General features: G+C 39.6%; 1 protein-coding gene across 1 annotated transcript; it reads right to left on the bottom strand.

Moving 5' to 3' along the window:
* Nucleotides 1-6495: 6495 nt before the first annotated feature.
* PPARGC1B (PPARG coactivator 1 beta) lies at nt 6496-57908 on the bottom strand. Its single transcript, XM_051973703.1, has 12 exons — nt 57813-57908; nt 51039-51377; nt 32488-32703; nt 28817-28933; nt 25191-26379; nt 23577-23613; nt 22867-22931; nt 21096-21861; nt 13947-14022; nt 10864-10985; nt 7498-7649; nt 6496-6707 (listed from the first exon to the last, which is right to left on the bottom strand). Exons 1-12 carry the CDS (start codon nt 57906-57908, stop codon nt 6604-6606), a joined length of 3279 nt encoding a protein of 1092 aa, XP_051829663.1. The 3' UTR covers nt 6496-6603.
* Between the last annotated feature and the right edge of the window lie 3040 nt (nt 57909-60948).

Raw genomic sequence — 60948 nt, 5'->3', positions numbered from 1 at the left:
CAAAGGGGATGGTTTCTACATCCTTTTATAAGTAGTGTTATAATGGGCTCTGCCATCCTCAGGTGGACAGAAAACAAAAAGGATAAAGTGGATTCCCACCTATCCCTCCCAACAAATACATTACATACCCTGCATTTATCCACTTTTGGCCTTATCAATCAATAAACATTTATTAAGCGCCTACTATGTGCCAGGCACTTTAGTAAGGCAAAATGTTAACAAATTCCAAGAGGCAGGCCCGATGAAAAATATCCATAAACTGATCATGACTCCAGGAAAAGTGAAATATGAATGGTTTCTAGGCCTCCTCAAGTTAGTGGACATGTGAAAAGTAAGATTTGCCTGTGTTTAAAAGGCAAGGGGCCAAAAGATTTTAAAAGGTGGGATTTAAAAGTTTTTATTTTGGTTTGGTTTTGGTCTGGACCTAGAAGTTCCAGGATCTCCTAATTGATGTAGATTGGCAATTCATCTGTGACTCAAGAGCTTCAGTGAGCTTCCTGGGGGCATCAGTATATGAAGGCATGTCCATGGTCCCATAGCTAACATATCTGAGGCAGCGCTTGACCCCTGGTTTTCCTGATTCCAAGGCTAGCCCTCTATCTACTATGCCATCTTATCTCTGGAGGGGAAAATCTAGTATAATGAAAGGAGCACCCATTCTGTGGTCCAGTGGGCCAGGATTTAAATCCTGATGGCTTACTTAATACTTGTTATGTCCTGGGACAAATCATTTAATCTCTCTTCACTGCTGGTTCTGCATCTGTAAAATAAGTGTTGGACTAGATCTCTAAAGTCCTTTCCAACTCTACATCACATCTTCTGGTCTAACCCAGTGCCCCCTACCCTCTGATTTACAGATAACGGCTTATGTATAATGGTGAAGTAGAAGAAAGCCCATGTCTGGATCTGTACTAGACAAATGTTTCATCTTTACAAAAACTTACCTAACACATGCAGAATAAATGATGAATCATCACTTTCCACCCATGACTGTTCTGTACATTCTGTGCAACCATCTAAAAGCAATGTCTGAAAAATCTTGCTAAACTATGCAGCTTTTGCAAACAAGCAAACTCCTAATGGGGAAAGCACACAAGGTGCACACAGTGTGAGGAGAGAACAGACACTCTCTGGGTGTACCCTTCCCATGAAAGCATTCGCTGCAGAGGAGTCCTATAGGGCAGGTAGGTACCTCTGAATGCCATCTCTCACATCACCCTTTAAGAGATTATGGCTTTAGCTCTGAGGAGACCTCCTCCATATGGGAGTAAAAATAGCTGGTTCCCTGCATCTGGGCTGACTGACTCACTGAGAGTATTCATTCCCAGGGTTGGAAATGGCCCAGGGGCTGAAAACTAGATTAAGGAAAGCGGTAGGAGCCTTTCCTACCTCACTATGGCTTGGCCTACCAATAGCTGCAGAAGGCAGTGAAGAACATAATAACATGACAAAACAACAGGATAGAATTTCTTTAGTCCAACTCCTGCCCTCACTGCAAACATTTTACAGAGGACTTGAACTGAGGCCCACAGAGAGGAAGTCACTTGTTTAAGGTCGCCCAGGAATTGAGTGAAATCATGTTTCACAAAAGGGTGCTTGCTCACTGAGAGGGTAGCTTTACATGAAGCATTTTTCAAACCCCTTCACCTCTTCCAATTTGCTGGGCTTGTGATGAGACAAGATGTAGCCTTCTGTTTCTAGATTCTGTTATTGATGATTCTGCAAAGAAATCTGACAAAGTGCTCAAAAATGTGAATGTTCTTTCATAAGCCTTCTAAATGAGGTGCTTTCTAGCCAGCATCTCTCTTATTTCCAAGGTAACTCCTCAGAGAGAGCCTGCCTTGTTTTAGTGTTTTCCTGAAAGTGACCTCCTGGCTTAATATAAAGTCATCCCAAAGCCGTAAGTGATTGGGCCCCCAAACTGAGTTACTAGACAAATGGTACACGAGGAGCATGCTCAAGCCCCTGCTGCTTTTTCTTTAGCTTTAAGCAGTCTTGCCAATAACCTCAATCAAATCACTTGACCCCTATGAGCCTCAATTATCTCTTTTGTAAAATGGGACATAATCCTTGTACTTTCTATTCATGGGTCTCCATGAGAAATATGCTTCATAAGTTGTAAAGTGCTATAGAAACTGGAATTGTTGTTATTCTCTTTACAATATTGTTCTAGAATCAGCAAAGACCACTTGAGAAATTTTTTCCTTTGAAATGCAAGTTTGGGGAACAGGATTCAACATATTGCACAATGTTACTGATTTCCCACTCTACTCCCCTCCTGGTCACTGTAGCACAGAGAAGGGCCTTATTCCTTTGGCCAAGAAAATGAGGGAATCTACCTTCCCTATACATGTAATCCCTTCCCCTGAGGGCTCTGGCTTTCCAAGCTTAGGAAAGCCTCTCCATCCTAATGAGAGCAAATATCAGGGGATCTCTTGTTCTCACACCCAGCACTATTAACAAAGTATATAGGGATGGCTGTGCTTTAGTTTACCACCACCACCACCATCACCATCATTATTTTAATATTCAGTCTTTCAAAATTTCCAGGACAAGTTTCAAGTACAGCAGTGGCAGCAACCAAAGAAACACTCTGTCCATGGTCAACCTCAGATAGGCAAATCCATCCAGCAAGACTGCACTTGCTGACCTTCAGGCCTGTTGGCCCCCAATAGCCCACCCTCCCCATGGGCACCAGTGTGCATATTGCATAAGTCTTGGAGAAATCTCTCAAAACTATTTTATAGGCTCTAGGCATTTAAAAGACCACTTATTGCATCTCTTCCTATGTTAGGACTTGAGTATTGATGAGTCTTTGAATCATGGGACCCTCTTTCCTCTTGTACAATTGATGGCACTGTTGCTTTCCTAAGCCTGGACTACACCCTAACTCCAGCTGCATTACAGTATCATGAGATCCTAAAGCAGATGCAGATACCCTGGATGGCCTTTAGCTGCACTCAACCCATTCATTTGCTTCACATTTTTGATGCATTTTCCTTCTGTAACCAGAGCCCAGGGGTGAGCTTTGATTCAGCCTTGTGCTGAGGAAGGAGATGGAAGAATTCCACTTAGCGGTTTGATTGAATTTTGATTTGTTTTTTAAACATCAGCACAGCACAAAGACAGATAGCATTGCCCATTCCTAGATGGGGGTGAAGGAGGCTATCAGACACAGTCCACACAAAGCGATGTCATGGCAATCACATGTAAACATCATTGTGGGGAGGGAGAAAATACGAGGATGGGAAAAAGGCAAAGCTACAATGAGGTGGCGGCCAAAGGCAGCAAGAGGCTCGCTCATTCTGGGTTCCAGCTGAAGGTTTGGGGAGAGGGGACTAGGAGGGGTTGACCAGGAGGAGAGGAATAACTAAGTACCAGGCTTGGCCTTTTGTGGGAAGCACATAAACTCAGGATATCTGGGGATATGATGGAGTCACAATGATGAGCAGGGAGCTCAGAGAATTATACTTTGGCAGGCAGAATGACAAGAATTAGTCCTTGATCACAAAGAAACAAGTAAATTAATTACAGGAAGGAAGGAAGGGAGAGAGGGAGGAAGGAAGGAAGGAAGAGAGGAAGGGATAGAGAGAGGGATAGAGGGAGGGAATAGGAAGATGGGGAGATTAGGGGCTCTTCACTATTCACCTCAGTCTCAGGTTTCTCTTTTCTTTCCCAACCCACAACTCTGTCCAACAATTTCTTTCACACTGAGGTCAGAAGGGGACTTTCCTCTGGAATATGTATGTACATGTTGACAGGAATCACAACCTTACACTATAGGAGGGGAAGTCTTAAATAATAGAATTAGAGAATGTGAAAGCCAGAAAGGATCTTAAAACAGAGAACAAAGAATATTGGTCCTGGAAGGGGCCATGGGAATCACCTAGTCCAATCTTCTCACTTAATATATGGGGAAGCTGAGGTTGACTCGTAGACTAGGGCAAGGTCTTTCCACTGTAACAGATGGTTTCCACCATAGTTGCTTAACATCTCAGCCCTCAAGCAGCAGAGGGCTGTCTCTAAACTGAAGCCTGTAGTCCCATGGAAAAATGAGTGACTCTAATCCAAGAAGCACCATCAGCTCATGACAGAATGTCACTTGTTCTAGTCCATAGCATCCAAGTAGCTCAGTCTCAGAAAGTGTTACTTGGGACCAGTTGGAATAAAGGAGGATTGTGATGGTGATTCAGAACAGCCTGCCAGTTAGGGGTTTTCTACCTTCTCTGTGGATGAGTTAATATTGTAATGTTACCTGTAATGATCCCAGCTACCACAGGTCAGACCAGAAATGAGGCTTGTTCTGTTTTTTTCTAGATCATATACAACAGGATACAGGAATCCTCTGCCTAGTGTTCAGTTGATTGGTTCCCCGAACAATTTCCCTGGCATTAGGTAAAATGCCATTCCAAGAGGCAGTTGGTGCCAGGTGAACTATTTTTAAAATTGTTATATCACAATAATCAATGCCACAGCAGATTTTCATTAACATATTAAAAACATGTAATTATGAAATAACATTGGTCAGGGCAAACTTATGTAGCATATGCCAGTAATAAGAACTGAACATTAGCTAGCCACAATTTCCTGTGTAAAAGTTGGGTAAAACCTGTCATGAGAATGGTAGTAACCCCAGAAATGTGATAATTGGGTTTGAACATGATTGGTTCTATATTTTGGAACCCTCTTTCCCCAGGCTGGCTACTGGCCCAGTAGAAGAGGTAGTTGATATGGGCAGTGCTGAGCTGATGCTGTGATTTCTGGTCTGGTAAAACCCTTAACTTCTAGACTGCCTGATCGATGGGAGATGAAAGAGAGCTGAAAAGAGAGGGTCTCTGCAGAGACCATTTCCCATGGTACTTGAGTTTCTGAAGCTGACTTGAACATGGCCACTTGGAATCCAGATAACAAATAACCCAGAGTTTCCTGGCTAGAACCAGTCGATTAAATTTTACAAAAACCCAGGCTATCACTAAAAATTTTGGGGGACTGGTTACAAGAAGTGGGGCAGCATTGTCTCAACTGGGAGAAACTTCCTCCAGGACCTTCTTCCCACTCCACTCTCTTCTCAGATATTCACAAAACTTAAGCCAACCTCTTTGATCTGGATCCTTTTTACAAAATTAGCTCCCAATTCCCAATGGATTCTTTCTGTCACTGCCACTTTTCTACACTGCAGGTGGATAGGATAGGACTACACACTGGACCAGGTAATTTTATTAGTTTGAGGAACTCCTGGGAGAGGAGTTTCCTTCTGCCAAATGCTGGTTATCACTTTCTCTGAAACTTATAGAAATTTGCCTAAAGCCCAGAGGTCAAATACGTGATTTGTATGTACCACAGCTAATATGTGTTGGAAGAGGCTTTGCAGCCAGCTTTCTTTTCTACTGCATCATCGCAAGTGGGCAGTTTCAATAAGTATCATTTGTGGCAGCTTGAAGTTTATAAGTGCTCTTAAACCAGATTTAATGGTTTGGTAGTTATTGGGAATTTGACTTCGTTCCTCGTCTGGTAGATAAACAGGAGGGTGAATGAGAATCAGAGTGGACTGTCATTATGCCATAGGCTTATAACATTGCCAAGAAAATCCCATGGACAGTATTGGCGTGGTATAGTTCACAGGGTCATGAAGAGTCACACCACTGAACAACAACAATAACAAATGTATATTATAGCTAATCCAGTCCAATTGTGACGGAAACTGCACAACTCAGAGGCTTACTCTGAACTCCCCCACTTCCAACAGGAACACGGTTTCATCCTGGACCTTTGGCCATTGCTCTGGAGGCTATTGTTCTACCACCCAAAGTAGCCAGTGCAAAGTCGTGGGCTGGGATGATGTTGGACAGAGAGATGGAGAGGACTAGGATGAGGAAGAATAAGGGTTGGAAGATGGGCTGGTGACAGATGGAGGCTTCACACAAATGTCCATCCAGCCTCCTGCTCCAGGGAGGAGATGAAGTCCAGCGGGGTCTCGACCCCTCTCTGTTTTCCCTCCTTCCTTCTTTTCTTTCCTCCCTCCCAGGGCCAGCCGGGAGTCCATCAGCACAGTGGCAAGCACCTCATTACAGTGCATAGTTAGAGATCCAGGAAGCGGCACAATGAATTAGTTCGAAGTACAGTACATCTGAGCCATAAATATGGTATTTTAAGTATATACTTTTTTTTTCTGCAATTAAAAATTAGTTTATAGTCCTGATTCTATTCACAAGTAACGATTTTATCATCACACACTACAGACAGAAAATGTGATGGGAACATAGCTGCAACTCCACAATGGAAACTGGGGGGTGGGCGGTTAGGGGCTGGGTGGCAGAATGCTTACAGACGCACCCGAAACAACCAATCTGAAGCGAGGGTACTAAAGTGTGGCAGTGGAACATCAACACCATGGAAACTCACAAACAGAAGCAGCTTTGTTCAATGTAAACATTGATTTAAAGGGACAGCAGTCTCAGTCTCTCTCTCTCTCTCTCTCTCTCTCTCTCTTCTCTCTCTCTCTCTCTCTCTCTCTCTCTCCATATACTTAATTTCTTTGAAAACGTAAACATATTGGAAGGGCCTTGACTGAGGTATTGAGGTATTCCTCTAGGATTAAGGCTGTTATCGATGTAGGCTTCTCTGGGCCTCCTTCAGCAAGCTGTCAAAATCCATGGCTTCATACTTGTTTTTCACCGAAGCCGGGGAGGCCTCTTCTATATTGGAATCTGAGGAGGGCAGGGACAAGAGGACAAGTGAGCAACCAGAACGAGCAAGTATGAGCTTGCAACCTTGGACCAGCCCATGGCTGCCTGGGGTCAGTCACAAACTGATGGGGGCAGAGAGGGGCAGGAAAGCCTGGGTTTGGCATTGCTGAGGTCAGACTCGGCTAGGGAGGGTCCCCAAAGAGTGTTCTCTTAATAACCCTGACAATATACTTTTTAAAAGTTGGAGCTAGAAGAAAGCTTCGAGGTCACTTAGTTAACATTTATTTTTAAAAATGGGAAAACTGAGTTTTGGAGAGATTAAAGAAATCGACTGAGCTAGAGTTAGAATACAGATCTTAGGATTCTTGAGATCCTTTCCACTGCACTAAGTATATAGGTTCATATATATGTATGTTTAAATGTATATGAACTCTTGAGGGAAGCAGATATTTCAAAGAGTCCCATCTTGGAAAGGTGGGGGGAGGTCATAAAACCTGTAAATGGAATTAGGAGCTTTCCCTAATGGTGAGTGAACATGGGAAATATGAGCTATTCTTGGGCTCTGAAGACAGCATCGAGTTTAAGGGCTGATAATTCTGCTCTTTTTACCTTATAGCCTCAGCTACTAAAAGGACCAGGATAGGTTAAAAAAAAAAACAACCCTTTCAAAATCAGCCTCCATTTGGAGACAGAAATCTATTCTTTCTAAGTCTTAAACTAATGGATGTTTCTTCCAACATTGTTTTCCTCTCTGAACACAGCCCAGGGAATGGTAGTAGGGAAAAGGACAAAGGGGGAAATGCAGTCTTACCGAAGTTAGTGCATCTGGTCCAGAACTGCCCAAGTCCCCCATAGCTCAATTGGAAGAAGGGCTCGTTGCGCTTCCTCAGGGCTGCACCATTCCTCAGGGACAAGGCTGCATGCTCTGAACACCGATAGGTAATAAAACCATCTTTCTCACCCCTGGAGGACAGAAAAATGGAGAATCCTGGATTACCCATGAAGAGCACTCTGTAGTTGCTATTATTGGCCAGTGCTGGCCTTTGGGTAATTCACAATTAAAAGTCCAGTAGAATACTTGACATTCATATAGTACTTTAAGGTATGAAAAGCCATGTACATGCATTTTATCCTCACAGCCCTGTGAAGTACTCCCACTATTATTCCCATTTTCCAGAGAGTTAAAAAGCTTCGATGTTATGTGACTTATCCCAAAGCATACAAGTTTGTGTCAGGCGAGATGTAAATTTGAGTAACCCCTGCTCACTCTCCACTACAATTTAGATCTACAGTGGAAGCAAGATAAGTGCTCTAAGGGGCACCAGAGGGAAAACTTCTCAGTCAAAATAGTAGAAGCATTCTTAATTTTAATTCTAGGAAAGTTCCCCAGGTGTCATGGTCCAGGGCATTCTGGAGATGAGACCAAAAGATTCTTCATTTCTAGTCATCATGATGGGAATAACAATGTTTAAATCTCCTTTCATGTAGGAAGCAAGTAAACATGAACTTTGTACTGAGGTGAAGGACAGAAAAGAGCAATCAAGATAATAAGAGAATTGAAGACCATGTCACAGCAGTATAGTATATGACATGAAACATGACTCCCCTTTTCTCTCTGAATTGGCTCATTCACTTTAAATTGAACTTGCATGCTGTCAGATTGGAGGTTCCCAGAGTAGAACTCACATAGGATTCTATTTCTACTCTTGTCATTGCAATCCCTGCTCCTATGGAACAAATATATATTGCCTAATTATGATATCGAAACAAATAGGAATTTTGGGTTAACATCATAAGATAGAGGTATATCACTGAAGCAATGCTGCTTTGGATAGTAAAGTAGCCCTGAGCTAGGAATCTTTGGTTTCGTGAATTGCTTCAGGAATTATGGAACAAATATATTGTCTAATTATAATACAAATAGCAGGAATGTGGATTTTGGTTTAATGTCATGAGATAGAGGTGAATCATTGAAAAGATGCTACTTTGGACAGTAAAATAGTTGAGTTGACCTCAGGAAGACATTATAATGGTTCTGGGAAGAGACCTCAGAACTTACACTGTCACACACTATTTGGAAGAAGGAAGTCAGAAGAGGTGAGTTGAGATGAGCTGGAAGGTCCTGAAAGATCTCAGAAGTGAGAACTGATTTCAGAATTCCAGATATCCTACCACTACCAAATCAGCTCACTGAACTCCATTAACTTTTTTTTTTTTTTTTGGTGAGGCAATTGAGGTTGTGATTTGCCCAAAGTCACACAGGAAGTGTTAACTGTCTGAGACCAGATTTGAACTCGGGTCCTAATGACTTCAGGGCTGGTGCTCTATCCACTAAACCATCTAGACTTCATTAACTCTTAATCAAAATTATTTACTAAACAGGACAAGACAAGAATAATGATCACATAATATTCCACCCACAAATTTAGAATTCTCCCACTGATACATAGTATAGGGATAGAATCTATGACCGATTTTGAGAATCATAGAAAAGAGGCACTAATTGTGTAAAGAACAGTATCCAGGATGACTCACAACTCAGGCTTGTGAGTCTCGATGCCTTTAATCTCCCTCAGAAAAAATCTGAAGAACAATTCACTGATGGGCAAAACTGCTTCCTCAATAGCTGCTCTGCTCAAGTCATTCCTGGTTCTTTCTATAATTCAGTGAGTAGGGCTGGTTCATTTCAATTGCTCCTTTTCTGGGTTGCTAAGCAATTGTTATGCTCTTTTGGCAAAAGCAAAAAAACCTAAACCTGAGATCTTCCTAGCTTCTCTACTTTGATTTCTTGGTTTGGCTCTGACTTTCTGGGCAGAAGGTGGCAGTAGCAGGAAAAAGAAAGACAAAAGCTTCTCATGGGTCTGCTCTTCCAAGCAACAAATGGTAATGCAAACCTCTCTTCCTCCAATCCTGAGATCGCTTTACTAATCCAACAAGAGGTTTCTTCTGAAATCAGCTTTCAGCTCTGAGATCTTCTAGGAGCTTCCAGCTCATCTCAGTTCACCTTTTCTAACCTCTCTTCCAAATCATAGGAGAGTCTAAGTTCTGAGATCCACTCTAAGATCTCTCTGAAGTCAGTTAAGTTCTACTTTATTGTCATCTCTTCAGTGATTCTCCTCTATCTCATGTTAAATCAAAATCCACATCCCTGCCATTTATAGCACAATCATACAGCATATTTGTTCCACAGTCCCTAAAGCAGTTCAAAAGACCAGAGACTCTCAGATCAGTTTGGCTCTTCTTTCCAAAGCAGCATTTCTTCAGTGAGTCACCTTTATCTTATGGCTCTAAAACAAAATTCACATACCTGCCATCGACAATATAATTAGGCAATAAATACTTGTTCCATAGTCCCCAAAGCAGCTTAAGGGACTCCCAGCTTTTACTTTTAAAGTCTTCAGGTCAGGCATATACAAATTAGATCTTGGGACAAGTCAACTTCACCTACAGTTAGTGCCTTTTCTCTGTAGGGCCCTTCCCCCACCAGTGTTTCTCTTACAATTCCTGTTTCTGTACTTTTCCATGAACCAAACTGTAAGAGAGGAACATATTATATAAGGATCAGCTGAGAGAATTGGAGTTGTTTAGATTAGGGAAATGAAGATTTATAAAGTAATGAAAACCCTTCAGTTACTTGAAGATAGATGTCATGTGGAAGAGGAATTTCCCTTGTCTTCTTTGACAGATCTAAGAAGTGGGAGAAAAGCTGAAAGATGAAGATTTGGCTTTATAGAGAAAAACTTCCTAACAATTACAGCTACTCAAAAAAATGGAATAGACTACCTCAGGACCAAGAAATTTCTCTGCAGACAGTTCCTTCAGTGAAGGCTGGATGATTACTTTGAGGGGATAATATGGAAGGGATTATCCATCAGGGACAAGTTAGACTAGATGTTCTCTATGGTCCCATCTAACTGAGATGACAATGATTCTCTGGAAACTCAACTATATATGTCCAGCTACCCAGGCAAGATTATGAAATGAAGGGCATCTTCTAAAACTCAAGTTTGGGTCTTAAATGGCTCTATCCATAAACTTGTACATGATTGTCCATTTCCAGGTTTGCTTGCTTTAGAGGGATTTTTCTACATGAGTGTATATCTATGTATCCCCTCCCTCATTTGGGCTACCAAGAGCTCCTCTACCTCTGTTGTCAACAGAAACCCAACAAACTCACCTCCTGTTCCTTTTTAGTACTTGACACTCCACAATTTCACCAAACACTTCAAAACGTTTCTTCAGTTCACTGGAACTCATGGTACTGGAGAGGTTCTTAATGTACACCACCCGGCCTTCTCCCTGCTCAAAAAAGAGGGACAAATATGTTTCAGTGGCTCCATTTTCCTAGGTTGAAGGTATGTTTTGACCCATATGGTACTCAGGAATCTCAAAAATTAAAATAACAAAAGTCTCATTTCCCTATTCCTCATCTGAAACTCAGATTCAGGCTATGTGGCACAATGCCCAGCAATTTGTTCGCTCTGAAAATAATGAATTCTTCTAATAAAAAAGTTCCTCAAGGGCAGGTACTGTTTTGTCTTTGTATATACGGGGTTTAATGTTGAGTCTTACACAGAAAAGACAATAAATACAAAGGGGATCGTTGGACTGAATGATCAGCTAGGTCCCTGGGATGAGAAATTAGTCTCCATACTACCAGCCAAACTTTCTCTAGCCTTAAAAAAAGGAGCATTTCCCATCTCTGGTATTTATAATCAGTAAATCAATAAGCATTTATTAAGACCCTACTCTATGCTAGGAACTTTGCTAAGCACTAGGGATACATTGAAAGGTTAAGTCCCCATTCATGAGGCTTACATTCTAATGGGGAAGACAATATGTAAATAGCCAGGTACCTATAAGATATATACAGAACACATGGAAGTTTGTGAGAGCAGACTGAGAAATGCAATGATTAAACTTTGAAAAAGGACTTCCTTCCTTTTAGCTTCTCCCTAACTTATCTTACAAGTTCCTCTCATCCTGAGCCTCTTTCCCAAGGTGCATCTGCAGCCTATTCAAGTCTTTGCTCTGTTGTTCATAGAATAGAAGAAAGTTAAAAGCTGGAAGGGTCCTCTGAGGTCATGTGGTTCAACTCTCTTATTGTTCATAAATATTTCTAGGATCTGATTTTGTTTAGCATCTGGACCTGGATGCCTAGAGTTGAGAAGACTTTACTAGGCATCTTCAAGTACTGACGACTTGCCATGTGGGGGAAAAAAATTTTGTTCTGCTTAAGACCAGAAGACAAAACTATAATTAAACATGTGGAAAATTATAAGACATACTTCAGTTTAATGAGGCACTGAGACAAGCAAAGCTGTTCAACAATGGAAAGAGATATCTCAGGTAATGAATTGTCCATCACTAGAGGTATTAAGGAAGATGCTGGATAGCCACTTGTCAGACACGCCGTAGAGACTAGATCCCAACTTCTTAAGCTGTGGTTTGTGACCCTATATGGAATCTCATAACTTTAATGTGGGGTTTGCAAACTTATGATTTGTTATCAGTATTATCAGGGTTTGATTTGATTTTGATTGCAACTTAACTTATATTTATATCTGGAATCATATAAAAATTTCTTGGGCAAAAAGGGGTTGTGGGTGGAAAAAATTTAAGACACCCTGCACTAGATTTCTTATGTTTCTACTGGTTCTGAAATCCTATGGGCATATAAGCCTATTTATATATTTGTATACATACATTTGTATGTATAAGCCTTTTATACATACATACCTTGTAAGAAGCCAGAGAAGAGTTGTTTTCTACATATCCAGGTGCCAGAGAACTCTGACAGGAAGAGAAAACTTCTAGGATGTCTACATTATATATGTGTTTTCCTCAGCTTAAAGAGTCTCCATAAACTGACTTCAGTCTATGTTTTCATACCTTTTTCCCTAGATTGTTACCCTATTCATGGCGTTAGCTCTAACTGGTCTCTCAAGGATACTCTCATATTCCCACCTCTTTAGTGCTATCTCCTCCACAGAAAAATGTGTTCCAAATTTAACCTCTACTTATTCATGAAGATTCACCTCAAGTTTTTTGAGTCGCATTTGATAGTCTTATCTGACTGCCTATCACTTAGTGACCATTTCCTTCTCTCAATTGTTATAGTTCTGGTCTTGACTCCTCATGTCATTCTCAGCCTGATGTTATTAGCTTTCTTTTTGTGTATGTCTTTTTTTCTTAAATGGACTGTGATCTATGAGAGAGAAACTCATCTTTGCATCTCTGGTAGCACCAAGCTCAAAGATGGATACGGTATAAGCCTTAATACATGTTTCCTAATGGATAGTTTGAGAAGACTAGGGTTGTAGCTAAGAGGCTCAGAGATTGAGAAGGATGAATTTTTACACCCAGGAAATTATATTCCTTTTATTTAGGGAGTTCTAATGGGAGAATGGAAGGGATGGACAGATAGGACAAAATACTTTGCAGTAGCTTGAATGATAGGGGACAGAAAACTCTTCAGGAGAATACATGCTTATCCATACAAATACAGACCTTGTCAATATAACGTTTATAAAGATTTGTGTGTGTCTGCGTGTTGGTATAGGTGTATGTGTTTGCCTATGGAATGGGGTGGGTATTGAGGAAGATTGTGAATCACCTCTATTAGTTATCCTCAATCATGAGCTCTTATACTGGACCTAGAAACCTCATCTGGGAGATCTTGAAGCCAGCTTCTGGAGCTCTTTGGTTCCCTCTTCAGGCGGCTGAAACTTTGAAGGACTCAGAAAGGAGAGTATGATCTCTGATTACAACCCTCCCTCTTTGTAGGGCTTTACTATCTGAAAATTTCTTCTCTCTTTCTTTCCCTTCCACTCCCCTAAGAATAGGAAGTAGATTCTTTTCATGCAAAGCCATGACCTTTGCTCTCTTGGGACAAGTAGTATAGTTCTGCTTCTCTGGTTTCTGAGCACATTTGTACGGAAATGAACAATCCTGTCTCAGGTGGAAGTACACTAGATCAGTCTACTTTTCTAGCCCTTGCAAGACCTTATCCTACTGCTGACACCACTGGCTGGCAGGGAGCCTGGGACTTTGGAAGCTCCTAACTTTTGGACCCTGGTGGTTTTTTGGTAGGGAGATATACCATTGTGTAAGTTGACCTTGGGTTAGATGAAGTACGGAAAAAAGCATCCCTTGCTCACTCAAAGCATTTTTTCTAAGCAAGACCTGTCTTCTTCCAGGAACCTAAGCTATTTTCCATTCCTTCACTGGTCATCCCTCCCCAAATCCTAGGGCACTTACAATGGCCTTTTCTCTCCTCTTCTCAATATGCTGGATACTTGGGCTTCCTTCTCCACAACGCTCCTTGTTTCCACATCTGTTTATAAACAAGAAAACATAGTCTCTTGATCTGGGTAGATTAAAGGAAGTTTCAGACCTTCCCCTATGAACAATGGGATGCTGATAGTCAAATGAAAAACTGCCTTCTGTCAGCAATATTCCTCTTAAACTGGATTTTGTACATGGGCAAATGTCCTTCACCTATACAAGAATGCCTCTGAATTTCTCCTCACTCAAGTCTCTGAGTGAGAGACTGGCAAGCATTCTCTGGCTTCTCCTCAAGAAAGGTTCTTGATCAGCCAACCTTTGGTCAAGAAGTTCCTACCAGTCATGAAATTCTTTGGAAGAGGTAGTGTGTTATGGAAAGAAGATAGGATCTGGTATTAGAATATCTGGATTCAAATCCTGGCTCTGCTGCTCAGCTAAGTCAAGTCCACCTCCCTGCATTTCAGTTTCCTAGTCTGTAAAACAGTGTTACTTAGTACACAGTTGCTATAAGTATTTTATAAATTGCAAATTTATATAATTATAAGTTGTAAAAAACCCTATATGGGGATTTCTGAATAGGTAATTTCTTTGATCCCTGTAGCCATAATCACAAGCATATGACTATCTTCATCCCCACAACTACAATAGCCTGCTGCTATGTCAACTCAGCTCTGATCTTCCAAATCTAACTGACTAAGCTGGGCTCACTATAGCCCATACTCCCCAGAAGCAGGAGGCCTTGCTGCCTCCAGAAGGCCATTGTGGAGAAACTCTGTTCTTTAAATGTTTTGCAATGAGTTATTCTTTAAGGACAGAGAAGTTGAACACTTTAAATAACTTTCAAAAATTGATAGGAGATATCCAATGGATGTGTCTAGTGTTAAGTTTGACTACCAATAAATTACAACCGTTATATGACATTTTAAGGGGAGACAGTACTTTAAACTCATCAATCAAGCTTACAAAAGAAGCTCAAGAAGCTTTGAGAGAAGTTGAACTGGCTTTATCCAATGTGGTTGGAAAAGTTATTCAGAAACCCTTGGAAATACCAGTTTTTTGCTACCAAAGAGGGACCCACAGCAGTCCTTCATCAAGGACATAGTGTGAGAGTGGGTGAGCTCTAAGAACAACCAGAACAAAGCCTTACTCCTTACCTAGTGCTTGTGGCTAGAATTTTATTAAAGACCAACAAGGGAGCAGTACAATTATCTGGGACAAGACCTGACAAGATATACACCTTTTTTACTAATGCACAAATTAATGTATGCTGTGAAACCATCCCAGAGTGGCAAATTTTATTGGCGATAGCTCCAAATTTTATACATGGGTCTCCATGAAAGATAACTAGACTATTACATAATTGGCGATGGATTCTTAAAGAAAAGGTTTGCAAGATTCCTCTTACAGGACCAAGTATCTTTACAGATGCATTCAAACATAACATTTGTGCTTTATACTCGTGACTTAACTATAACTATAAAGTTATAGTGCTTAACTATAAAGAGAATCCTTTTTTCAATCCGCTCAGCAGAATGAATTGTATGCAATCATTCTAGCTCTTATTATCCAGGAGATATAAATATACTATCTGATTCGGCCTATTCAGTAGGTGAGGTACAAAGAATTGCCACAGCCCAAATAAAATTTGTAGCCTCTAATATATATCAGCTCTTTAAGGAACTTCAAGAGCAAATGAGAAAGCATCCAGGTAAGATTTATATCTTGCATGTCCAGTTTCATAGTGGACTTCCAGGTCCTATTTTTGATGGTGATTCAAAGGCAGATAGCCTTCTAACTATGCTGGCCAATACTTTATTTCAGGAAGCCCAAGAATCTCATTCTAAATATCATCAGGCTGCTCAAGTTTTACGTTTACAATTTGGAATAACAAGAGAGGAAGCTAGGAGCAAAGTAAAAGCCTATACAGCTTGCTTTCCTTTCCATGCTCCTACGCCCCTTCCAGGGAAGAATCCTTGTGGTTTGAGACCAATGAAATTTGACAAAGGGATGTGACCCATTATAAATCTTTTGGTCATCTGTCTTTTATCCATGTTGTAGTAGACACCTTTTCAGGATTTACTTTTGCAATACCAGCAGCAAAAGAGACAGCCTGAGGGGTCATTGAATTCCTTATCCAAGCATTTGCAATTATGGGTGTGGCCACAAGCAATAAAAACAATGGACTTGCATATACTTCTAAACATGTGCACAGTATAAGATTTTACACACCACTGGCATACCTTTTAATCCTCAAGGACAGGCAATTGTAGAGAGGAGAAACAGAAACATTAAGACACTCCTCCAAAAACAAAAGGGGAAGCCACAGGTAACCCTAGAGAACTTCTAAATCTAGCTCTCTATACCATTAATTTTTAAATTTTTGATAAAGATGCATTGGCTCCAGCAGACAGGTTTCATAACAAAGAAAAATACTCATAAGACTATTACAGTACTTCAAAACCACAAGGAATCATTGGATTCTCTGAGACATAAGATTGTTAAAGGACTTGAAAATCATCAGGAATCATTGGATTCCCTAACACATGATAAGGCTGTTGCAAGACTTCAAAATCTACAGAAATCATTGGATTCCCTGACATGTGAAGTAATGGACAATAGATTGGTTTTGGACTCTCTTGGTGGCTGAAGGAGGCATATGTGTGATTATTATTTATATACCCTCCTTCTAGGACTTCTGGAAATCTTTTACAATATCACATTGATTCATATTGTTATATCACTACTTGCATGTACAATTCATGTTTGTTACACCACATTAAGCCTGCACTGGCTGTAGGGAGAGCCATCATTACTAGCCTGTGTTATATTACTATGTGCTTGTGTATTTCCATGCTGATGTATTTATGTATACCTATTTCAAGTGAGACCCTTCAGAAACCTACTAACAAAATATGGTTTGACTCCCCATTTTCCTTTGGTGTTTTCATCTCCCTTCCTGAGATGTCAGGGAGGGCATGATCACCTCCTTTTTGGTGTTTTCACCCCCTTTCCTGAGAAGCCAGGGAGGACGTGACCACCTCTGCTCTAAAACAAAAGAAAGCAGGAGATGTAATGGGCCAGAACTCAGAAGAAATATGCTTGAGGAAGGCATTGTTACAGCAAGGTGTTAACTCAGTGGAATTGAGAATGATTCTCTAGTTTATATATACTTAATATAGTTCTACAAATTGACATCTTGTTGTAAGATAATACTTGTTTCAAGTATACTTGGCCCTCTATAACCCATGTCTGGGGGGTGGAATTGGGAAGAAAATCTTTTCTGTAGCATGGCTTACATTACAGCAAAATGAAAGTACGCACATTGTTCTTGGTTCCACTGAGGCAATCTGTGGCTTTAAGGCATTCCCACTCTGCAAGCAAAAGCTTTAATTATATATAAGTGGATGAGGAGATCCTCCCACCTCACCAACCTTCAAGATACAGTAAAATCTTCAGATAATGGAAGCCACTTATAAACCTCAAAGTATTCAAATCCAGTCAACAAAGTAAAGAAAAAATAGGACAATACAATTTAGAGTAGAAAAACATCTTTGAGATGAGATAATCAAAACTCCCTCATTTTTATGAAAAACTAAGAAACAAAGAGATAGTTGGACTTGACCTCAAATCACATAAGTATTAAAAATCATAGCTAGAACCCAAACCCGGGATCCCCAATCCTTTTTCCACTAAAGTCAATCAGCAAGTAGTTAAGCATGTACTATGTGCTGAGCACTATGCGAGGCACTGGGGATATAGATAAAAGAATGATTCCTTACTTTCAAAGAATGGAAAATTCTATTGTACAATAACAGATCCTAAAATTTGTCATTCAAAGACATCAGAAAGTCCTTGTACTTCAGCTCATACATGTTGTTTACAGGAAATTCCCTCCTCCTTCCCCCAGTTGAGGCTTTCTCCAGGGCTATTTACTCTGATTTTATACACCATTCACACAGACCTGGACAAAATAAAAAACCTTAGAGGAATATGCATAGGAGGGCTGCATCCTTGGGACAAATATCTGTATACATGCACACATTTATTGTCCCTAATGCACAGCTCAGGACATCATGGATGATAGCAATGACATGTCATAAAGAAAAGGCAAAACTCCGCATTCTCAGGAAATTCCTGATCTGTTTTCAGGAAAAATTACAATGTGGACAAACTTTTCAATGGTAATACTGAGTAAGTGGAGTATTACTGTTTTATTTGTCTTTTGTTCTGTATGTATCTTCATAATAAAATGAGTGGATGCTTTGAGTGAGCTAACAAGGGCCATGAGGACTCAGAAATAGCAAATGTTCCTTGATGAACTGGATTAAAATCTTATCACCTCATGCCTCAAGTCTCTCCCCACTCCAGTTCATCTTTTATTCAGCTGTCCAGCTGAACTTTCTGAAAAGTACAGGTCTGACCATATCACTTTCCCTGCCCCCATTCAATAAACTCCAGTAGCTCCATATTGTCTTCAGAATCAAATATAAACTCCTTTCTTTGTCATTCAATGTACTATATTGCCTTGCTCCTTCTTACCACCTGTCTTCTACTTCCTTCCAAATACTCTTTTGATGCAGGATCACTGGTGGTCTAGCTGTTCCCCACATACTCCCATCACTTGACATTCATTTTCGGTTCACCATGTTTGGAAATTTCTCCTATCTTGTCTTCACCTCCTAGTTTCCATCAAGTCCTAGCTAAATTCCACCTTCTATAAGCCTTTCTTAAGGCTTCCTTAATCTTAATGCTTTCCCTCTACTTCTTCTGTGTATATCTTGTTTGTACATAGTTTACGTGTTTAGACTGTAAGCTCCTTGAGGTCAGGGACAGTCTTTTGCCTTTCTTTGCATCCCCAGAGTTTAACACAGTAATTGACAAAATGCTTGTTGATTTTTTGGACTAATCAAGGAAAGGAGCCAAGACCTTTAAGGTCTTCAGTTAAAGAGATTTTACACAGTGACTGACACATAGTAAGTGCTTTAAAAACTGCTTGTTGACTTTTGGGACCAACCAAGAAAAAGAGGTAAACTATGGCCATTAAGTTGGCTTTGGGTCACTTCAAACCATCTCTTTGAATCTGTTTCTTATCAGTAAAATGAGGGCAATTTGATTAGTTGATCTCGAAGGTGCCTTTGTGTTCTAAATTATATTTTCCTGTTTTTCATTAATATAATATGCCTGGAGGTTGGTTCTTTGCCCATAATTCAATGGTTATGGGGCTATTTCTATTTAGCCATATAGTATTTACAATAGCACAGGAGTGAAACTGGCAAGCAACAGTGGACAGGGCACTGGACCTAGGAATCAGTAAGTACTGGATTCAAATCCCAAATACTTAATAGCTAGACAAGTCATTTAACCTCAATTTTGTCATCTGAAAAATGAGGGTTGGACTTGTCAGGCCTCCAAGAACCCTTCTAGCTATAAATATATGATCATAAGAACCAACTCAAATCCAAGGACATAAGTTCTGATAATGCACCTGGCAGAGAATCTATGAAAACTCTTCTGTTCCCTCTTGAACATGAAAAGATCAATAACTGCCTATTCTGGGAATTAGAATGTACTGGAAAAATAGAAAAAGGAGAAAAGTGTAAGACAGAAGAATTATCACTGCTACTAAGAGACAGAATCCAGGGCAAAGGAAGGCAGCCTCCAATTATATTCAAGTAACCAACCACAAGGTTCAACTGTTTCTTCCTTGATCAACAAAACCATTTGCTCACTGTAACATAGAAGCACTATAATTCTTGCCTTGAATTAGCTAATACAATTTCTAGCAAAAAGGTTACAGGGTTAACTTCCTAAAATTCAAATTAAGATGGTTTTCTCCACTTTGCATATTTAGTACAGCTTTTCCTCAGCAAGGTAGGCTGTTCCCCTGCTAATTATGCCATCCCAGAACAAGGTTTTCCCCGTTCCATATCCAACCAGAGAGCTGACACCTTGCAACATAATTTGGCCAGGGTCAGCAAAGTCTTCCACGGCCTCTTCTTGGAAGGGAGCATGAAGTTCAGGGCTAAGGGTTCTGAGTCCCTGAGTAGACAAGATATATTTTTTGTTTCTTCTAGCAGAAGAAAAGACCTTTCTGCTCACTTCACAGATGAGGGTATACCCAGGGCTGCCAAGCTGCCCCAGTAACCACTGGAGAAGCCCAGGAAAAGGGATCTACCCCCTCCAGCTGTATTACTATCCCAATGCAGAAAGTGCAACATGGATGTATTCTGTACTGCCTCCTGGGCAAATTTGTGTGACTTTTAATAGCTGGTGCACAGTGTGTGTCCGTTGCAGAATTTCTATTCTCTTTCCCCAACCCCAACACAAAAAGAAAGGCATGGTGTAATAGAAAGTGCTAAACTCGGAATGGGTAAATCCTTTCATCACTTAGTAGTTTTCTGATCCTGGGATAAATCACAACCTTAATAAGCTTCAGTTTCCTCACCTGTAAAAAGGGAATAATAGTGTGCGTCTTACAGTAGCTAAGTGTGGTCTATCCCGATTTCTCCCGTGGTACCCAGTACAGATCCTAAAGCAAAATGAGTTGGTAGGACACATGCAAAAGGGACAGAATCCCATTTCCATCTTGAGCAATCATTTATATCAAGTGCTCTTCTAACATCAGTGACTCCCCTCTAAGTCCTGTCAATAGTTTGTACAAAATTATTTGCAGGCTGTCTCCCTTCCCTTCATTCCCCACTCCCTGCATTACCCTCTGAATTCGAGAACAGTGATTGTATTTTGCCTTTCTCGATATTCAAAGTGCTTAGCACAGTAGCCGATACATAGTAGATGTTTTATAAATGTTGACTTAATTTGATCAACTTGCTGATTGACTGATTGATCATAAGCTGAATTGTGGCAGCCACCAGAGAAATACTGCCCAAGCTACTACCTATAATAAGAAACCCCCTGCCCAGGCTGAAACCCAATTAGGATGAGGTTAGGGTAAGGAGGGAGGGTTCGGCTGCTAGAAGGTAGACACTGCATCATTCATCTCGGGGCCGAGAGCCATCTCGAAAAAAGGTAAGCAGGGAGAGGGCAGTGTCACAATGCTACTACTCCCTGGTCAGTCTACCTCCTCCTTTAACACTGTGGCCCCTAGTCTGTTCCCCAACCTACCTGAAAGTCCTTCGGTTTGCTGGCGACCTAGATCTGTGACACGAAGAGCCTGAACTTGATCGGCTCCGAGAGCAGTGATGCAAACTGGCTTTGCTGAAGGGTCTTGGGTGGAGGCAGTGCTGACATGGAAGTGAATGGACACAGAGATCCTCATCTTCATCATCCTCTTCTTCCTCCAAGAGGAAACCACTGTCACTGCTGCTGTCCTCAAAAACAGTATCATATTCTGGGCTCTTGCACAAGGCAAAATCTTCCTCCTCCAAGGTACCATCCAACAACCCAAAATGCTTCGTTAAGCTGGCTCGGATCTCATGGTCTCTTAGGGGCTTGCTGTCCTTACTGGGAGTTCTGCAGCTCCCACCTTCCTTGCTCAGTCCTTGTGCATCAACCCTGGAAACCCTGGACTGGGATCTGTCCTCTGTATGGACTGAGGAGGGCTCCCAGGACCTCAGCACCTTTCTCTGGAAGGATCCTTCCGGCTTGAGGACCTGGCAATAGTCATGGTCTCCAAAGGATCGGGAAAAGGGACGCTTCTGGCCTACCTGAGATGGCTGAACTGTGGCTCGGCTCAGGTGGGCCAAGAGCTCACTCCGCTCAGGATACTTCTTCCGGGATTTATGGGATCCTCTGGCAGCTGCCACAGGCCGAGGACCCTCAGGGGAGGGGATGGATGGAGCTGCCTCTTTGTTTGGCCTATGGTTCACATCTGGCTTGAAGGGGTCTTCCTCAATAGGTTTGTAGGGTGGCGTGGTTGGTGGTGTGAGACCTTCTCCCCGGCACCAAGAAAAAACAGACAGTGTGAGTTTGATGCCGGGCCCTTTCACCACAGCTTGCTAATTAAGACCATGGCTATCTTTTTCTAATAAGACCCAAAGGTGCCATCCATCCTCATGACTCACCTGGATAGAATTCTTAACCTTAGTCATTCAGAATCCAACCTTTTTCATTCTACCAGAGTAATGTTTATTTATTTATGTTTATTTATTTACAGTTCATCAGGCCCAGACCCCAGGAACCTGGCTAAGTTCCAAGAATCCAACAGGGAACTGCTGACATTCCCAGGGGTCTCAGGGTTATTTTTGTCTCTATTAAAATGCAAAACTCAGGCCTCCATCTGCTGAAGAAAGTCTGAGTCCGCCAAGCTCATGCCCCTATTGTTGAAATTGGAGGCACTTTGAAGACCAAATGGTCTGATCCATACCTGATTGAGAATGTCTCCTACAACATTTTGACATGTAAGCATCTAGCCTCTATTTGGAGGCATAACTACCTCCTGAAGCAGCTCAGCAAATAGCTCATGTATTAGAAAAGTCATATTCTCTTCAAATCTAACTCAAACTTTCACTCAATACTTTCAAACTCTTCTTGCTAGGGTAAAACTAAAAAAATCCATTTTCTACATGGTAGCTCTTTAAAAACTCAAAGAGAAGAACTACTATGTCCTCTTTGAGTCTTCCATGTCAAACATCCCATTTCCTTCTTTCAGACAAAATAGAGAGTGAGAGGCAGGGTTAGCATCCAGATTGTGAACTCCTAGTCACCTGACCAGGCTCCCAATGGAGTATAGCATGTTTGCCTGAGCCCATGTTTCCCAAAATTAGCCCAGACAGTTCTGGGATTGGATGGAGCAAAGATCTCATCAGATTTTGTTACTGGCCCACCTTGACCACAGTCACCCAACCCCAAGCAGGGTCATCCTAGAGGTGCAGTAGCTAGGATTCTACCAGAGGTGATGCTGTTAATGACTAGGAATAAAGAGGGGCCCCTTCACCTGCTGTCCCGCAGAGCTCCACTGTCAGCACCTGGTCAAAGTTCCTCTTCCCCAGTGAAGGGTCACTGGTAAGAAAGAAAAGAGGAGCTCAGAGACGCTGTGATCAATTCATCATCACAGAGAAAGGGTGGAGAAAAAGAAGCATTTTCTGCTGTGAATTGCAGTAAGACAATAGTTCTCAGGTTAAATTTGTTAGAGTTGCCCCTGATCCTCAATATTTAGAGAATGGAAAGTTAACACGAAGATTTTTGGATAGATAGGATGATATTGTGTTTACCAGGGAGGGAAAGGAGAAAGGGAGGGGGGGAAAGAAAGAAGAGGAGACTGCTTCCTGTGGACTGGCCAAATCTTCAGAGATTGTGCAATTGGATCTCTTGGGTCTCCAGAGACTAACTTCTAGTCTAAAAGTTGCTTTTAAAAAATGATCCAAAAAAACAATTTGCTCTCTGGAGATCCCGATAGTGTGCACACACTCCCCATCCCGTATTATGGCATGTCATATCACATCAACCATTCACCATATCCTGTCACGCCACACTGTGATTCCCTATATCTCACTCCGCTGTACAATGCCCAGCTGGGTCTTGAAGGCTTTTGGAGGGAAAGGGGCTTGAAATCAGAGGCAAATTCAAGTGCTAGAGACTCCCCATCTCCCTTCCCCAACTATGTGAGTTTTTTTCAATTAATCCATTATTATATTGTAAACTTACTTCTGTGACAAGGCCAGTGTGAAACACCTGGGAGTTTCTGAAAAGGAAGAAAGACACATTGACACGCAGGAAAAACCATCAAGTCAGCTCCAAGGTATAAGAAAGTTGATCTCATCTGATTCCCCCAGTAGAATTTTTTTGTTTGTTTTTTTGCTGAGGCAATTGGGATTAAGTGGCTTGCCCAGGGTCGCACAGGACGTGTTAAGTGTCTGAGACCAGATTTGAACTCAGGTCCTCCTGACATCAGGGCTGATGCTTTCCCCACTGCACCAACTAGCTGCCCCAGAATGTACTTTTGAGGGCACTTTCTGGGTTTCCCAGGAACTCAGCACATGATAATATATTTAATAAATTCCTATTAATTGACTCAGAAGGTGAACAACACCAGACTCTGGCTGTAACCAAGAGCTGCAAGGACCCTTAGGGCAGACTGAGAGCCAAAATGTCAGCACCAGAAATGACCTTCAGAAGTCATACAGTATAACCCCTCAATTTTACACATGTGGAATGGCCTTCAGAGGTCGTCCAGGATAACCCCTTTATTTTATTCATGTGGAATGGCCTTCAGAGGTCATCCAACATAACCCCTTTATTTTACACGTGTAGAATGGCTTCAGAGGTCATCCAGGATAACTCCTTTATTTTTCACATGTGGAATGTCCTTCGGAGGTCATCCAGAATAACTCCTTTATTTTACACGTGTAGAATGGCTTCAGAGGTCATCCAGAATAACTCCTTTATTTTTCACATGTGGAATGGCCTTCGGAGGACATCCAGCATAACTCCTTTATTTTTCACATGTGGAATGGCCTTCAGAGGTCATCCAGTACAACCCCTTTATTTTACACGTGTGGAATGGCCTTCAGAGGTCATCCAGCATAACCCCTCTATTTTACACGTGTGGAATGGCCTTCGGAGGTCATCCAGGATAACCCCTTTATTTTACATGTATGGAATGGCCTTCAGAGGTCATCCAGCATAACCCCTTTATTTTACACATGTGGAATGGCCTTCAGAGGGCATCCAGCATAACCCCTTTATTTTACACGTGTGGAATGGCCTTCGGAGGTCATCCAGGATAACCCCTTTATTTTACATGTATGGAATGGCCTTCAGAGGGCATCCAGCATAACCCCTTTATTTTTCACATGTGGAATGGCCTTCAGAGGTCATCCAGGATAACCCCTTTATTTTACATGTGTGGAATGGCCTTCAGAGGTCATCCAGGATAACCCCTTTAATTTACTCATGTGGAATGGCCTTCAGAGGTCATCCAGGACAACCCCTTTATTTTACACATGTGGAATGGCCTTCAGAGGTCATCCAGGATAACCCCTTTATTTTACATGTGTGGAATGGCCTTCAGAGGTCATCCAGCATAACTCCTTTATTTTTCACATGTGGAATGGCCTTCGGAGGTCATCCAACATAACACTTTAATTTTACACATGTGGAACCTGAGGCCTAAAGAAAAGAAACCAGTACTTAGTCATACAGTAAACTGGAGGCAGAGCTGAGCCTAGAGCCTCTTGATGACCAAGTTCATGCCTCCCTGCTTCCTAATTCATCCTCTGTTCTCCCTGATGACCCTGCCCTCCATGCCCCTCTCTCTACCTCTTGAGCATAACCGAGGGCAGCTGTGGTCCTCGTCCGTCTCACCACTGCCACTCTCACTGGGGCTCTCCAGGGCAAGGAGCTGGGCTGCTCTCTGCTGGGACTGGTCGCAGACACTTTGTCCTTCCTCTAGGCTGCCCATCTCCACTTCCACCTCTGCATCATAGGCCTCTGGGTCCAGGCCCAGGGAGGGTAGAGGGTCTGCCCTCTCTTCTTGGGGCGCCTCATCTACAAATGAAAGCCATGGGCCTAGTTCAGGGTTCAGCCTCTTAGAGCGTCGAACAGCATAAATTGAGCTCTCTGGCTTCCGTCCCACCTTGGTCCCGGCTGACAGAGGTGGACTCTGTGCACACATTCTTGCCTCCCGTTGCCCTTCTTTCTCTTCCTCCTTTGTCACTGGTACTGGATTGACTTCTTCCTTGACTTCTACTTTCAGGGGCCTGAAGCTGGGCCTGGGCTCGGTGGTCCCAGGGGAGGCCTTGATCCGGACCTCACACGCCTTCTCCGACAGGGCTCTTTGGCTTTCCTCCGAGGGCCCTGGGTTGACCTTGGTACTGGGCGACAGGGAAGCATAGATTGGCCTGGCCAGCCGATAGGGCTTGCTCACATCACAGAGGAGGTCTTGAGCCAACAGTTCTCTCAGGATAGAAAATTTGGACCAGGAAGCTTTGGGAGGCTGGAGAGCTGCTGGCCTCTGCACCAGGTTCTCTGGTGCCTTCCCCTCCTCGTTCTTGCAGGATGCTGTCTTTTGTAGCGTGCAGTCAGCCTTGGCTTTCTTGGGAGGGTTGCTGCAAGACTGAGGGGGGGTTGCCAAGGCTTGGATGGGCATCTTTCTCTGGGGAAGGCAGTAGGTATGCATGTAGCGGATCAGCTCCACCATGGCATGCATGTCCTCAGGACAGGCAAACTGGTCCCCGGGAACGGCTTCAGACGGCACAGGGGAGGCCAGGGATGAGGCCGAGGTGAGCCTGGGGCTTAGGCAATCCTCGCCTGAGTCACTTTCTTCCTTGATGGTGGGCCGAGGGCTCTGGGCTGGTGGGGAGGGAGGCAGCTGCTGCCATCCCCTGTCTGGAGCCTGAGGGACAGTACGAGGACAGCAAGGAGCGGAGGTGAGATGCCTGTGCAGTTCAGTGTAGTTTCGACTTTGAGTCTGGGGAGGTGAGGACTTCTTGTCCTGGGGATTTTCCATCTAAAGAGAGACAGAGCAGTGATAAGGAAAGAAAGCCCACATTTCACTTCTTGTGAGGGCACAGAAGGAGAAGTCAGTACCTCAAGGAGGTTTGTGTAATAATGTGTCTAAGGGATACGACATGAAATTTAGAATCAGCAAACCCAAGTATGAGTCTCAGATCTCCCATTCTAGTAGTGCGACCTTGAATAAGTAACCTTTAAATCACCGGGTCGCTGTTTCCTCATCTATAAAATGAGGGTATTGGATTAGATGCTCTCAAATATATATTCTAGTGCTAATTTTTTTTGTTGTCCCTTAGTTTTATCTTGGGCAGTTTACTCTGCTACGACATGGAGTTCTTTGCTGGGCTTTGCCATATGCTGTCTTTCTATAAGAATGTTTGCTAAGTTGATTTCAGAAAAGCCTGGAAAGACTTACATGAAGTGATGCTGAGTGAAGTGAGCAGAACCAGGAGAACATTGTGCACAGTAACAACAACATTGGGCTATAATCAACTTTAGCTCTCCTCAGCAATGCAGTGATAAGAGACAATTTCAAAAGACGATGATGGAAATGCTATCCACATCCAGAAAAAGAACTTGGAGTCTGAATGCACATCAAAGCATACTATTTTCACTTTTTTTTTTCTTTCTTGTAGTTTTTCCTTTTGTTCTTATTATTCCTTTGCAACATAGCCAATGTGGAAATAGGTTTAATATGATTGTACATATATAACCTATATAGATTGTTTGCTGACTTGGGGAAAAGGGAAAGAAGGAAAAAATATGGAACTCAAAAATCTTTTAAGAGTGAATGTTATATATAGGACTGCTTGCCATCCGGGGGGGGGGGGGGGGGGGAGGGGGAGGAGGGAGGGAGGGGAAAAAACGAAACATAAGTGATCGCAAGGGATAATGTCGTGTAAAAATTATCCTGGCATGGATTGTGTCAATACAAAGTTATTATTAAATAAAATAAAATTAAAAAAAAAAAAGCATCAAAAATCCACATGATTAAGTTGTCTTATGAAGTGTAAAATAGAACTAGTTAAGTTGTCTTTTTGCAAAATACTTTTCCAAAGATGATCTATTTCGCTTAAACTCTTTTACTTAAATAAAGGAAAATGAGATTTTCTTTCAAAAAAAAAAAAAGAGTGAATGTTAAAAACTATCTTTACATGTGATTGAAAAATAAAATGCTATTTTAAAAAGCGAAAAAAGCATTTTTTGAAAATGTAACAGAAATCATAAAAGATTTTATTAAAGTAAAAATAATCAATAATAAATTTTTTAAAAGAATGTGATTCTAGATAACATTGCCATCGTTTGTACTATTACTCACTCCAAAGGCAAGATGTGCATTGCTGGCATATTCTACCAAACCACTCATCCATACAGAAATGACCAAGAGAATCTGCTATTTCACTATGATCATCATGGCTCCAGCATTAACTGGATCTTTTAATACTGATACCAATGATTTTTAGAATATGAGGGTAACATATCTTTAAGGAAGACCAGGAATTTTCAGAATGCCTATATGATAGACAGCAGGGACTAAAGAATTCAAAGCAATGCCCAAATAGCAACTTGCAAAGTCAGAATTAGAAGCCAGAACCTCCACTGACAAATTTAGTATTCTTTTTTCACTGTACTACATGAGATGATTATGTTAGAAGTTGGAGGGTAACTTAAATATCATACCAGAAGGTATTGACATCTGTAGCACTGTCTACATTCATCTTCTGTTTTAACTGGTACGAGATTCATTCCCCCTCCTTGGTGCCTTTCCTAAGACCCCAAATTGGAACAGATTCACTTTACAAAGGAGGAAAAGGAGCCTTACAGGAGCAGGGTGACTTTGACCCAAAGTCACCCAGAGTCAGTAGTGGAGCTGGGATTAGAGCCCAAAGCTCCTGACTCTCAATAAAATATTTGTTGAAAAATGAATGAAAGAGGGAAACAAGGAATCCTTCTATTCTTCTGTTTGTGATAGTCCAGAATGTGCCTATTATCACATAATTTCCCAAAAGGGACCACTTCTCAGCAAGGGACCCTCATTGGGCTCCTCTGCTCTCTCCATGGTTTCCCTGTCCAGAAACTCCTCCCACTCCTTCCACTTAGGAGAGCCACAGTGTTAATATCTTTGTGGAATGACCCTATGGTCTTTTCCTCCCTACTGAACTACTGGATATACAACTGACCACAGGATTCTGATTTTACTATAGGGCTCAGTCAGGGGGAGTTTTAGAAGGAAAACTAGGTAGCCCTTGGAGAGATATAGTATTTACATGTAACAAGGTATATGTCTATATATAACTCTTGGGTCTTGGATGGGGAAGTGAAAAAAGATAGCATCCATGTTAACTAGGAGAGCCCCAGGTAATCAAGTGCACACCTAGAGAAGGCACAATCTTGTGGCTTCCCACAAAGCCTTCAGTTGTGCATGGGAATACCTTGAGGTAAGGTCTCTGGCTTTTTGACTTTGATGCTCCTTGCCGCCGGACAGTCCCTTCCTTCTGGGCTTCCATGCTTGGAGTAGTGTGGGATGGAGAGAGGAGTAGCTTCTGCAACTGGTAGGAGAAGCAAAACACACAAAAAAAGGCATGACTTTAATTCCAGATGTCACCATTTTTAAAGAAAGTGAGCATTCCCAACGATACTGTTTGAGGATGTATTCTGATGGAAGTGGATCTCTTCGATAAAGAGAGCCTTAATTGATCAAAGATGGACAGAAGCAGCTACACCCAGAGAAAGAACACTGGGAAATGAATATAAACTGCTTGCATTTTTGTTTTTCTTCCTGGGTTATTTATACCTTCTGAATTCAATTCTCCCTGCGCAACAAGAAAACTGTTTGGTTCTGCACACATATATTGTATCTAGGATATACTGCAACCCATTCAACATGTAAAGGACTGCTTCATCTGGGGGAGGGGGTGGAGGAAGGGAGGGGAAAAATCGGAACAGAAGTGAATGCAAGGGATAATGCTGTAAAAAATTACCCTGGTATGCGTTCTATCAATAAAAAGTTATTAAAAAAAAAAAAAAAGAAAGTGAGCATTCCAAGGATCATAATAAATGTAGAGATGGATATTGTTAAAACATTCTTAAGTCCATCCTCCTTTTACAGATAAGAAAATTAGTCCCAAAGAGGTGTAATAATCTGCCACAGGTTGCAAGCAGTAGAGCTGGGATTTGAACATAAATCAAAAATGAAGTATCCCATCCTGGAAGCAATTAATCCTCAAGAAATTTGAATAAATTTTTTGGTTTGACTATTTCCATAGAATTCCAATCTTTTTGGTTGGGATCTGAATCTGGAAACAAAAAAGACTTTTAAAATCATCTAGCCCAACCCCCTCATTTTCCAGATAAAAGAAATTAACCTCAGAAAGATAAAGGAATTTGTCCAAAATACTAAAATTGGCAAGTAGACTATGTCTGGGCTCCTGGGATTCTAAGTAACATGCTACAAGGAAGGCTTTTTTAGCTTTTCATAGAGAACATGGTTTTTAGATGCAGTGAAATATATGAAATTTGCTATTATAAGGAAGATGCTAAGCTATCTGTCCCCAAGCTCTGATAGGCATAAAGCTTGAGTCAATATTAAGGCAAGAATGTTTAAAGCCAGAACTCAGAACTCAAGTCTGGAAGTCAAATAGCCTCAATTTTCACATTTCTCAGAAAGGACAAAAAAAAAAAAAAAAAAAAGCTCTGTCTAGCTTCTGCTCCACAGGTTGGTGAGCATCAAAAACTGCTGCAGAAATGAGAAATATAGATTTCTACCACAGGGGGCTGCTCTTACCTTGCCCAAGGCAAGGCCTTCCCTTCTTTGCTTCAGGGAAACAGCACAGTTTCCTCCTCTGTTCCAGCTCCAAGGTGGAAAAATTTTTCTTTGACTAGTCATCTAGATATTTGGTTCCAAAAGAAGCAATGTATCTCTCTTCTAGGTGTAGTAACTTATTACTGCATGAAATCAGGATCTCAGCAGCCTCAGAGATTTGGAACAGAGTGTCAGAGAGGGAAGGGAAGCTAGAGAAGTTCTAGTTCAACCCTCTCATTTTAAAAATAGGGAAACTGAGGCCTGGAAAGGAAAAACAATAGACAATCCCACAAAAGTGGATGTCACAAGTTGTTAGCTCAGAGCTTTATCACTATCAGGAGTCCCAAATCTTAGAGGAGTAAGGCATGGGTTCAGAGCTGGAAGCCCCTTCCAGTTAAACTCAGTCCAATCCCTTCCTTTATTTTATAGATGAAGAAGCTCAGGCCTAGGGAAAAGTGATTTACCCAATGAGTAAATAAATGGTCATAATAAAGTAGTAAAAGAGGAGAAACAGAATATGAACCGGGTCCTCTGATTCCAAATCCATGCCCTTGGCATTACAGCATAGCACTGCTTCTCAAGCTTTTTGGTCTCAGAATTTATGCTCTTAAAAATTATTGAGGGCCTCTCAAAAAGTTATTGTTTAGGGGGGTCATATATGTTGATATGCTATATTAGAAATTAAAATGTCTTAGCTTTGTTAGGAAAATAGTTTTGACTTTGAAGACTCCTTCAGAGAATCTCAGAGACCCTCAGGAGTACCCAGTACAAACACTGAGAGCCACTGGATTATGGCTATCTCTAGGGGATCGAGGAGAAAGAGACCATTAATAAGTTGTGTATATAAAGTAACAGCAATATTGTAAGATGTTCGGCTGTGAATAGCATAACAATTCTCAGCAATACAATGATCCAAGACATTTTGAAGAACTTAAAAGAAAAATGTTATTCAGGAGAAGCTGGAGTGTGCAATGTATAGGGTACACAGTCAGGAGGATATGGTCAGATTCAAATCTGGCCTCAGATACTTAATACATACTAGCTGTGTAATCCTGGGCAAGTCACTTAACCTCAGTTGTCTCACACCATCTCACCAAAAAAAAAAAAAATGCTCTGCATCTAAACTCAAAGAAAGAACTGATGGTGTCTGAATGCAGATTGAAGCATACTTTTTGAAATAATTTTATTCTTCTTGAGGGTTTATGTTTTCTTTTACAATATTATGGAAATGTTTTGCATGACTACATATGTATAACTTTTATTGAATTGTTTGCATTGTCACTGGGGGAGGGAGAGAATATGGAACTAAAAGATTTTTATACAAATGTTAAAAATTGTTTTTATATGTAAATGGGGAAAATAAAATACTAAATAGAGCTAATAACAAAAATTTTTTGCAATCATAATAAGTTGTGTACATAAGGGAAACATTTTTCTTTGGGTCATAACCCCAATCCTACATCTGCTCTTTCAATTTACAGATGGGGAATATTTTCCATATTTCCATAATTTGAAAGGGACTTGCCCACAGTCATACTGTCAAGAAGGAACACAAATGGGATAAGTATCCAAGTTGTATAACTCTCAGACAAATGAATTTTCACTTGGAGGTTATCAATTCTTGTTATAATTCCCTGAAAGAAAATGGCAATGAGTTTGACTCCCAGGCTGGGCAGAGCCCAGAGTCTGTCCATAAAAAGTGATATAAAATAGTCTCTTGAGCAAGAAGTTATAGGGAATGAGGTTTGGGAAACAGAAACAGAGAGAGCTCAGCAGCTCGTTAAAGTTGGGGGACCATGGCCACAATGTATTGCAATCAAATGATGCTTCAGTCTTCTGGGAGAAAGAATGGGAAGGAGATGTCTCTGAAAAATGGAAGAGAAAACTTCAGAAGAGATTTTCAGGCACAGGCTTATAGGAGCATAAGACAAAAAGCTAGAAGACAGCCTGGAGATCATTTAGTCTTAACCCCTTCATTTTAGAGATGATACAACTGAGATCCCAGAAACTTAATTTGCTCATGAGCATATAGAGACATTAAATGATAAGTCAGTATTGAAATACCATCTCTCTAAATAAGTACTGTGTTTCTTCCATTATGTCATATGTACACACATACAATCATTTAAACCTCATAGGAACTAGATTCTTTATCTTCCCTACTTCCCCCCCAAAATCAAAAAACCTGAGCTAGGAATAAGCCTGAAGTGGTAGGGAAAAGTACATACTTTTGTGCCCATCATATCTATGTAGCCAGCTTATGCAATTCCATTTAAATAGAAGTAAGAAATGGATTCTTACCAGAGAAAGTTCATCAACTTCAGACCCAAGGGCCTGCAGCCCATCCAAGGAATCAGGACTGGCTTTGGGTGAGGGAATGGGTGAGGTGGGGTCTGGGGTAGGCACATCCCCATCTTCCAGAGTGTGGAAGGCAGCCAAGCCCATGTCCTCTTCCTGGATATCATCCAAGGTTTCGGTGAGAGCAGCCAACAAAGCCTCAGTTTCACCACTTATGATCTAAAATAGGGAAGAAAGATTTACGAGATTAACAGATGATACTACAGAAACATGCTTACACTTTTGGGCTGGGGTTCAAGGACCTTTCCCTTTCCTCTGCTACCATAACTCTGTCAACATAGCTTGATTCTCTGCAGAATATAGAGGAGGTGTTACATAACTATTTCACAGGTTTGAAAAATGTTAGATCTGGAAGGAACCTTAGAGATTATCTAAATCATAAACCCCTCACTTTGCAGATGAGAAAAATGATTTCCGTGGAAGGGAAGTGATTTTCTTACGATCATGAATCCAATTGGCAGCATAGCTAGGATAAAAAGACCTGAGGGTCTCTTGACTGAGCCCAGTGCTCTATGAAAGAGAAGAGAGAAAAGGAAACAAATGAAAGGGAAGAGAAATGAGAAAGGAAAGAAGAATAAAGAGGGAGAAGAATAAAAGAAAGGGAGAGAGAAGGGAGAGGGAGAAGGAGAGGAAAGGAAGAAGAGACGAAAAGGGAAGATACAGATAGATGATAGGATATGGGCACCATCTAATTTTTTTCCCTGATAGTTCCTGAACCTTAGTGTATTTAGAGTTTTAAGAGAAATGTTTACAAAAGATAGGAAAAAAAACTAGTCAAACCCCAATTATGCAGAATAAACTTGTTGATGATATCGTTTGAGTACCTGTCACTATTTCTTGTTACTAGGCTATAAGTTCCTTGAACTGGATCCTATCTAAACTTTGCAGCTCACGTAGCTCCTGTATGCAGCAGGAAATCATTAATATTTGTTGCTAAATAAGACAGGGCTCAGAAGCTCATTAAAGTGGAGGATCATTACCATAATATATAACAGTCAAATAATACTTCCATCTGCTAAGAGGGAGAATGGGCTCTGCCTCTGAAAAATGGAAGAGAAAACCTCAGAGGAGGTCTTCAAACCTAGGCCCACTGGAATAGAGGAAACTTTTAGTCAAGATTTGGTTGGATGAGATGATGTCTGATATGCATGCAAATTCTAAAGATTCTGAAATTCTTATATGCTCCTTGAGGGTAGGAACTATTGCATTTTTATCTGACATCTCTGATACCTGGCAATTATTAACATAGTCACTGAAAAAAAGTAGGTACTTAATAAATGTTTGCAGAATTTGAGAGGTAGTGGGGGGGAGAGAGGAATTAATATCTTCACTTCCAGGAAAGCTTCACTATTTTCTCTTGATCATTTCCAGAACAACTCAAGTCATTAAGCAGAGATAAGCAGAGAATAGGCAGTGGTGAAAAAATCCTGGCTTGGAAGTCAGGTGAGCTGGATTCTAATTCTAGCTCTATCACTTACTAGTTAGGACCTTTAGCAGGCAAGTCATTCACATTTCTAAGACTCAGTTTCCTCATACATTAAATGAAGTTGAACTAAGTTCTTCCAAAGCTCACTTTTAGCTCTAAGATTCTAATGCCAGGCATTTTTAAATTAATAAATGAGTACCTCTAAGTCTTAATCAAGGCTTAATGCTGGGCCAGCATGACCCCAAAGAAAGGCAGGCTACCTAGGAATTAAGCTGGATAACTCCAACATACCTTCCTGTCATTTTGCCAGTTAATAAAAATTCCACTATTAGAACTTCAGTCTTTTGACTACAAAACTTGAATTCCTTTAAAATACATATCTTCTCTTTCTGTACAGCATAATGAATATAAAAATATGTTTAGAAGAATTGCATGCATTTAACCTATATTGGATTGCTTGCTGTCTTGGGGAGGTAGGATGGAGGGAGAGAAAGGAAAGATTTGGAACACAGGTTTTTGCAAAGGTGAATGTTGAAAATTATCTTTGCATGGTTTTTTTTTTTTTTTTTTTAAAAATAAGATGCTATTTTAAAAAAATATAAAAAAATAAATAAAATCATATCTTCTTAGGAGGATTTAGGTTAGTCTCTGTCATTGACATCCCAGGATGAATGCATTTCAGATCCTTACCTAAAAATCAATTTTCACAGGGAGATGGGAGTGAAAGTCAGAGGCATCTAGTCTACATCTTGCCTAGGTCTTCTGATCCCAAATGCAGGGATCTTTCTTCTTCACAGATAACTGACTATTTTATTAATTTCTGACTCTTCTACAGCATATAGCGTCTCGTAGGTGACCTTGGAACATCCATGTCTACTGAGGATGATGGTCACAATGTGGTCCAGGCTACCTTCCAAGCCTGCAACAGAATATGGGTCTATGGAGTTTGCACAGTCGAGGGAAACCATTGGCCACTTTCCAGGAAAACTCAGAGAGCTGGTTTTCATTTGTCACCTGATTAAGACAAGGAGAAATGAGGAGAAGGTATAGATTCCACCAAAGCAGAAGATCTCATTGTTTCAAGGTGAAACATAATTTGCAATTGTCCTCACTTGCTCTGTAAGCAACTGGGCTTTGGTCATTAGCTCTACCAAGTCGGTACAGGAGAGGCAAGCTGCACAGACAGCGAATCAGGAAACAGTGATGGAAGCATTGCTCTAAGGCAAGGCCCTTTCCAAAAAAAAAAAAAATAGCCCCCAAACACATAAATATGCTGTTAATACAATAAGGTGGTTCCCTACAACTGCACTGGGGAGATACCAATCTAAATTTAACTAACGTGAAACTGTGTGATGAGTGACATGTACACAGAGAAAGAGAGTGTTGCTATCTGCATGGAATCCAGAAGAATAACATAGCACTGGTGAGGAGAGAAAGTGGAAGTTATTCTGAGCATGAGAACATAGGGGCATCAGATTATTGTAACCATGCATTATCTTTTTATTTGCCTGATGCCCTACATTCCCCCAAATCATCTTCAGATCTGGCTCCAGACTCAGGAAATTTTTCTGAGTTCAAATTTAAGCTTGAGACTCTGGCTGAGGCATAGACATCTCATATGTAAAATATGGGAATTGGGCTTGAGAACTTCTAAGTTCTAAATGGGGCAGTTAGGTGGTCCAGTGGATAGAGCACTGGGTCTGGAGTCAGGAAGATTCATCTTTCCGAATTCAAATCTACCCTCTGACACTGTTTACCTGAGTTTCCTCATCTGTAAAAATAAGCCGGAGAAAGAAATGGCAAAGCATTCCAGTATCTTTGCCAGAACACTCCAAATGGGGTCACAAAGAGTAAAACAGGACTGAAAAACAACTCAACAATAAGCTTTAAATCTATGATCCTGAGGTCTTAATGTGGTGTCTCAGGTTGGCTTTACCACTGGGAAGGGATATATGGGTTTGGATCCATTGAACTATTATATTCCTCAATAAAAATTAATAAAAAGACACAATCTTTCAATTATTATTGAATTGTATACAAATATATACAAATTGTATAATTTGTATACAATTAAAAGCAGCTAAAGTGTTATAACTTGTTTCAAAAGGATTAAAATCCAGTCTCAGATATTTACTAGCTATGTGGTCCTGGATTTTATTTTATTTTTTTATTTACTGTTGTTGTGACTGACCAGTGAGATCTAGTCCCTCATTTTAATTACATAGTCAAAACTGAGAGGAGCAGAACATGGAATGATAGTGCTACTTTTATAGGGAAGACAGTCTGCCCAGTCCAGCTTAGCTATCAAGGATACATAGTTTTACATTCTCCCAATCAACTTAATTATAATACCCAAGGCTCATTAAGCTGAAGTACTATTAGAAATCTATCCCAGGCGATGAGCTGCAGCAAAATCCATGATTTGGTCCTTTTTTATACCCCTTGCCCAGGGCAAATTCTTCCAATTTAACTTAGGCAACTATGGTACAAGGAAACTGTACTGGATTGAATACCAAAGTTTGTGTTTTGGCCCTATTCTGCTATTTAATTGTTGTCTGTAAATATTATAGACAATAATAGAAAGTAAATCACTTTGCCTCTCCCTGAGTCTCAGTTTCCTCATCCATAAAATGGGGAGAATAACTATCTAAATCACAGAGAGTATTTTGTTTTGTTTTGGTTTGGTTTGGTTTTTTTGCGGGGGGAAGCTCTGCTGAGTTTAAATCACTATATTAATGAGAATTGTTGACCTTGAAGAATTCTAGTTGTCTCTAACCTTGGCTCAAATCTTAATCCATAGGCTAGGGTCCTTGTTTATCATGTCTAGACTGGGGTCACTAAACTTGATTATTTCACAGAAGAATTCAATTCAATCTAACTTTATCAAGTACCTACTATATACAAGGTACTGGAGTTCTTGCTGAAGAAACCAAAAGGATGTCGGATGAGTGCTTGTGTTCCAAGCACCCAAGAGTTTACTGTGACTATGCTATGGTAGATTCTTGATTTCCTTTTACTGGCAAAATTCTAAAAACTTAGGAGAGATTCCTTGACAGAGAAACATCAAATCTTGATTGTCATTTTTTACCTGTGTGAACTTAATGGAGTCACCTCCCTTTTCTATATAAAAGAAGAGAACTTGATTTAATGATGCTTAAATCCATTCCATGGATCTTATAGTACTATGAAATGTTGATTTAGAATCACTTATCCATTTCCCACATATCCAGGAAATTTATTCTAAGTAGCATTGCTGTGTGGTAAAGCTCTAGGCTTGGAATCAGGAAGTCCTGAGTTCAAATCTACCCTCAGATACTTACTAGCTAGCTGTGTGACCCTAGGCAAGTCAATTAACATCTTTTCCTCAACTATAAAATAGGAATAATATAGTAGCACCTACTTCCCAATGAAATAATATTTGTAAAGCACTTAACACAGGGCCTGGCATATAGTAAATACTTAATAAATGCTTGTTCTCTTTGCCCACTCACCTCCTATTAAAAAAAAAAATTAAAATACACCAATACTACCCTATCCTGTCACTCCCACCCACCTCTACACAAAGACCCTCATTCTTGGGATTGAAATGTTGTTGGATGACTTTCCTACTCCTTCTCTTGTTCAATTCTGGCTCTGGATTCCCCAGCCCTGAGAGAATTGGCAGAAACACTGTTTCATCACATGAATGCTGCCCTCCCTCCTTACTATCCCCATGGCCTTTTTCTCCCAATCCAATCCAATCCAAGCCTGTCTGTCCTTTCTTGAAGAAGTTATCTGAAATAGGGATCTCGTGATGGTTTCTTGGCTGTCCTGGCTCCATTTCAAGGACAGAAGCAATAGCTAGTAGTAGGGGGGTTGGAAAAAGAGGGAGTGGGGAGGGGTTGGAAAGATGGAACCAAAGGGTTTGTTATTTTTGTAACCAAATCTAAAAAAGGAAAGGACACAGTGAGTTTCTCCGCTGGCTTGGATAACAATAACCTGCAGCTCAGTGCTCCTGGGAGCACAGGATGAAACAAACTGGCTTCATGAAATTTGAGGGGGAAGAGACAAGGTTAAGTTGGCTATGGCATAGAATGCCAGATACATAGACTCTTAGAAAACAGGCCCTGTCTATCTTACGTTTTGTCTTCTAAGCCCCCTTCTAGTTCTGAAGAGTATAGGGCCTTTCTTAAAGTTTATAAAACTCTTAATATTAATCATATATCATTAAATTCTAGTCACAGCCTGGTAGGGTAGGTGCTATTATTATCCTCACTTTACAGATAAGGAAACTGAGTCTGACAGAATTTAACTTATTTGCCTTCAGTCACGAAACTAGTAAGAGAATCAAGATTTTCTGTCTCTCAACTATACCATTTAACTTCCCTTTGCAGTTCTGTTATCCTATGTTCTGTCTGGGGATGAATCAATAAACATTTATTAATTACCAACAATATGCCAGATACTGTAATAAGAATCCTTCTAGCTTTAGTATGAATGATAACAACATTTACCAAGTATTTACTATACACAGAACACTGGAGATACAAAGTCACTCAGTAAGGCTGTAGCCAGCATTCAATTATTTACAGTGATGGCAGCTGAAATAGGAACTCAAAAGGCCTAGAAGAACTCTAGTCCAGGAATTGAGGGTTCAACAAGCTTGTGGCAGGGAAATGGAGGAAATTAAGGTAAATTCTTATATTATCTTACTGATATGTTCTAAAAATGGCATTAATGGAGAGGGAAAGAGTTGAAAAAAAGTTTTCTGTATGAAAAATTGATCTATATATCTTATTTTGACCATGCATATGCATTTTATATCTAGGACATATTTCTATTCATATTAAACAGGGAATATTAAAAGGCTTACAAAAAGACATGGGATATAGGGACAGAAAGCTTGAGGGACAGCTAAGTGAAGCTTAACATGGACCCTGAAGTTGGGAGGACCTGAGTTCAAATACAACCTCAGCTATGTGACTCTAGGCAAGTCTCTTAATCCTGATTATCTCCACACACAAAAATCTGAGCCCCTTGGAAGCTATTTGCTTAGACTAGACTGACTTCTATCCTGGGTATCTTTCCACCTCTTAAGATCCTCCCAACAATCCTATGAGGTGGCCAGGGCAGGCATTGTTATTTGCCTTTTATTTTATTTTATTTTTTTAAATTTAATTTTATTTAATAATAACTTTGTATTGACAGAATCCATGCCAGGATAATTTTTACACAACATTATCCCTTGCAATCACTTATGTTTCGTTTTTTCCCCTCCCTCCCTCTTCCCCCCCCCCCCAAGATGGCAAGCAGTCCTATATATGTTAGATATGTTGCAGTATATCCTAGATACAATACATATTTGCAGAACCGAACAGTTCTCCCGCTGCACAGGGAGAATTGGATTCAGAAGGTAAAAATAACTCGGGATTTGCCTTTTATTGATGTGGAAACTGAGGCCCAGAAGTTTCACACAGATTTCTAACCTAACAAGTCAGTCAGAAGTGAAGGTGGGGACTTCCAGCTCCCTTCCTGGGCAGTCCCTGGAAATAGCTCCCTTTGTTCTCACACTGTCATCCCAGACAACTGGACAGAATGCGCACTTTGCTCACCAGTCACTTCCCTGTAATAGTAGAGCAAAAAAAAGAAAGAGTTCCTCCTCCACAGCAGGAGTCTTCCACAACCCTCCCCCCTTTACTCCACTCATTCCCTCTGGAAACTGAGTGCAAATTAACCAAGGCTTTGTCAGCTGAGAGAGAGATATTAATAGATGCAGAGATGCAAGGCTTCTTGCTCCACCCCCACCTCTCCACTGAACCTCCTCTTCTGGCTAATCTAAAAGCTTGGAGAAAATGAATTTTAGAGTAATCTGAGGAGAAATCCCCTAGAAAAATCAGGAGACAGCTTGGTTTCAGGGAAAGGGAGCTTCAAGACCCGAGTTCCCATCCTAGGTAGACCATTAAATTATGGGGGGTGGGGGAGTTGGAGGGGGGTGTCTTAGCTTCCTCTTAGCATCAATTAATTAATTACTATCTTTTGAGCATCAAAGGAAATAGTGAAGTTCAAAATGCTTTGTAAAGCAAAAGCATCAATATAAATTCAAATTACAGAATTGCATTTCATGGTTTTTCTAATATGCCCTTTGGGGCTTAGCCCAAGTGTTCCTCTTCTAAGAAGCCTTCTTTGATACCTCCAAATCAGAAGCAATCTTTCCTGGCAAAGGATTTGGTGGGAGGGGAGGGAGTTAGGGTTAGGGAAGAAGGGGGAGAGAGAGAGAGAGTTGGGGAAATATTCTTTATTAAGAATCTATCACTTTTCTGAATTATGTTTATCTGTGATCATGCATGACTTGTGTCAACTACTGGATACAGAGCATCTTGGAGCAGGAATCAAGTCCTGTTTATCAAGATATTTCTCCCAGCACTGCATACAGTTAAGTTCTCAATAAATATTAAGTGTAATTGAAAATTAAAGAAAAGTAATGAAGCACAAAATTGATGAGAACAGCTCCTTAAGGAGGGCAAGCTGAGAGGTTGGAGAAAATCTGAGTAAGTTGAGGGAACAAATATAGTATAATAAAAATAAAGGTGGGAAATAATGTAGCATCTGTGATATTGATAACTGAATATGTGATCCTTGGCCTAAGCTATTCTCTGTTATCTTAAAGTTTTCTGTATGAAAATTTAATCCATATATCTTATTTTGACTGTGCATATGCATTTTATATCTATGACATATTTCTCTTCATATTGAACAGGGAATATTAAAAGGTTTACAAAAAGACATGGGATTTAGGGACAGAAAGACTGAGGGACAGCTAAGTGAAGCAATAAAGATAACATGGACCCTGAAATTGGGAGGACTTGAGTTCAAATACAACCTCAGCTATGTGATTCTGGGCAAGTTTCTTAATCCTGATTATCTCCACACACAAAAATCTGAGCCCCTTGGAAGCTATTTGCTTAGACTAGATTGATTTGTAGCCTGGGTATCTTTCCACCAACAATCTTATGAGGTGGGATATTCTTCCCTCACTACCTCCAGGAAAACATTATGCAGGGGTCCTCAAACTACAGCCTGTGGGCCAGATGCAGCAGCTGAGGACGTTTATCCCCTTCACCCAGGGCTATGAAGTTTCTTTATTTAAAGGCCCACAAAACAAAGTTTTTGTTTTTAACTATAGTCCGGCCCTCCAACAGTCTGAGGGACAGTGAACTGGCCCCCTATTTAAAAAGTTTGAGGGCCACGGTATTAAAGTATGAAGAAAGGAAAGAGAAAAAAGTTACATACCATGTATTTTAAAAGTCTGATACCATTTATCTCATGTAATTCATGATCCACTAAAAAGGGGTAGAAGTAAAGAGTAGGCTATGGGAAGAGAGCTATTTTCACATTTCTCCTCTCTGGAGCCAAATTTGATCATTATAATTCCAAATTATTCAGTCTTAGGATTTTGACTTTTTTTTCTATTGCTAATTATATTAGGCTAACATTGCTTTGTTTCCAGTTGATAGAAATCTTTCCATGTTTCTCTGAATTCATCATTTTTATAATTTCTCATAGTACAGTATTATTGCATTACTTTCACTCATAATTTGTTTGGTCATCCACGAATTAATAGTTGCCACAAAAAATGCTGCTAAAATATTTTGATATATATATGTGGACTTTCTTTATGTCTTTCTTTACATTCTGAAGTATATGTCTACCAGTAGAATCCCCGAGTCTAAGAGCATGGACATTTTAATCACTTTCTTTATATAATTCTAGATTTCTTTCCCAAATGGTTGTACCAATTCATAACTCCACCTGCAATGCAGACCACCTATTTCCCATCATCTAATCCTATATAATCCAACAACTAATTCCATCTTTTCTCATTTTTGCTAATTTGCTGTATATGCTTTGAACCTTCAGGATTATCTTGATGTGCATTTCTCTTGTCATTTATATCTTGGTATTTTGGTTGTAAATAGTTTATAATTTCCTTTTTTGGCTTGTTTATTTTAAGTTTATTTTTTAAAATAATTTTTGTTGATATTTTCTGTTATATTGGGATGCGATAGTATCCCAAGTACACCTTGACCTCCCCCTTCATGAAAGCCATTCCATAAAACAAATAGTAATTTTTAGAAAGGAAAAAAAAAATACTCTTTGGTATATCATTCTGTTTACATTGTTGTAATTACTATATGTATTGTTTCTTGGTTCTGCTTACTTCACTCTGCATCAGTTCACATAAATCCTGTCGTGCTTCTCTGTATTCATCACTTACATCATTTCTTACACTACAATAATATTTCACTAAAGCCATGTACCCCAGATTAGCCATTCCATGGCAAATGGACATCTACTTAAAATTCTCAGCTATCTTAAAAAATGTTAGTTAAAAATATTTTGGACTATATGGGAACTTGCTTCCTTGGGGTATAAGCTCAGTAATTCTCTGATTTAAGGGAAAGGAATGCTTTAGTTACTTTATTTGCATAATTCTGTATTTTTTTAATTTTTATTTAATAATTACTTTATATTGACAGATTCCATGCCAGGGTAATTTTTTTTTTTTTTTAACAACATTATCCCTTGCACTCGTTTCTGTTCCGATTTTTTTTCCCCTCCCTCCCTCCAACCCCTCCCCTAGATGGCAAGCAGTCCTTTATATGTTGGCTATGTTGCAGTATATCCTAGATACAATATATGTTTGCAGAACCGAACAGTTCTCTTGTTGCATAGGGAGAATTAGATTCAGAAGGTATAAATAACCCGGGAAGAAAAACAAAAATGCAGATAGTTCACATTCGTTTCCCAGTGTTCTTTCTTTGGGTGTAGCTGCTTTTGTCCGTCATTTATCAATTGAAACTCAGTTAGGTCTCTTTGTCAAAGAAATCCACTTCCATCAAAATATGTCCTCATACAATATCGTTGTCGAAGTGTATAATGATCTCCTGGTTCTGCTCATTTCACTTAGCATCAGTTCATGTAAGTCTCGCCAGTCCTCTCTGTATTCATCCTGCTGCTCATTTCTTACAGAACAATAATACTCCATAACATTCATATACCACAATTTACCCAGCCATTCTCCAATTGATGGGCATCCATTCATTTTCCAGTTTCTAGCCACTACAAATAGGGCTGCTACAAACATTTTGGCACATACAGGTCCCTTTCCCTTCTTTAGTATTTCTTTGGGATATAAGCCCAATAGAAACACTGCTGGATCAAAGGGTATGCACAATTTGATAATTTTTTGGGCATAATTCCAGATTGCTCTCCAGAATGGTTGGATTCGTTCACAACTCCACCAACAATGCATTAGTGTCCCCATTTTCCCGCATCCCCTCCAACATTCATCATTATTTTTTCCTGTCATCTTAGCCAATCTGACAGGTGTGTAGTGGTATCTCAGAGTTGTCTTAATTTGCATTTCTCTGATCAATAATGATTTGGAACACTCTTTCATATGAGTGGTAATAGTTTTAATTTCATCCTCTGAAAATTGTCTGTTCATATCCTTTGACCATTTATCAATTGGAGAATGGCTTGATTTCTTATAAATTTGAGTCAGTTCTCTATATATTTTGGAAATGAGGCCTTTATCAGAACCTTTAACTGTGAAGATGTTTTCCCAGTTGTTGCTTCCCTTCTAATCTTGTTTGCATTAGTTTTATTTGTACAAAGGCTTTTTAATTTGATGTAATCAAAATTTTCTATTTTGTGATCAGTAATGGTCTCTAGTTCATCTTTGGTCACAAATTTCTTTCTCCTCCACAAGTCTGAGAGATAAACTATTCTATGTTCCTCTAATTTATTTATAATCTCGTTCTTTATGCCTAGGTCATGGACCCATTTTGATCTTATCTTGGTATATGGTATTAAGTGTGGGTCCATGCCTAATTTCTGCCAAACTAATTTCCAATCATCCCAGCAGTTTTTATCAAATAATGAATTCTTTTCCCAGAAGTTAGGGGCTTTGGGTTTGTCAAACACTAGATTGCTATAGTTGACTATTCTGTCTTGTGAACCTAACCTTTTCCACTGATCCACTAATCTATTTCTTAGCCAATACCAAATGGTTTTGGTGACTGCTGCTTTATAATATAATTTTAGATCAGGTACAGCTAGGCCACCTTCATTTGATTTTTTTTTTCATTAATTCCCTTGAGATTCTCGACTTTTTATTGTTCCATATGAATTTTGTTGTTATTTTTTCTAGATCATTAAAATATTTTCTTGGAAGTCTGATTGATATAGCACTAAATAAATAGATTAGTTTAGGGAGTATTGTCATCTTTATTATGTTCGCTCGGCCGATCCAAGAGCACTTAATATTTTTCCAATTATTTAAGTCTGACTTTATTTGTGTGGAGACTTTTTTATAATTTTGCTCATATAATTCCTGACTTTCCTTTGGTAGATAGATTCCCAAATATTTTATGGTATCAACAGTTATTCTGAATGGAATTTCTCTTTGTATCTCTTGCTGTTGGGTTTTGTTGGTGATGTATAAAAATGCTGAGAATTTATGGGGATTTATTTTGTAGCCAGCTACTTTGCTAAAATTATGAATTATTTCCAATAGCTTTTTAGTAGAATCTCTGGGGTTCTCTAGGTATACCATCATATCATCTGCAAAGAGTGATAGTTTGGTTTCCTCATTGCCTACTCTAATTCCTTTAATCTCTTTCTCGACTCTTATTGCTGAGGCTAGTGTTTCTAATACGATATTAAATAATAATGGTGATAGTGGGCAACCTTGCTTCACTCCAGATCTTACTGGGAAAGGTTCCAGTTTTTCCCCATTGCATATGATGCTTACTGATGGTTTTAAATATATGCTTCTGACTATTTTAAGGAAAAGTCCATTTATTCCTATGCTCTCAAGTGTTTTTATTAGGAATGGATGTTGGATTTTATCAAATGCTTTTTCTGCATCTATTGTGATGATCATATGGTTTTTGTTTGTTTGGTTATTGATATAGTCAATTATGCTAATAGTTTTCCTAATATTGAACCAGCCCTGCATTCCTGGTATAAATCCTACTTGGTCATAGTGTATTATCCTGGGGATGATTTTCTGTAATCTTTTTGCTAATATTTTATTTAAGATTTTAGCATCAATATTCATTAGGGAGATTGGTCTATAATTTCTTTCTCTGTTTTCAGCCTATCTGGTTTAGGTATCAGTACCATGTCTGTGTCATAAAAGGAGTTTGGTAGGACTCCTTCAATCCCTATTTTTTCAAATAGTTTATATAGCATTGGAGTTAATTGTTCTTTAAATGTTTGGTAGAATTCACATGTAAATCCATCTGGTCCTGGGGATTTTTTCTTAGGGAGTTGATTGATAGTTTGTTCTATTTCTTTTTCTGAGATGGGACTGTTTAGGATATTTACTTCTTCCTCTGTTAGTTTGGGCAAGCTATATTTTTGGAGGTATTTTTCTATTTCATTTAAGTTGTCAAATTTATTGGCATAAAGTTGGGCAAAGTAACTCCTAATTATTGCTCTAATTTCCTCTTCGTTAGTGGCGAGTTCTCCCTTTTCATTTTTAAGACTAACAATTTGATTTTCCTCTTTCCTTTTTTAATCAGATTTACTAAGGGTTTGTCTATTTTGTTGGTTTTTTCATAGAACCAACTCTTAGTTTTATTAATTAATTCAATAGTTTTTTTTACTTTCAATTTTATTGATCTCTCCTTTTATTTTTAGAATTTCAAGTTTAGTGTTTGACTGGGGGTTTTTAATTTGTTCCTTTTCTAGCATTTTTAGTTGCAAACCCAATTCATTGACCTTCTCTTTCTCTATTTTATACAAATAGGCCTCTAGAGATATGAAATTTCCCCTTATTACCGCTTTGGCTGTATCCCATACATTTTGGTATGATGTCTCATTATTATCGTTTTCTTGGGTGAAGTTATTAATTATGTCTATGATTTGCTGTTTCACCCAATCATTCTTTAGTATGAGATTATTTAGTTTCCAATTATTTTTTGGTCTACTTCCCCCTGGTTTTTTGTTGAATGTAATTTTCATTGCATCGTGGTCTGAAAAGGATGCATTTACTATTTCTGCCTTACTGCATTTGAGTTTGAGGTTTTTATGTCCTAATATATGGTCAATTTTTGTATAGGTTCCATGAACTGCTGAAAAGAAAGTGTATTCCTTTCTGTCTCCATTACATTTTCTCCAGAGATCTATCATATCTAACTTTTCTAGTATTCTATTTACCTCTTTGACTTCTTTCTTATTTATTTTGTGGTTTGATTTATCTAATTCTGAGAGTGCAAGGTTAAGATCTCCCACTATTATAGTTTTACTGTTTATTTCTTCTTGCAGCTCTCTTAATTTCTCTTTTAAGAATTTAGATGCCACACCACTTGGTGCATATATGTTTAATATAGATAGTGCTTCATTATCCATGCTATCCTTTAGCAAGATATAGTGCCCTTCCTTATCTCTTTTAATTAGATCAATTTTTGCTTTAGCTTGGTCTGAGATCAGGATGGCTACCCCTGCTTTTTTGACTTCACCTGAAGCATAGTAGATTTTGTTCCAACCTTTTACCTTTAACCTGCATGTATCGCCCCGCTTCAGGTGTGTTTCCTGTAAACAACATATTGTAGGATTCTGGCTTTTAATCCATTCTGCTAACCGCTTCCTCTTTATGGGGGAGTTTACCCCGTTCACATTTATGGTTAGAATGACCAATTCTGTATTACTTGCCATCTTGTTAACCCCGGTTTATGCTTTTCTCCCTTCTTTCCCCTTTCCCCCCTTCCAAGTATTAAGCTTGTGAGCACCACTTGCTTCTCACAGCTCTCCCTTTTTAGTATCCCTCCCCCCGCTTTAGAGTTCCTCCCCCTATCTTACCCCTTTCCCTCCCAGTTTCCGTATTCCCTTCCGCTTAGCTTATTCCTTCCCTTTTCACTTTTCCCTTCTCACTTTTCAATGAGGTGGGAGAAGTTTCACCATAGATTGAATATGTCTTAAGATTTTTCACTTAAAGCCAATTCTGAAGGCAGTAAGATACCCACTATATTCATCCCCCTCCATTCTTTCTCTCAGATATAATAGGTTTCCTATGCCTCTTCATGAGATGTACTACCCCCACTTTACCCTTTTTCTGGTACAATGTCCTTTCCACATCAATTTCTAGAACAAGGTATACATGTATTCTTTATACATCTATATAGTCGAAATATAGTTCCCAAGATTAATCTTTACCTTTTTAGATTTCTCTTGAGTTCTATATTTGTAGATCAAACTTTTTGTTAAGTTCTGGCTTTTTCATCAGAAATAGATGAAATTCGCTTACTTCATTGAATGTCCATATTCTTCCCTGGAAAAAGATGCTCATTCTCGCTGGGTAAGTTATTTTTGGTTGCATACCAAGTTCCTTAGCCTTTCGGAATATCATATTCCAGGCCCTTCGATCTTTTAATGTGGATGCTGCCAGATCCTGGGTGATCCTTATTGTGGCTCCTTGATACTTGAATTGGGTTTTTCTAGCCGCTTGCAATATTTTTTCCTTCGTCTGAGGGTTCTGGCATTTGGCCACTATATTCCTTGGTGTTTTGATTTTAGGATCCCTTTCAGTGGGTGATCGATGAATCCTTTCAATGTTTATTTTTTCCTCTGTTCCTATGACTTCTGGGCAGTTCTCTTTGATAATTTCCTGGAAAATAGTGTCCAGGCTCTTTTTTTCATCATGTTTTTCTGGGAGTCCAATGATTCTCAGATTGTCTCTCCTGGATCTGTTTTCCAGGTCTGTTGTCTTCCCCAGAAGGTATTTCACATTCTTTTCCATTGTTTGATTTTTTTGGATTTGCATGACTGATTCTTCTTGTCTCCTCGAGTCATTCAATTCCAATTGTTCAATTCTGATTTTCAGTGAAGTATTTTCTTCACTCACTTTTTAAAAATCTTTTTCTAATTGTCCCATTGAGTTCTTTTGTTCTGTGGAATTTTTTTCCATTTCGCCAATTTTGTTTTTTAGAGAACTATTTTCTGTTTCCAGTTCACCAATCCTATTTTTCAAGGATTTTACTTCTTTATCCACTCTCTCTTTAACTGACTTCTCCAGGCTCTTTTGCCAAGCCTCCCTCTCTCTTCCCAAGCTTCCCTCTCCTTTTGCCAAGCCTCACTCTGCTTTCCCCATTTTTCTTCTAGCTCCCTTGTGAGAGCCTTTTTAATTACTTCTATGAGGTTCATCTGTGCTGAGGAACAGATGATCTCCTCCTTTGGGGATTCACCTGGGGACTGTCTGTTTTTAGTCTCCTCAGGATTTAGAGTCTGCTCTCTATCTGTGTAGAAGCTGTCAAGGGTTAAAGTCCTCTTCAGTTTCTTGCTCATTCTGTCTAATAATCAAAGACAAACTAGCAAAGAAAAAAACAGAAAAAACTGGAGTCTTTCTTTGGGGGAGGGGCTGGGTGTGTTACCGAGCTTCCTCTACAGACTGCGGGGGGCAGCAGTGAGGCACTAGCCCGCCTGTGCTGCGCCTGTGCTCTGAGATCCCAGAGCGTGCTGAGTCACTGTGGGGGGGGAAGGAGGGGGCGGCCAGGTCCCGAGAGACTCCAGCTGTTTGGGGTTGTATTCTTCACCCCCGGTGTTTTTAGCTTCTCTGCTGGGCTGCTGACTTGCTGCCGGAGCAAAGTATCTAGTCCTGTAGCGAAGCTCTCCCCGTAGAGACGGCTGCGATCACTCCCCACCCCCTCTCCAGTCTGCTCCCGTGCTCTCACTGCCGCTGCCCACCTCCTGCGCCCGATCTAAAACTGCCCCAGCCCTCCAGTAAAGACAGACCTTTCTTGGCGAATCTCAAAGATGGCTTCTCTTGGTAACTATTTGTGGGTTTTTTTTCAGTCAAGCATTAATTCAGAGGCTTGTAATGAAATGGATAGTGAGAGAAAGCGTGGAGCTTATGCAGCTGTGTGCCTCCTCTCCGCCATCTTAACCGGAAGTCGTTCCAGAACTTCCATAATTCTGTATTGTACCACTTCACAACTCCACAAAGAATGTATTAATGTTCCTGCTCTTCAACAACCCCTCCAAAATTGACTATTGCCATTTAGGGGTCACCATTTTTGCCTGTTTAGAGGGCGAGAGGTGAAAACTTAGAGATGTTTTTATTTAATTTCTCTTGTTAGTGATTTGGAGTCTCTTTTCATGTGGTTATGAACACTTTACAATTCTTTGAAGAACTGTTTATGTCTTTTGATCATTCTTCTACTGAGTGATGGCTTTTTGCTAATATGTGAATAGCTTAACAAAGATGCTTGATATAAAGTTTTTATTTTTTCATTTAACCAATTTTCCCTTCCTATCCCAGTTGTATTAATTTTGCTTGCACAAAGGCTTTTTAATTTCAAAAGTATCTATTTTATCTTTTGTAATTGCCTCTGCAACTTGTTTAATAATTCACAACCTACAAATGTAAAAGATATATGATGTTTCCTTTCTAATTTCTTAATGGTATGATCTATTATATTCAGATTATATATCTATTTTAAATTTACCATGGAACATAGTGTGGAAATAATGTCTAAATCTTTTTCTGCCAGATTCCTTTTCTAGGTAATTTATGTTTTTAGGTTTACTGAACATTGGTTTGAGTTCAGTTATTTTTTCCTTGCCTTCTCTTTCATTAACCCTTTTAAAAAATTTTTAACCAATAACAAATATTTTTGTTAATTGCTTATTTATAATGCAAAAAAGTACTATTCTTCTTTTATTCTTACATTTTTTGCCATGATTTTCCTTGATATTCGAAATCTTTTGTTCCTCCAAATGAGTTTTATTTTTAATTTATTATGTTATCATTTTACATTATCATATATTATGTTAGGACAAATAGGAGTGCTGGGTCGGGAGTCAGGATAAATCTAAGTTCAATCCTGGCCTTAGATATTTCCTAAATAATGGACCACAGGCACTTAATCTCTCATTGTCCCAGTTTCCTCAACTGTCAAATTAAGGTAATAAAAAATATCTACCTCCCAGGATTGTTGTGAGGATTAAAGGAGATAAATGTAAAGTGCTAACATGGTGCCTGGCAAGTAGCAGACTCTATGTAAATGCTTGTTCCTTTCCCTTCCTCATCTAATCTAATTTTATCTTGTCCATTTGGTGGTTTGATTGGTATAACACTAAAATCTGTAAATTAATTAAAATTTCAAAATTAATGCCATTTTTATTTTAGTAGCATGACCCAGTCACGAGCACTGCATATTTTTAAGTTGTCTTTTGTTTTCTTAAAGTGTTTTATATATTCATCTATAGACTGATTTCCAGATATTGTATGCATTTCATAGCTATTTTGAATGGGACTTTCTTTCTTTTATTCCTCTTGGATTATGCTCTTATTTTATAAAAATGCTATTTTATTTTTGTGGGCTAATTTTATATTTTGTAACTTTATCAAAGCTATTGTCTCAATTAGTTTCTTTTCTGATTCCCTAAGATTTTCTAAGTAAAGTATGTCATCTTTAAATAGGGATAGTTTTTGTCTCCTCTCTGTCTATATTTATGCCTTTAATTTCTTTTTCTTGTTTTATTGCTAACATTTCTAGAAGTAGGTCAAATGAAAGGAGGGAAAGACTGTATTTTTACTTTACTCCTATATTTCTTGAGAAAGCTTCTAGTATTTCATTGTTATACATAATGTTTGATTTAAGGAGAAAAATAGCTTTGTACCTAAATGAGTTAGTTGTTCTTTGTCAGGGGCTCTTTCTGTATGCATTAGGTGCTTTGGAGATGTTTCCATTTTTAATATGATTATGTTAACTATTTTTCTGTTATTCAAATTTCTAATATTCTATTCTATATTTCTATTGTATACTATATATAGTTATAAATATATAACTATTATTTCTATATTCTAATTCTAATATTCTATTATTGCACTATCCTTGTATCCCTAGTATAAATACAACTTGATTATAATGAAACATTTTGGGGAATAAATTTTTATCAGGACTTCATGGAAAATTCATGAATTGATATTGCATGGATATGTCTTACCTTCTTTACCAGGTGATGAATTTCATTAAGCAAAGGATATCTCTGTCCAGAATGAGTAGAGGAAAGGACATACCTGGAAAAGTTCTGAGTCTTCCCCGCAGGTGCCACACTGGCTGAACCCATTTTCAGATGTCTCAGGACCCCACTGAAGCTCACTGAAGCAGCTGGCAGAATCCAAGTCACTGGCATCCAACTGGGAGAGATCAAGGTCTTGGAAGTCTTCATAGAGGTACTCCTCTCCTGTGCCCCCACACTGCAGAGACAGGAAAAGCAAAAGGGCCCAGTAGTTATTGATCTGGCTAGCCTTTCCAAAACCTTCAAACGACTGAGTAACACTATAGCCATGGATGGCCCTCTTAGTGCTACATCTGGGAGTCCAGGTTCCTAGGCTTCTGAAAAAGGGAAAAGAACTCTAATTGTCATCCATGGCTGTACAGATTAGAGAACCAAGACAAAGGAAAGGCAACTTCTTTTGGCTACAATCCAAGGTGGGAATGAGGAGGTAAGGATGTATAACCATGTACTTTTTTAATATGACTTTTTCTAAATGAACATGAAATCAGAGGTTTTGGAGTTGCCAAAGACCTCAAAGACATCTTGCCCAACCTCTTCATTTTAAAAATAAAAAAAACTGATGCTCAGAAGTTTTAAGTGGCTTGTCTAAAGCCTTGCTCTGGCTCGGCTACTCATTCATTATTTGGCTATCTCTGGCCTTGGTGGCCAACCATAATCCCACAGCTCCACTAATTCTTTCCTTCACAAAGGCCTTCTGCTTCCCTCTCCATTTATGATTGAGAGAGTCCTTCAGTCATACTTCCCACATCTCCCATGCAGAAAGATGACAGACTATCGATTAAAAGATACAATTTTCAGGCATGGCCAATATGCTCATTTTTGTTTGCCTCTACTCATTTGGCCCAGGAAAGATTCTACAGGCAGCAGGACAGGAGAGATATCTGTAGCATAAGTATTTATAAAGCAGTTTCTATATGTCAACCATGGGCAGCTGAGTGGTACAGTGCATAGAACTTCAGGCCTAGAAAAGTATTTTCTTCCTAAGTTCAAATCCAGCTTCAGACAAATAATTTTGATGTGATCCTGGATAACTCACTTAATCCTATTTGACTTGGTTTGTTCATCTATAAAATGAGCTGGAAAAGGAAATGGCAAATCACTCCTGAATTTTTGCCAAGAAAACCCCAAATGGGTTCACAAAGAATCAGACAAATCTGAACAACAAATGTGCCATTCATTGTGCTAAAAATATTTCATTTGATCCTCACAACAATCGTAGGAGGCAGGAGCTATTATTATCTTCATTTTGCAACTGAGGAAACTGAGGCAAACAGGGTTAAGTGATTTGTTCAGGAACACACAACTAATAAAGCCAAATTTAAACTCAGATTCTCCTGACTCCAGTTCCACTGCATTGCTTAGCTGTCTTGAATAAGAGTTCATGGCTCATTTGCTGCAGTTTTAAGAAAATGAGAGCACTTACCTAGGAGAAAAGGAGTCCTAGGCATCATCTGAGACTAATAAATTGACAATCCACCTCTCACTATTATATCTTTCTGTGCAAGTTTGAAAAGAACAATTACTGAGGGATTTTTGTTTGTTTTGTTTGTTTTTTTTACCCCTTTGGGAATAATTTATTCTAAACTGGGAAACTAATAAGGAATCTTCAAAAATAGCTAAGTTCATCTTTCTTTTCCAGTCTGTACATCAAAAGGAAGAGCAAAGAAAAGCCTGGGAGGAAAAAAAAAAACCAAATAGCTATATTTTAAAATTCTCATGGTATCTGAATCCAAACTATCTCATCAGGACTGTGGGCAAGGTAACCTTCATAAAGACTAATACAACACAGCCAAAAATATTTCCTAAATAGTGATATTTAACTTATTGAAATAGCAATGATCTGCCTCTTGTTCTGATAAATAAGATAATCAGACCACCATTTAGTTTTATGATATACAGCAACACTGCCTATCTGAAGACCAGATTAAAAGCAGCAAATCAGTATAAGAGGATTGGCAGGGATGGGGGAAGAATTGGAGTTAATAACAGGAGACAGAATGAAAGCAGGAAAGATACTCCTGGACTTCCTGATACTGTGGGTAAAGATGAGAATTAGATAAATAGCAGACCCAGCATCTTATTATCTCACAAGACTATTAATGGATGCCCACAATGATGGTACTGAGTCATCAAAAAAAATCTATGCACAAATCTTCAGTACTCTGTCCTTAGGAAACTAAAGAAGTATGTGAAAGAAATTAAAAATGTTCTCATCCAAAATGTGTGTGTGTATGTTTAAAAGGAAATTTTGGTGTTTGCAAGAGGGAACTTCAATTCCATGGAAACTTTCAGACTGTGGAAGTGTCGTTCCCCAAGGGTACAAGAGGTACAAATGGAGGTACAGTCAATCTCTGCTTGAAAACAAACCAGGCAGGCCTTCTCTACGGGCAGCTCAAGTGAACAGCTTTCAGAGTTGTGACTCACACCAATTATGGTCTGGTCACGCACCAAGAATAGGCTTTCAGAAGGGAGATAAAACATATCACAATTCAGCAGCTTTTTCCTGATGAATTACCAACGCTGAAAGACCCCTCAAAACAATGTTTGTGTTTCTCCAAGAGGGGAAAGGACGATCCATTTTAAGCTCCCAACAGAACCTGTCAATCACCCTATGGATTTCTCTGCCTCAGGAGGTGACATTAGCTTGACCTGAAGAGGTTTTTTGCAGAAAGCTCAGGCATAATCATGCATGACAGCAGCAGATTATGTGGAGGGAAACTGAGATGTGCTTAGGGTCTCTCAGAGTTTTCAATCATGTCAAGGAAGTTAATCATTCCTTTCCCCCAGATCGCTGGTACTATCTGAGGTAGAATTGATAGCTAGATGCAGGAGCGTTCAACCTCCCTTGTATCTGCCCTCTTCCCCATCTATGCTTAGCCTGTCTCAGAACTCATCTGGAACAGCTAAGCCACAATGACAGAGGGAATCCTGTTCCCTTGCCTGTCTTCTTTACCCAACTGCTTGACTGATCACACAGTCTGGATGAGATGGGAGCCAACAACTGCTTGGTTTTCTGTGGAGATGAAAACTCCTCCCCCTCCCCCCCATCTAGCTTGCCACTGATTCCTAAAATTCTCCAGGCCTTACTCCTTGCCTTATACTCCCATGGTCATCTTAACTACTTAAGAGCCTCTTATGCTAAGGATTTTTCTAATTGGGAGAGACAACATATGTGAGGAAGTTCAGCTGCAGGGCAATTAGAAAAGCCAGAAATTGTGCAATGATGAGACCATTTGCAGAAACCAGAGTTTAGCACAGTGCCTGGCACATGGTAAATACTTTCTTCATTCATTCATTTATCAGTCCCTCTATTGTTCAGTCATGTATGACTCTTCATTTGAGGTTTTCTTGGCAGAGATATATTGGAGTGCCATTTCCTTCTCCAACTGGAACTGAGGTAAACAGTATAAAATGACATGTCCAGGGTCACACAGCTAGTTAGTCTCTAAGGCAAGATTTGAACTCAGGAAGATGAGCCTTCCCAACTTCAGGCTCACAACTCTAGCCACTGGCCTCCTATTGCCTCCGGCCCACTAGTATACACCAATAAGGAGAATGACAGAGTTATTTTTTCCCCTGAGGCAATTGGGATTAAGTGACTTGCCCAGGGTCACACAGCTAGGAAATGTTAAGTGTCTGAGGCCAGATCTGAACTCAGGTGCCCCTGACTTCAGGCTTGGTGCACTATTCACTGTGCCATCTAGCAGCCCCCAGAGTTATTTTCAAATACTACCACTTACTTCCCCATTAGATTGTAAGCTCCTAGAAGGTAAAAATTCTCTTTTGATTCTTTTGTATCTCCAGGGCTTAGTTTAAGCACAATTCCAGGCACATGGGAGGCACCTAATAAATGTTTTAATGATTCATTAATCTGCCCTCTTTCTCTATAGTAGCAGTCTCACAGAAGAAAACTTCTGAGCCTCACCTCATTACTGGCATTTAGTCTAAGGAGGTCAAAGACATTAACAGAGATTCACTATAAATCAAGGTAATTGTTCATAAAAGCATTTTCTGTGGTAGCAAAAAACTGAGGAAAAAGTGAGTACCCATCAACTGCAGAACAGGCATACTAATTGTGACATGAATAGAAGAAATTCAGAGAAACACAGGGAAGACTTGTAACAACTAATATACTAAGAAAAAACAGAACAAGGGAAATATTCATAGTAACTACAACACAAACAAAAAAAAAAACCAATAAAATAAAGCTGATTAGCAATCACAACATAAAATCATAATGACCAACCTGGTGAGAATTGATGAGGAAATATACCTGATCCTTTCCTTGGAGAGGTGAAGGACTATGGGGTAAATACATGTCACATGCAACTGATATAGGGAAAAAGGGAGGGAAGGAAATAAGAATTTACTTCAGGCCTACTATGTGCCAAGCATTGTACTAAGAGCTTTACAGATATTAACTCATTTGATTATTTGGTTTGGTCTTGCTTAATGATTTTCCCCCCTTTGTTAAAAGGGAAGGTTTATTAGGGGAAGATTATATATGGAAATGATTAACATAATACAAAAGGCACTGATCAATAAAACAAGAGAAAGATAGAAAATTAGCAATAAATAGAGAAGGACCACATATAAGAAGACTTACATCTCAAATCAATTTTTTTTGGGGGGGAGGGCAAGGTAATTGGAGTTAAGTGACTTGCCCAGTGCCTGAGGTTGGTTTTGAACTCAAGTCCTCCTGACTCTAAGACCAATGCTCTATCCATGACTCTATCTAGTTTCCCATCCAATCTGCCACCCCAAAAAAATCAATTTTTGGCTTCTTTAAAACTCCTGAAAGGTAGAGAGGGAGGAGGATTTATATTTGGACAAAGAGAGTATCTTCCCTCAAGTAGATTATGGTCTTAGTCTGATGACAAATTATGACTGATTAAAAAAAAACAAACTTATCTATATGAATGAAGAAGAATTTTAAGAGTTTTAGATAGCCAAAAACTATTTGGAACTAAAGGAATTTTAGAGAAAAGCAGATCCAGAATGAAGAGATTCAACTAGAACATTTGATGTTTACCCTGGAGGGCACTTAGCAGAGTCAGGATAGTCATCTTCCGATATTTGAAACATTAACACGTGGACTAGGGATCACTCTTGTTTTCCCTGGCCCCAGAAGGCAAAACCATGAACAATGGAACAGAGTCATACAGCAGGGCACATTTGGCAATACCAAGGAAAAACATCCAACTGCTGTAGGAGCTACACTGAGCACCTGATGTCTGAAGGTCTTTAAGCAAAAGCTAGGTGACAATCTAATCAAATAAAGCGGTTCCATGCAGTGGATCCCTGAAGTCTTTTCTCAGGTTCTTTGGATCACATGGAGGCTAAATGACCACTTATGACTGATTTTATAGGCAGGATTCAGGCTTTGTCTACAGGATTGGCTGCATTACCCTGAGATCCCTTTTCATTTAGGTTTCTGTCAATCATATTGAACAAAGAGGTATGGCTGAACAACTAGTGGATTATAAAATAAAGAGTCTGGATTGGGTCCTATTTTATTTTACTGCTGTGTAACCTCAAACAAGTCACTGGAAACTCTTTGGGTATTACTTTCCTCATCTGTAAAACCGAAATTGGGATTCTGAGCCTGGAATCTATGAACACAGCTTTTAAAAATCATTATTTTGATATAAAGTATTTCAATATATTTGGCTTCCTTTGTATTTACCAACATTATTCTGAAAAGAGGTCCACTAGAACTCACTGGTCTGCCAAAGGGGTACACGATGACAAAAAATATATATATTAAGAACCCCTCATAAAAATGATCTTTAGGGTCCTTCCAGTTCTAAAACCTATGATTCTATAAGGTACAAAAGGTCACTGTATTAAGCATTACATTGCTAGAGTGATTTATATTTAGCTCTTAGTCTCAAAATTGTAGGGCATCTTAGTGGTTAAGCTGCTTGCTTCCTGGGGGCAGTAAACCTCTCTTTTTATAGCAAATGGCTCTCCTAGCAAATGGTCATAAAGCTGCTGCTTGAACACCGCTGGGGATTGGAAGCATGCTATCTATTGAGGCAGTCCACTGTTTTTTCATATGTGAACTGAAATTTACCTCTATGAGACTTTCCTTTTTTTAATCCTAAACTTGCTTTCTGCAGACACTAAAACAAGTCTAGTACACCTTTCCCAAGTGACACCTTCGATCTTTGATGACCATGATCATTCTTCTCCATCTTTCCTTACATTTTTTCTCTTCTCCTGGCTAAACATTCCTAAATCTTTCAACAGGTCCTCAATGGAATAGTTTCACATTCCTTCCCCATCTTGTCATGTCTCTCTCTGGACATATTCCAGCTTGTCCATGTCCTTTTTTTGAAATGTGGGACCCATAGCTGGTTGTAGTCTTCTAAACAGGGTCTGACTAGGGGCTAGGTGGTTCAGTGGGTAGAGCACTGGTTCTAGAGTCAGGACAACTTGAGTTCAAATCTAATCTCAGATACTAACTGTGTGACCTAGGTATACCACTTAATCTATAGTTGCCTCAAAAGAAATGTAGAATAAAAAACCAAATAGGGTTGGTTAGAATGCAAACTATTCAGATAGGCCATCAAAGAATGTTGGGATTGCATTCACCATCACCTAATTAATCTAAACCCAGTCATTTCTCCAGAGGTCTCATGCGCAGATGGAACAACTTCTTGGAGAGTAATGCAGAGGCAGTGGAGGGGGGCCAGGACACAGAAGTGAAGTTTGGGGTATGCAGTACATTGTTATAAATAACTACACAGACAGATAGCAGGGACCACACTCCGGGACTGAAGGTCATCACCCCATGAAGCAGGCAATGCAAAGAGTCCCCTGGCTCAGCATTTAAAGAAGTGTCCTGCTGGAAAGAGGCAAGCATGTTGTCAAGCTCCAGTCTTTTGTCCAGCTGCTGCAATATTTATAGGGAGAGGCTCCAAGTTGGAGTCCTCCAGCAAGGTCCCTACAGGGAGATTTCTGAATCAGGAAAGGAAGCAATATGGGTCCTGCTGGGCTCAGGAAGCACAGCAGCCCCAGCTGTGCACCATGTAAGAACACCTGCCTATTAGGATTGAAATCAGAAGATCCAGTCCAAATCTCAGCTTGGAGACCTCAGACAAAATTATTTAAACTCTTAAAACCCAGGTGGTCTTATCTGCCAAATAGGAATAACTTGATTACCAAGTAGCCCTTCAAGTAGATGTGAGAAAGTGCTTTTCAAGACTTCTGAATAGAAGCATTCTCTCTAGACAAAGACTTCACTGATCTCCCCAACCACTCTCCCTTATCACCTCCTACTTAACTACCTCGTGAGCCTCACCTTCTTCCAAATGACTTTGCACAACTCTGACTCACTTAAATCTAATTCATGAGCAAGTCAAGACATCCTCCCATGATGTCACTGGTCCTCTTTGGAAAGGAAGAACAACAACCTTGTATTAACTGAATATATATTTATTCATGTTCCTGCGGTATCCTCTGACAGAGAAGGCTCTTTGAGAGTAAGGTCGGTTTCAAGTTTTGTATCCGAGTCTTCAGCACCTACCACTATACCTGGCAGAGAGGAGGAGGTTATTAAGTACTGCTGACTTAGCCCTGCAAAGCCAAGGTCTTTTTTCTGACAATGACCTTGAGAGGCAATGAACAACTTGTCTTGTTGGGGGGGCTGTTAATAGGATCAATAAAAAGGAAGAGTCAGCTTCTATTGGCCAGTTAGGTGACTCAGGGGACAGAATATTAGTCCAGAAAACCCTGCGTTTAAATATGGCCTCAGAGAACTGCATGATCCTTGGCAAGTCATTTAATCTCTGCCTCGGTTTTCTCAATTGTAAAATGAGATTATAATACCCAGAATTGTTATGAAGATCAAATAAGATAATATTTGTAACGCACTATATAAATTCAAGTTATTCTAGTTACCTGTGACTAACTTTACATCAATAGAAGGCCTTAGCAAAATGAAAGAAAAAAATCATTAATTTCCCTTCAAAGGAAATATGATGTATGCATGTTTAACCTATATCGGACTGCTTGCTATCTTGGAGAGGTAGGAAAAGGGAAAGAGGGGAAAAAAAAAAATTAGAACATAAGGTTTTGCAAAGGTGAATGTTAAAAACTATCTTTGCATGTATTCGGAAAATTAAAATACTTTTTAAAAAATGAAGTATCATGGTAAAAACATTGGATGAGTCAGAGATCCTGAATTCAAATCCTATCATTTATTAACTATGTCATTTAACATCTTGGACCTCATTTTCATCATCTTGAAATGAAAATGTTGTACTAGACTGAGGTCCTTCTCGTTCTAGATATACTATTCCACCTATGGAATGTCCCCAAGTAGGTGGTGGATAGAATGCTGGGTTTAGAATCAGGAAGACTCATCTTCCCTGAATTCAAATACAGCTTGATATTTAGTAGCTGTGTGACCTGGGTCTCCATTTGCTCATCTGTAAAATGAGTTGGAGAAGGAAATGGCAAACCCCTCTAGTATCTTTGCCAAATCATAAATTGGACATGACTGAAATGAATGAAGAAAAACAACAAAAATCTATGGAATAGGCAACATAGGGAGGGGCCAGGTTCCTTTCACTAGGAGAGCTTCAAGTGAAGATTGGATTTATGAGCAGTGTAACAGGAAGGAATTCTTAACTGATACTAATGAGGGTTCTTGTTATCTCTAAGGCCATAGGATTATATATTTAGAACTGCAAGGGATTTTAATTTCATAGTTGAGGAGATTGGGGAGATTAAGTCACTTGTACAAGATCATGCAACACAAAATAGCAGAGGCAGAATTGAACCCAAGTATTTTGGCAATGTAGTTGGCAGAAAGAGTGTGAATTTGGATTTGGAACCATATCATGGCTCTGCCACTCATCTATGTGACCTTGGGTAAATCATGATAGCTCTGTCATGATATCTCTGGGCCTCAGTTTCTCCAAATATAAAATGGATGGGATTGGTCCTCAAAAACATCAATGAAGAAGTAGTTGGACCAGAGGACCCATAAAATCTCTTCCTGCTCAAACCAGGAATATATTGTATAGACTAATAGCAATATTGTATGATGATCAACTATGAAATATTTGATTCTTCTGTGATCAGTGATCCTAGATCAGTGATCTAAGGTAACTCCAATAAATTTTAGATAGAAAATGGAATCTGCATGCAGAAAGAACACTATGGAGATTGAATGTAAATCAACACATATTACATTCACTCCTTTTTTCTGGGTTTTTCCCCCCTCTCTCGTGGTTGTATCCTTTTGTTCTGACTTTTCTCTCCTAACATGATTCATAAAGAAATGTGTATTTAAAAAATTAATATACATGTATAACCAGAAAATAAAACAATAAAATTTTTTTTTAAAATCTCTTCCTGTTCTAAATGTATAACTGTATGATTCTTAACCCAGCATTTTGAATTGGGAATGTCTATTCCAAGAATGTGAAGACTTTCTCCACTGGACTGGGTAGATGAGAACAATTTGTTCCAATAGCCATGAAGGCAACTGAAGCAGAGGCTGTGGAGTGCTTAGAATTTGGTCAGGCATAAAAGATGCTAAGGTCATCTACCACATCCCAGGCCACCGCCAGTCATCTTGATTTTTGTCCTGCAATAAGACTTTGAAGACTCAGGAAAGGGCTGATGACTTTGTGCCACTCTGTCCCACTTATTCCAATTCATAAATGAGTCAAGACCATGATGTCATTGGTCCTCTTCAAAAATAACTTCAGACCAGCAAATCATAGTAATTCAGTGATTTGAAATCTGTTCCACCAATAAAAGTCCCATACAATCATTGTGCTGAATAGTTCGTTAGGGACTTCCTCACTCAAATCCAGAATCACAGAATTTTAGAGAAACAAAAGAAGGAACTTTTGAGATTATCTATTCTAAGCCTCTCATTTTAAGGATGA

This window comes from Antechinus flavipes, chromosome 2 (genome assembly GCF_016432865.1).
Source record: "Antechinus flavipes isolate AdamAnt ecotype Samford, QLD, Australia chromosome 2, AdamAnt_v2, whole genome shotgun sequence".
In the NCBI taxonomy this organism is placed as follows: domain Eukaryota; kingdom Metazoa; phylum Chordata; class Mammalia; order Dasyuromorphia; family Dasyuridae; genus Antechinus; species Antechinus flavipes.
Note: the sequence above shows the minus strand (reverse complement) of the source record. Positions and strands in the feature narration are given on the sequence as shown.

Excerpts from the sequence above, each read along its gene's own strand:
- PPARGC1B (XM_051973703.1), bottom strand. The coding sequence starts at position 57,908 with ATGCTTGCCTCTTTCCAGCAGGACACTTCTTTAAATGCTGAGCCAGGG. Across the intron at positions 26,380-28,816 it reads GCCAGAGACCTTACCTCAAG|ATGGAAAATCCCCAGGACAA; the intron begins GTATTCCCATGC and ends GTCTCTCTTTAG. Across the intron at positions 10,986-13,946 it reads AGAGGAGAGAAAAGGCCATT|GGAGAAGGCCGGGTGGTGTA; the intron begins GTAAGTGCCCTA and ends TTTTTTGAGCAG.